The sequence below is a fragment of the Mustela lutreola genome, chromosome X, assembly GCF_030435805.1.
Source record: "Mustela lutreola isolate mMusLut2 chromosome X, mMusLut2.pri, whole genome shotgun sequence".
NCBI classification, from domain to species: domain Eukaryota; kingdom Metazoa; phylum Chordata; class Mammalia; order Carnivora; family Mustelidae; genus Mustela; species Mustela lutreola.
In genome coordinates, this window is record NC_081308.1 from 53547399 (window position 1) to 53619487 (window position 72089).

The 72089-nt window shown below is 41.0% G+C and overlaps 2 protein-coding genes across 6 annotated transcripts; both read left to right on the top strand.

Annotated features, from left to right (window-relative positions):
- The first annotated feature begins 1725 nt into the window (after positions 1-1725).
- Positions 1726-34398, top strand: LOC131821499 (conserved oligomeric Golgi complex subunit 2-like). Its single transcript, XM_059157650.1, has 3 exons — positions 1726-1951; positions 32633-32794; positions 33965-34398. The coding sequence occupies exons 1-3, from the start codon at positions 1880-1882 to the stop codon at positions 34148-34150; spliced, it is 420 nt and encodes a 139-aa protein (XP_059013633.1). The 5' UTR covers positions 1726-1879; the 3' UTR covers positions 34151-34398.
- A 1599-nt stretch (positions 34399-35997) lies between these two features.
- Positions 35998-45517, top strand: LOC131821498 (conserved oligomeric Golgi complex subunit 2-like). 5 transcript variants are annotated; one of them, XR_009349928.1, is made up of 6 exons: positions 35998-36315; positions 37924-38027; positions 39012-39165; positions 40277-40385; positions 41221-41400; positions 43032-43539. XR_009349928.1 is itself a non-coding variant. In XM_059157649.1 (4 exons), exons 1-3 carry the CDS (start codon positions 40194-40196, stop codon positions 43131-43133), a joined length of 474 nt encoding a protein of 157 aa, XP_059013632.1. In that variant the 5' UTR covers positions 39604-40193; the 3' UTR covers positions 43134-43159; positions 43708-45517. The 5 variants fall into 5 exon arrangements, 3 of the variants coding, with proteins under 3 accessions (XP_059013632.1, XP_059013630.1, XP_059013631.1); XR_009349927.1 differs by lacking the exon at positions 35998-36315 and having other exon boundaries at positions 37615-38027; XM_059157649.1 differs by lacking the exons at positions 35998-36315; positions 37924-38027; positions 39012-39165 and adding an exon at positions 43708-45517 and having other exon boundaries at positions 39604-40385; positions 43032-43159.
- Positions 45518-72089: the final 26572 nt, after the last annotated feature.

Here is a 72089-nt window from a genome sequence, read left to right on the forward strand (position 1 = left end):
CCTCCCCCCTCCCCCCAAAACAAAAATACAGGCACTTCGGGGGCAGTAGAAGGAGGAGGGCCTAAGAAACAGTTGGGGAAGCAGAGTGATAAGTACTGGGAAGGGCTGCGATCCTTCTGCTCTACACACTTTGGTGTATGCTTGAGAATTTTCATAATAAGAGTAAACAAACAAAGACCAAATAATGAGGCTTTCATTCCCTATATCCAAATGACCACAACAGGGCATAGAATGCACTTTCATAGTTGCTCCCCTGGCAATTTATTCTGATTCTCCAAATAAGATTCCAACTCTCGTCCTACCTGTCATAGTCTCTGGATATTGACTGGCAATGTTTTCCTCAACAAGGCCTTGCCAGGCCCACTGCTAGGGAATGTATTGTTTCAGATTCTGTACTCACGTTTTAAAGATTCTTTTTAATTTATTTATCAGAGAGAGAGAGGGGGAGAGAGCGAGCACAGGCAGACAGAATGGCAGGCAGAGGCAGAGGAAGAAACAGGCTCCCTGCTGAGCAAGGAGCCCGATGTGGGACTAGATCCGAGGACGCTGGTATCATGACCTGAGCAGAAGGCAGCTGCTTAACCAAGTGAGCCACCCAGGCGTCCCTGTACTCACGTCCTAAAAAAAAAAAAAGTGACCAGTTTTCCGTTTGGAGTGACTCGAATGCAAGACTCACTCTAAGCCCTTGTCTTGCTGTGTCCCACCCCTTTCTAAGGACTGCTTGTGCTATCTCTGTGAGATCACAGCATTGGGAGGGGCAGCCCAGGCCTGGGCTATTACAGCTAAGCTGCAGCCTGAAGGGCGCGCGTGAGATCTGTGGTTTGAGCTGTCAGAGTCTCACGGAGAAAAAAAAAGAGAAATGAATCATCATTTGACCATGACATTCCCACTAAAGGGGAGGACAGTGGGAGAAAGAGCAAGGGAAGAGGAAAGAAAAATCTCAAAATAAATATGGGGTGGATGGCAGGAGGAGGAGGGGGTCTCGGAAATTGGGGACAGGTGTGGCGATCGAACCAACGCTAGTCACAAACACACGATTCCGCCCATTCTAGAGTGGACTGGACATAAACATGCTCGCACATCTACTTGTCGGCTGCGTTTTGTCTGCCGGTAGCGAGGTGATTCTTTAAGAGCTCTGAGAACCCAAACTTGTGGCCGCCCCGCAGCTGAGCCGAAGTGGAGCTGGGAGCTGCCCAGACGACCTGAGGCTGCCAGCTGACCACCTTCCTCCCTACAGATCGCTGGAGCCAAGCTCAGCGGGGGAGAAGCCACGCTCGCGGGTGGGTGCCGGGGCTAAGGGCGGAAGCCGGGTTCCCACAGAGGCCTCCGCGCCCAGGCGGCTGCAGCGGCGGCGCCGGGGGACCGGAGGCCTGACACCGGGATGCGCCCCCCACTCTGGACAACCGGCCGCAGAAGTAAAGGGCCAGCATCCCGCCACAGCTATGCTTCCCGCGGGACAATCTCGGGAGAAGGTCCTGGAAGAGGCTCGCAGGCCGGTTTTCCGAGGGAAACGGCGAGGTGGGGAGGGAGCGCCCATGACCCTCCCCGCCCTCCCCTCTCCCGCTCACCCGGCCGCACAGGCGACAGGACTGTTCCGAAGAAACGTACTCGGGGTTGTAGTGTCGCCCTCCGCCACACGGGGCTGGATCACCTGCTGGCTCGGCGGCATCGGTCCGGGCTCCTCTCTTGGTGGAGGCAGGCGGAGGCGCGCCTGCGGCGTCCTCTTTCATTGGCCGCGGCGAGGGCGCTGCCATGTTGGAGGAAGCGGTGCCTTCTGTGAGGTGGAAACGCCGTGGCTTCACCCATAGCGTTGGGGAGCGCAGCCTCCTACCTTTCCTTCTCGCTGGAGTGTTGGTGCTGAGAGGCGGCGGCCGGCGGGATGGAGAGAAGTAGGATGAACCTGCCCAAGGGGCCGGACACGCTCTGCTTCGACAAGGACGAGTTCATGAAGGTGCGCGCCTGGTCTCTGCTCCCCGGAGCCGGGCCGTGTGTGGCCTGCCCTCCTTGGCCCTCCGGGGCCTCTCCTCGGGCTTCTCCTGCGGGCTTCCTGGGCCGTCCCCGCCCCGGAGGGGTCCTCGGCCGGGACCTCACTGCACTTCGCAGTGAGTCTCTTGGCCTCGGGTGGGCTAGGTGCAGCCTGAAGAAAGCACTCCTGTGAAATCGTACACATTGAATGAAAAGGCCTGAACGTTCAGGGCAAGTGGTTTTGAGCTAAACGTAAAAGCCCCGGACCCGTAGGATCCGCCTCTGGTACCGTGCGGCACAGTCAGACCGCCGCTCCCCCGGCCTGACAGAAGTCTCCCAGTGCCTTGTGCCTAGAAGCTCAGCGACTGTGCGTTGAACACATCTCTGAACGCACGTACTTACCAGAAATCGGGTCAAAAAGGCACTTAACCTAACGTTTATGCCTGACTTTCGTCTTAAGCTCCCGGAATGAGAAATCTGAAAGACTGTACTGTCCTTACTGGTTCTGGTCCAGTACTACAAAGCATACCAAGCTCCTTTTCTAAAGTTGCCCTACTTCTCTTGGTGAGGTCAGCCTGAAGCTGGCAGCAGATAACTGTAGGACATAAACTTACAGAATAGAAATTTAAACTGAAAAGACTTTACTGACAGGAAAGGTTCATCAGACATAGCCTTGAAAATGTGCCAAGGTTTGAATCAGAGCCAGGAGGAGCTTTATCTGTTTTCTGTATCCCTCTGGGTCTGTACTTAAACTATCAAAACGTATATGTTTAATTTCTAAGGATTGGGATTTAGTAGCTGGGTTCAGTGTTAAAAAGTTTTGGCTCTGCCGGTACCTAAAATTCTGAAAAGAGTTTGAATTTCTTACTTTTTTATGGCTTCAAGTCATAATATGTTTTTTTCTTTTTTGGGTTAACCAGCTAGTTCCTTTTTGATACTTGCATTCAGATCACATCTCCCAAACTCTGGTTTTAAAAGTGCTTATGTCTGGATCCTCTGCGGTGTGGCCATATCATTTTTAATATGTAGGGATGTCTAGATGAAGGTATATTGTACTCTTGTTCTTGTATGGTGATGTTAAGCCACTGTAATAAAAGGTGTAAATTGAATGGAGTGTCTGAAGGAGAGCACAGAGTGAATTCTCTGATCCAGAAACCTTTTTTTAACGAAGGACACGTGATGAGGAGAGAGGTCATTGGAAGAAGAAAAGCACACACACAGACTTAAAGAATCTCAAAGCACGGAAGTCTCTTTAGCTTGTCTGTCTTTGGACTTCGTCAGGCTTTCTTTGGGCCTAACACTAGCATTTTCTCACACTTCCTCGCCCCGCCATCTTTCTCACTCTGAGCTGACAGAATGCCTTTGGTCAAAGCAGCTTCGGAAAATAGAAATCTCAAAATAGCAGTTCTAAAGTAGGACTTAGAGGTAGGGAGAGAGCAAACTGGGAAAGTGGCTAGAATGCCAGCAATTCCATATTCTTTCAAGGCTCTGAAATTTCTGAATATAATGTACAATTTGTAGTGTTAATGAACGTGACCCCTTCATACATAGAAGAAAAATACATGGAACAGCTGTTCTGTGTAAAGTGGTATTGATCTTCTATGTGGGAGCTGGAGATAAAGGTTATTTGCAATCTGTGTTTCCGTCAGAGAGATGTTTTGTTAAGTTACAGTTGCGAGGCAGAAATGAGTGGAGAGCTTGCTGTCGGGGTTGTATTTCTACATAGGTGTCTTGTTTGGCACATTTTGGAATGAGACTGGGATGGTAGAAAGGGAGATGGGGTGGGGCTGCGGGTTGCACCTTGGACACTGCATACATTGAGGGGTCCACATTGATGCAGTCTTCACGGTAGAGCTGCAGTCAGGTTTACAGCAGGAAGTTGCATGGTCATATCTGTTGAGTTCGAGTGGACTGGTGGCAGGAGACTACTTAAAAAGTCATGTTTAGGGGCGCCTGGGTGGCTCAGTGGGTTAAGCCTCTGCCTTCGGCTCAGGTCATGATCTCAGGGTCCTGGGATCGAGTCCCGCATCGGGCTCTCTGCTCAGCAGGGAGCCTGCTTCCCTCTCTCTCTCTCTCTCTCTCTGCCTGCCTCTCCATCTACTTGTGATTTCTCTCTGTCAAATAAATAAATAAAATCTTTAAAAAAAAGTCATGTTTATGAGATCTAATGAGAAATAGAACGGGAAAGGTATGCAAAAGAGGTAGGTGATCAAAGTGCAGGAATGGCAGATGGGGAAGGGTCACCTGGGGCAGAGGCACTGGCAACATCATACTTTGTCGGCTTAGAAATACGAAAATCCTTTGGGTTGACAGCCAACTAATAGATGAGCAGGACATAAGGTATTGGTAGTAGGGGGAGAAAGTGGCATAACAGATAAATTAGACCATTTACATGGGTGTGCTATTGACATCACATGTAGCCTTCCTCTTCCATCTCAACATATGACTTCATCTCCAGTCGTACAGAAAAATTAGCAGCCATCCCACGGGACCTCCTCCATCCTGCTGATCATGATCCCATTCTTGTATTTGTCCCCTTCTCCTCCTCGCCTGGTACGGGAAGGGGCTCTCCTTCCTCCTCGGGTTCAGTCTCCACTCTGGCTCGGAGTCCATGCCCTCCCGCCCTTCCAGGAGCCTGCGAGGATCCTCTCCCCTGCACTCCTTCCCATCACGTGCTCCTGTTTGATCCTCTCCCACTTGAATGCCCCACCTCTAGGTATTGCCCTGTCAGTGTCGCACATCACAGCCAGTGCTCAGGGGTTGACTTGACTTTCCCACCTTCCACCCTTCAGGCCCTGTCATTCCACTAAAGAGTTCTTACCAAAACTGTTTCTAAGTCAGCGCACCTGACCTTTCTCTGTCTCCTTACTCGACATCGCAGTAGACCAAATGCTCTGCATTGCTTCCTGTCTTTCTTCGACCTCTCTGATGTGTCTCCTGTGCAAAGTCATGCTCCTGGTAGCCACTGAATGCTCATTATGGGCTCAGCCCCGTGTTGCTTTCTTTCCCTAGATGACCTTTTGTGCAGCTTCATGACCACCTATCAGCAGGTAAGGTAGATTCCTGTCTCTGGCCCACACGCCTCCTGAGCACCAGTTCTGTGTATCGGACTTGCTGACCTTTCTTCTCGGATGTGTCTGTGGCCCCTCAGACTCATCAGGTTCAAGACGGAATTCATGAGCACCTCCTCCACTAAAAGCCACCTTTCTTATTCTATTGCCTCTCTCGGTAAACACTTCATCCGTTTAGCCTGGAGTCGGGAAACCAGAAGTCAACTCCTACTCTGTCACCTTTCCAAAATCTAGTCTGTCACACCAAGTCCTGTGGATTTCGCTTCCTAAACCTCTTGAACCCATATACTTCTTTCCATCTCTTCTCATACCTTTGCAGTGCGCCCTTGCCATCACACCGTAGAAGCTTCTCACCCAGTCTCCATGTGCCTTCCTTGTCTTTCTGACCCCTGGTCTACACTGCAGGCTAGCCACTCTTGTCAGAATGCGGATGTGATCTTGTATGTACCAGGTGACTGGTCAATCCACCGGCTCTTGAAAAACCATTTTCCCACGCACTCGAACGTATTTCAAAGAGAATCAGTCCCCCATGGGGTAGTTTTCCTTGGTAGACAGTTTGTTTCTGCGCTGAGCCAGTCTGCCTCCTTCGAACTTCTCTGTGTCAGTTCCTCTCTGGAACCTGTGGCTTCGTTGGCACCCCAGGTAGGCACATGATGACCTTTTCCATGAGAAGTAAAGGCAGGAGCCCTCTGGATGGTGAATGTATGTACCCTCATGTTCCATAGGTAAAAGAACCGTGTGTGTGGGTGGGGGGGATAAGTCCTTGAGGCTCCTCCCCATTCTAATTGGGTGAACTGGGAATTTTGAGACAGGAAGCAGGTCATGTGTGTCCTTGTTTGCAGGGAGCATGCATTCTGATGGACAAAACGGAAAAGGGGAAGAATGAGCAGCTGCTCAGATCTGTTTGTACTGTGCTGGCTGATTAGCTGTGACCTGCAGATGTGGGTCCCATCCTCGGCTCTGCTCTCTGCCTGCTTATGTCTGACTTGGGGCAAATCACTCGCCTCCGGCCTTCTGTTTGCTTGTTAGTATAATGAGGTGGTGCTTATCTATGTGATCTTTGCCAGATCCTCTGAAAAGACTCGTCCAACCTGGCTTGCAGATAAGGAAACTGAGGCCTGAGGTGTGATGACTTCCTTTAAAGCCACACAGCTAGTTGGGGCCAATCACAGGCCAGATCTCCTGACCCCCACACATCAGTCCTTGGAAATCCTACTGTAATATGTTCCTTTCCAGAGGCCACAGGTGGGAACTGAGGGAAGTGGGACAATCAGAACATTAAGAATAGCGCAGAAGATGGCACAATGTCCGCATGCCTTGGCACCTGCATTTCACCAATAGGGCCACCTCTTACCTTAGAAGAAGTTCCCACAGGGCTGGTGATCTGGATGCCTGGCCTGGAGCTTAGCTACGGTAAACGGGACCAGAGGGAAGTGATGGCTGTTTGAGGTGGACTTTGAGGTGGCTGGGGATAGCAGCTGACAGAGGAGGAAGAGGGAAGAGTGACAGACAGCAGATAGCCGCAGGCCCGCAGGTCAGCCACTGTTGCCCAGGCTCGCCCATCCCCAGGAGCCGTCTTCGTATCACAGGAGCTGAGTCCTTACCCTGTGGGTTCTTAGTTCGATGTCACGGCTTGATGACAAGATTCCATTCTCTTCCGCATCAGTTTGAGACAGATATCTTAATGAAATTCTAATTAGCCAAATATGGAATGTAAGCCTGCAACTCATTTTATAGAGAAATTTTCTTATGTGAACTACTTTCCCTGATGATAGAGGAGTTGTGACGATGTAACATCAGATAAAGTTTATCTGATTGGCACTTGTAAGAAGGGTTCCCGGCAAAAAAGAACTGTTTTTTCTGTTGTTGTTGTCCTCCCTTTTGATCTTTCCTTTCCATTATTATTATTATTATTATTTTTTTGTCTTGTGAGCGGTCATCTGATTTATAAAAAGATGCAACAAAAAGTAAAATGGTACAAGATAATCAGTTTCAAAACATAAAAAAGTGAGTGTCTTTAGCCATAGCTCAGAACAGAGGAACTGGGTAAGGAGAATTGCTTGTATGAACTGGCAACAGGAAAAGTTGGTAAAGGAGAGCTGAGGAACTCTATTAAGACATAGGAGTGAGGGGCTCTGTCATCATCTGACATTCGCTCAGTGTCGTCTATATGGTTAGAGATGTCCATGATGGGAACTCCAGCAATCTTCTGGGTCTGGGTCAGCTGATGCCACAGTGTAACACTCTGAATTGCTTCCGTACTGAGCAGTCATCTGCATAGTTTGTCTTTTGTGTACGTGGTAATTGTTTGAATCTTGGCTCTTTCGCAATCCTTAGAGCCTCTTGATACTTTCACCCCGGTTTCAGCCATTACACAGTCAGTTGTACAACTGGTACACTTGGCACACAGCCCGTCCATCATTGACCGGTCAAGTTTGGCCTAAATAGAAAAGTTGATAAAGTCGGTACCAACCAGGATGTGGTAAGTCGGCCCAGCTGTGTGTTTATATTGGAAAAAGCAGGAGGGGTGTTGGGGGACTTCTCTTTCCTTGAGTGCATGGGATCCTTCTTTTCTTTCTTTTTAGGTTTTAATCTGTCCTTCTCTCGGAGAAGGATCTCAGAGCTAAGCATTCGCTTCCCGGTCACATACTTGCTTGCTTTCTCTTGCTTCCCCATGTTCACACCATGCCCATTTCTCCTTGCTTTTGATTTTATAATTCATTCTGTGTAGTACCATAAAACTTATTTAAATAAAATGTTGGCCTACTAAGTTATTGATTATTAGTAAGTTCTTTGTTCAAAATTTGAGAGCAAGAAGTATTATGTAAATATATCTTTTTGTTATTTAACTAGTTTTACAACATTTAGCATCAAATTTCTTGAAACATTTAAACAAATTAATCACAAACTTGGGCTTGGGCTTTTTCTTTTTTTTTTTTTTAAAGTAATCTCTACACCCAACAGGGGACTTGAACCCACAACCCTGAGATCAAGACCTGCACGCTCCAGTGACTGAACGAGCCAGGTGCCCTTTGGGCTTTTTGTTTTTAAGTTCCTCAGGTGAGGGGGTGCCTTAGTGGCTCAGAGAGTTAAGCTTCTGCCTTCAGCTCAGGTCATGGTCTCAGGGTCCTGGGATCGAGCCCTGCATGGGACACTCTGCTCAGCATGGAGCATGATTCCCTCCCTCTCTGCCTACTTGTGATCTCTCTCTCTGTGTCAAATAAATAAATAAAATCTTAAAAAAAAAAAGTTCCTTAAGTGATTGTAATGTGTGACCAGTGTTGAGAACTCTAGCACTGGATAATTCCTTTAAATAGCTCAAGAAATTAATTTTGAAAAGCGAACTAAAAGCCTACATAATTTATGATTGGTGTTAAATTGAGGGGAAAAAAGAGATAAAGAGAAGAAATCAGCTGGAACAGAGTGTAATTAGGTACTCAAATATTTGTTAGATGGATAAATACATTTACGGAATGTAGGGTTTTTTTTTTTTTTGTCTCTTCATAAATATGTCAAATGGGTATATAAATTCAACAAAGGAGTTTGATATAAAATTGATTAAAATGTTAGAACAGAAGTTTTTTAGAATTTTAGTGTTACTATTTCATGATGCTTTTAAGATGATCTCTCTGTAGATGGTGGGAAGATCTTGTTAGCATATGTTTTTAATTTCTCAAGCTTGAATAATTTAGTCACTGAACAAACATTTAGAATGAGTTTTGGGAGACACAAGTCCTAGATTATGTCCCCACCTAGCTGGGGCAGAGATTTGAGAGCAGGGGCTGGAGGGAGGAGCTCCAAGGACATTTTTGTATACATGCTGATACCTTGGGCGGGAACACTCTTCCCACACTTCCTGTGGCTAGCTCCTTTGTGTCATTTGGATCTCAACTCATTGTTCTATATTTCCGGGTTCATCCAAGTTTAAATACATCCCATTTGTCACTCAGACCTTTACTGTGTCCTCATTTCTTTTTAGCTGTGATCACTATTCATTAAGCACTATTTGATCACTGTTCATTAATATAATGTTTGTTTACATATTTATTTTCTCATTTCTGCATTAGAATATCTGCTCCTTAAAAGCAGAGACCTTGTCTTTTCTTTTCATGACTGTGTCCCCAGGTCTTAGAGCAGAGCTGGAGTTGCATGATAAATATTTGAGGAATATTTATGGGATATACAGGGACATTTATTCATCTCTGTTGTCCATTGTTTTCAAGAATGGTTGGAAATACACACATACGTGAGCTCACACAAACTTTCTATGTCTTTCAACCCCTATGTAGTGTGCAGATTAGTGCTTAACTATTTTGGTTTTTTGTCTCGATGAAATGGGACATGTTTCAGGGCAGAGCTCATAAATTTCATATGCCCTCTTAGTACTTCTCATCATTACAGAGTGATGGTTCTGGGGGATTCTGCTTCTCGTGGAGATAGTATATAGTGATTTTATAAGTCCATGTATCTGGGAAGGAGTGTTTTACTTCTTGGCAGCTTAGAGAACTTCAATCTTTCCACATTCCATGTAATTTTCATAGCATTAAAGCTACTAATTTCAGATTATTGGTAAGTTTTAAATGATTAATTCCCAGGTTACTTTGAATTAGTCTTTGTTTGCCATCCCTGATTGCAGCTAGTTAGTAAAGTAGCTAAACTTTTAAACTCTACTTGGTTTTAATTTTGAGTGATGTCACTGCTTCTGTTATGGTTAATGGTTCTTAATTACCTGCAGCTTGTCTGGTTTGCTCATTTATTTGCCTGTGTTTCAACACCTCTTGTGATCTCCCAACTTCTGGCCTTTTGGGGGATTTGTACTTTAACTGGGTTCAGATAGGAAATACCCCTGAGTACAAAGAGAAGTTATTTTTCTTCTAACTTCACTATCTCCTATTATTAATGTATTACATTGTTGTGGTACATGTGTTACAACTGATGAACCACCAGCATTGATACAGTATTAATTAAAATCCATGGTTTACATTAAGGTTCACTCCTCTTTCTATAGTTCTGTGGGTTTTGAAAAATGTATAATGTTATTTACCTACTGTTGGTATCTTACAGCCTAGTTTCATTGCCTTGAAAACCCCTGTTCCTCATCTTTTTGTTTCTTCTCCTCTCTCTGCACCCTCCTCCCTCACCCCTCAGCCCAGGATCTTTTTACTGTCTAGGCTTTTACCTTTTCAGAGTTGAAAGACCCCCCCCCCCCCCCCCGTCGTTAACTAATTAACTGCTCTTTTGTTGTGTGGAAGTGCCCCTCCTCCCCTTGCAGTGAAGGGACCCTTCCCCCAGGGTTGAATTCAGTGTGGCTGCTCTTTTGCCTTTCTGTGGCTGCTTGGCTTTTGGGGCATGACACTTGTCTCCTGTTTGAACAAGATACCTTCTCCTAATAGCCGAGGCATGGTCACATAGGCAAGGGGGCTGCATGGTCACGTAGGTCACGTAGACGGGGGGGGGGGGCTGCATAGTCACGTAGACAGGATGTCTTTCTGCTGAGTAATAAGGTCAAACTTCCCCTCTTTGTTTCCCCTTCCAGCCTTTTTCTTCGCGCGAGGGGGTCTTCCAAGGCCAATCCGCTAACACCAAGTATGCCTTTTTTCAAATGTTCAAATTGTCAGCCAATCGGCCCCGTCCCATCCGGGACTTGTTTGTACCTGTCTATAAAAATCCTGCACCACCCCAGCCAGGTGTGCTCAGCTAGCAGGAGCTGCTAACCACCCGCAGGCGCCTGCGCTACAATAAAGAACCTCTTGCTGTTTGCATCCTGTGGCAGTGTTGAATTCTTGGGTAAGGGGATCCGCGGGTCTTTCATTTGGAGGTCCCACGGAGATCATTGGACTCCTGCCCAAGGATCCAACCGACTCCCACTGGGAGGTAAGCTGGCCAGCATTTAAATTTTAATAACTGTGTTCTTGTCTCCTGTCTCGTGTTCTTGTTTGTCCTCTGTCCTGCCTATACGCCTGTATAGGACTGTACTACTACGCGTAGTAGCTCTGTATTCTGGGCAGCTTGAGAAGGAGTTGACGAACTCGGACTTCTCCCCTGCCACCCTGGGGGACGCCCCAGGGATCAGAGGGGCCCGGTTTTTTGGGGCCCCACAAGTATCCGAGGGATACGTCTGTCTGTAGGCCTCAGAGGAAACTTGCAGTTCCTCGCGGCCTTCTGAATCTGTACTTTCGGTGTTGCACCGAAATCACGCAGCGTTTTCCTTTGCCGGCTTGTTAATTGTTTTATGTGTCTTTCTCGTCGCCCTTTGTGTTTCCCTTGATTAAGGTTAACTGGAGCCAACTGGGGTTAGTCTAACTCAAGACAGAGACTATAAGGAATATTCCCAAGCAGCTGCCGAAACTCTCTTTGTTTCGGGGAAGTTTCCCTGTGTTCTCTGGCCTGACTTGGACTGCCTAACCCCTCCCCCCTGGCTGAGGGGAAAACATGGTGTCTGCTCCTCTGTTGGGCTTTATGAGCTCTAAAACCAGGAATCTTTTCTCTGCCTCCTGGCGGCACTTTGTGTCTTCTGTTTTCCCCTTACGTGTTTCTGTACCAACGTGTGTGCAGCCTGCATGACTGGCCTCTAGATCATGCACCACAGCTCCTTCTCTCTTCACTGTCAAAGAGCAAGAACAACACCTCCTGGACCTAACACCTCCCCACTCCAGATCTTCCCACGCATGTCTCAGGTAAACGTAAACATTCAAAGTGGAGTGGGTCCAGGTGGAACATAAATCAGAGTTGGAACTAAGTTGAGTTTGTTGGTTTAATTAAGATAAGATGTGTCTTTGAAGTTACAGCAGTAAATGTGAAACTTTTATTCTATCAAAGTTTACTGAAGGTCAGATAAGCTTGTGTTATTAAAATATGTTAGCAAAGAAATGACTAAACTGATGGTTAATTGTCTCAAAGTTCTAATGGGTAATTGCTGAAGTAACTTTAAAAGTCTTTGGTAACCTGAAAGTTTTAAAGTTTTGCTTGGATGACAATGGAATTAAATTGTGGACATCTATATCTTAACCAAACAGCATATAAAGCTAAGTCGTTAATTACTGGATGTAGGTTTGTGCTTTTGACTTCTTACTGCAAGGAAACTAAGAGTATTTAAATCTGTTGGTAAACTTGTTTGCCACTTAACTGATTGATAAATTGCCACCTGAAGAATTCTGTTGTAACAGTTCACAATTGGTTAATAACTAAAGGTGTTTCTAAGAATACAAAGTTCTGCTTAGTGTAACTAAGACTGATGGAAATAAAGGGAAACTGTATGTAGGAAAGTAGGAGATATGTAAGAAAGATTTAAGGAATGGGAATACATTTTGTTGAAGGTAAGGGAAAATAATTTTGTCCTAAATGAGATGGTTGTTTGGAAGGAAATGGCTTGGGACAAAACCTGAATGCAAAGGAAAGTTGTAGAAGGTTTGTGAAGGGAAATCTGAAGAAAAGGAATTTTAGCTATGATCAAGAATGAACTAAGATTGAAATGAATGGGTTTTAAAGGTACATTGGTACAAGACTGAAATTGTCTCTGTTCAAAAGGACAATGTTTACTTAGATCAATTGATCTGCTGTTAAGAAAATGTAAATGGTTTTCTCTTTGCCTTCCCAGAAAAACCAGTTTCTATGTTTTGTTTATCAGGTGTTTAACATCCCTAGTTATATTTAGGCATGTGCTTCAACACTTTCTAAGATTTTAGGAAATGTTGACAGGATTTAAATTGTAAATCTCTTTAACTCAGGCTTTTCCTTGGTATATGAAGTTGCTCATGAAGTACTACTGAACCAATGATAAACCTTGGATTACATTTGGGAAAATGCTATAACTATTCTAGAGATTCTATGCACTTCTTAAAGTTTTAATGTTTTGAGAGATCATCGCTTGATACTGTAATTATGGAAATGTTATGTATCACAGAAATAACCTGATTTCCTTGCAGCTAAATTGTAAACTCCCGTGTCTCTTTAGCTCTAACCATATCCATTCTGAGTTTTTGTCATTTATAATTGTTTTAATTTTCTTGTAAAATGAGTTTTATCTTCAAGGAGATTCCTATAAAGGACTTTCAGGACAAATACAGATATTTGATATACTTGAAAATCCTAAAACTGAAATGGGTAAGAATTTCCAAAACTGACTAAAGCCGCATTCACCAGATTTAGTAACATGGGACTAAATGAACTAAAAGATTATAATGTTGTGTCTCTTAATGTTTTGTCTTACTTTAAACATTGCTGGTTCTCTATAATGTTCGCTCTTCCAGACTAGGGATACTTCCTCCTAGTTATCTGTAACTTATAGAGTTGTATAAGTGCTCATTTGTAAAAGTGCTCAAAGCATTCAAGCTTTTCTCTCTATATGAACTCTCTGAAACCAAAAGGTCTCAGGAAGCATTCTTCCATGGCAATCAGTCATTTGCATAAGTTCAATAAGAATCTGTTCTCCTTGTAACAGGACACCATTGGAAACTGATTATTTTACAAAGGCTTTGACTGGGATGTCATATTTGAAAAGACTCAGATATGACCAGACAGTTTAAAGGAACTAAGGTTGACTTTATGAAACCTGGAGCCATAAAGCCCCTTGGGACTGTTGGCCTGATACCTTGCTTACAGAGTTCCCAGCAGCCTCACCAGGTGAGTAAAGAATGTCACTCCTTGGTAGGTGCAGTCTCAGAAGAGGAATTCGCCCAAATCAACAGGTATTGCAGGCATGCCTGATGGCAAGTACAGGGCTTGGCTTCTGGCCCGGAGAGGCTACTAAAAGTTTAACCTAGAGATTCCTTATAAAAAGTTCCAGCAAAGCAGATGCTAAAAGATCTATTGATCACACTCAATGGTTCTTGCTGAGCTTATCTAAATAATTAGGCCAAGTTTGTTAAAACTGGACTTGTTTCACAAGTGAATTAGTCCTGATTTGGCTATCTCTGTAATTGAGGGTTATTTTAGAGAGAAAAATTATGTTTTAGTAACACACCTTTATGGATGTTAAATTCTAGATTTGATTGTCTTTAAATGTTTGTTTACCTAAGCTAAACAATTTGAGGTAAACTTCAGAGAAGTTGTACAATAGCTCCTTTCGTCGATCTTACTGTTTTGTGGGGATATTCGCAGACCCCACGGCACATGATTAAACAACTGGAAAATGGGATTAATTCCCTACAATTATTTAACTTAACTAACACCTTGTGTGTGGCGGGGATAATGAAATTGCCTAAAAGCCAACCTGTCACACTCCATAGGATTAACTATGGACTTGGAGGCACCGTGGATGACCCCATTTTCTTTATGAGTGGATTGAATGATGCATGGGGAACTCCCCTTATCTCTTGACAAGTTTTCTCACTTGCCAATGATCCTCTGTAATCAGGATATTGTTAAGGCTGGACCACTCAAAGGTCTTCTTATTGGTTTCATCCCTTAGTCATATTTATCCTAGAGGCCACCTCTGTTGAGGTGCAATTGCAAATAGATGCTTTAGCTAAGCATAGAACAGCCCTCATAAAAGGAGCCTCAAAGCTCACTATGGGACAGTCCCTGACTGTAATGACTTCACATCAGGTCCAGATTTGTCTTAGAATTCAAAGGCAATCAGTGGATGATAGAAACCAACTAATTAAGTATTGGACTATACTTATAGATATGCCAGAATTAATACTTAAAACTTGTCAAACTTTAAACTTAGTTACCTGTATGCCTGAACCTGACCACTGTACTTCTTTCTCTATAGAGCAAAAATGTTCAGAGGTTATTGATCTTGCTTACTCTATTGGTCCAGATTTAAGATGCCCCTGTTAAAAATACGAATGACAGTTGGATTTCTGTTAACAGTAGTTTTCATAGAAAAAATAAGATAAGCTAGGTATGCCATAGTGCTCACTAGCACTTTGCAATTGCCAAAGCCTAAGAATTAACATTTATACTGACTCCAAATATGCCTTCCTGGTACTACATGCCCATGGAGCTATTTGGAAGGAAAGGGGATTGCTATCAAGCCATAACTCCCCAATCAAATATGGTCCTGAGATCATAGCCCTTCTTGAGGCTGTACACTTGCCTAAGGAGGTAGCGGTGATTCACATCAAAGGACATCAGAAGGATATGACCTTGGAATCTAAAGGAAACAATCTAGCAGACCATGCAGCCAAAGAGGCAGCAAAGGGTAAGCAGATATTAAGCCTTATACCAGTCTTGACTCCAATGGAGTCCATGACTCCAGTCTATTCAGAGCAAGAAATTCATATTGCTCAGGAGCGAGGGTATACTAAAAATGCACAAGACTGGCTTGTTAACGATGAGGGAAAATTCTTTATGCCTAAGATTAGTCAATGGAAAATAATACAGGGCTTGCACCAGGCTACTCATTTGGGCAAAGACGCCTTAAAACATTTAATCAAAAATATATTTGATGGAGTGAATTTAACAACCACAATAAAACAAGTGTGTCGATCCTGTAGCATCTGTGCCCAAGTAAATCCGGAGGGTGCGGCTCGCCCCCCACCTCTCTTAAAACCAGTCCAGAGGCGTGGATCCTATCCAGGAGAGGACTGGCAACTTGATTTCACACAAATGCCACCTTGCAAAGGCTATAAATATCTATTAGTATTTGTTGATACCTTCACCGGATGGGTTGAAGCCTTTCCATGTAAAACTGAAAGGGCCGTAGAAGTAACTAAGGTTTTATTGCGAGAAATTATCCCTAGATTTGGCCTTCCTCAATCTCTTCAAAGTGATAATGGTCCTTCTTTTACTGCTCAGATAACTCAGCAGATAGCTCAAGCCTTAAAAATTAAATATTTCTTACATTCAGCCTGGCATCCACAGTCCTCCGGGAAGGTGGAGAAAGCTAATCATACTTTAAAACGTCATCTTACTAAACTTAGTCTAGAAACCCAGGAAAATTGGGTTACTCTCCTACCAATAGGACTTCTTAGGATGAGAACTGCTTCAAAACAACCTATAGGACTCAGCCCTTTTGAGTTAATATATGGAAGACCATTTCTTTCTGTAGATCTGCTATTAGATGGAGATTATAATGCATTACTAAATTATTCGCTGGAAGCTGGGTTAATTCATAAGTCACTTAATGAGTATACTAATCGTATTCTTCCCAAACCTGATTTAACTATAACTGAAAGCCCACCCCATGTAAATCCCGGAGATATGGTTTACTTAAAAAATTGGAAGTCAGATATAACTGAAAACTTACATCCAAGATGGAAAGGTCCATATCGGCATAATCAGACAGATTGCTGGATCTGCGGAAGTTTGCCTATTTCAAGTACATCTGGATTACCCTGGTGGGTTTTTCCTTTACAGGGCACTGATTGGCATTCTCTACAAAATTATATCTCAGAGATGGTAGATGGAGGCAGCACATTCCGGGATAAATCTATTACTAATCAAAATGTTTCTTCCTGGCCCATGATCAGTAAAACATGGGATTCACCAGGACATAATCAAAGTTTTTCATATTCTCAAACTATTAAAATTCTAACTGGCTTTACAGGCTCACAAGATGATACTCACCGGCTAGGGCCTAAGTTACAAAACCCTCCTTATCGCTATACTAAGGATGGCATATATCAAATCTGGGATACATATCTGTGGCTTACACACACGATTGGATGGCTCAGTCAGAAGACAGTTTTATGCTGGGAACAAAGAAATCATATGTATGATACTTGGGCAAATAACACACGACATCTAGGATGGCTGTCTTTAGAAATGTGTTCCCAAGTAATAGTACTCCAGGCTACTGACTGGTTTGCTACTGATTGGGCAAGGCGACCTGGCATCAGATGGCCAGCTCCAAACGGAACCCACTGGATATGTGGAACCAACCTGTGGCCCTGGCTTCCTCTAGGGTGGATAGGTCGCTGTACTTTAGGATTTGCCTGGATCCATGGGCGCATTACTAAAACCATTACAACTCCACCTAATCTCCCCAACTTGAAACAAAGATGGACGCAATCTGTTTTTAAATGGTATGATCACTTAGCATCCATCTTTGTTCCATCTGCGGGACTAGAGGATGTCAGGTGGCATGTAGAAGCCCTTAATAAATATACTACAAAGGCACTCAATGATTCACTAAATAGCATCTCCCAGCTTAATACCGAAGTGTCACAGATATGCAAGGCAGTCCTACAAAATAGGATGGCCTTGGATGTCCTGACAGCAGCCCAGGGTGGCACATGTGCAATTATCAAGACAGAATGTTGTGTTTATATCCCAGACTATCACAAAAGTATCACAGAACTAATAAAGGATATAAATGCACAGATTAAGGCCCTACAAGATCCTTCTCTCTCTCAGTAAATGGTTAAGTTCCTAATTTGAAGGAGGACTATGGCCGAATCTCCCTTTCGGGCTTCTCATTCTTATTGCCTTATTAATTTTAATATGTTGCTTTGTTCACTGTTTCCCTACTTGGTGCCGAGACTCCATTGCTACAATGACTACACCACGACAGACGATCCTTGTCGCGCGAGAGGACGCCTCTTCACTGTCAGCGCTGGATTCAGCTGCCTCCACCTTTCCTAACTCCCTTATACATTCCTACCCTGATCAATATTGACCCCAGTAGGTAGGGACAGCTCTACACCCCTATTCAGCACGAAGAAGTTACAGAAGATGAGACCTTCCACCTTCAACCCCCTTAAAGATTTCAGGGTCAAGATTGTTCAGGGGGAAATGAAGGAGCAGGAGGCTGGCTGAGGAGAAAGCAAAACCTGGCGCCTTGCACCCCACTTAGTGCAAGAAAAGGACAAATGGATATAAGATTCTATCCATGATGAAGAAAAAGGGGGGAATGAAAGACCCCCCCCCTCGTTAACTAATTAACTGCTCTTTTGTTGTGTGGAAGTGCCCCTCCTCCCCTTGCAGTGAAGGGACCCTTCCCCCAGGGTTGAATTCAGTGTGGCTGCTCTTTTGCCTTTCTGTGGCTGCTTGGCTTTTGGGGCATGACACTTGTCTCCTGTTTGAACAAGATACCTTCTCCTAATAGCCGAGGCATGGTCACATAGGCAAGGGGGCTGCATGGTCACGTAGGTCACGTAGACGGGGGGGGGGGGCTGCATAGTCACGTAGACAGGATGTCTTTCTGCTGAGCAATAAGGTCAAACTTCCCCTCTTTGTTTCCCCTTCCCGCCTTTCTCTTCGCGTGAGGGGTTCTTCCAAGGCCAATCCGCTAACACCAAGTATGCCTTTTTTCAAATGTTCAAATTGTCAGCCAATCGGCCCCGTCCCATCCGGGACTTGTTTGTACCTGTCTATAAAAATCCTGCACCACCCCAGCCAGGTGTGCTCAGCTAGCAGGAGCTGCTGACCACCCACAGGTGCGCGCTGACCACCCGCAGGTGCCTGCGTAACAATAAAGAACCTCTTGCTGTTTGCATCCTGTGGCAGTGTTGAATTCTTGGGTAAGGGGATCCGCGGGTCTTTCATTGGCACCTGGCTGGCTTAGTTGCTAGGGCATCTGACTCTTGATCTCGGGGTTGTGAGTTCTAGCCACCACATTGGGTATAGAGATGACCTAAAAAATAAATAAAAATTAAAATGTTGGTTAATTTTTACCTTTTCCAGAATGCCATAGAGTTGGAATCATATAGTATTTAGCCTTTGAGACTGGTCTTTCACTTAGCAATATGCATTTAAGGTTCTTCGAAGTCTTGTGGCTTAATAATTCATCTTTTAATTGTCGAATAATCCATTGTGTGGGTGTGGCACAGTGTACCTGTTCACCTACTGAAGGAGATTTGGATTGCTTCCAAGTTTTGGCACTTCAGAGAATAAAGCTGCTGTAAACATCCGTGTGCAGGTTTTTGTGTGGACACTAGTTTTAAGCTCTTTTGGGTAAATACAAAGGAGCACAATTACTGATCTTACAGTGAGAATGTGTGTAGTTCTGTGAGAAACTGCCAAGCTGTCTCACACAGTGCCTCCCATTTTGCATTCTGACCAAACAGTGAATGAGAGTTCAGTTGTCCCACATCCTTGCTAGCATTTGGTATTACTAGTGCTTTGGATTTTTTATATTCTACGTGATATGTAATAGTACCTTGTTTAAATTTGCAATTTCTTAGTGACATACAAAGTTGAGCATCTTTTCAGATCCTTTTTTTTCTTTTTTAAAGATTCTATTTATTTATTAACAGCACAAGCACAGGAAGAGGTAGCAGCAGGCAGCGGGAGAGGGAAAAAAGCAGGCTCCTCGCTGAGCTGGGGGCCCAGTGTGGGGTTCAGTCCCAGGACCTGAGCTAAAGGCAGATGCTTAACTGACTGGGTTTCCAAGCCACCGCTCTTTTCACATTTTTAAATTAGGTTTGATTTCTTGTTGCTACTAAGACATCTTTATATTATATTTCTTTTTTTTTTATAAATTTTTTATTTTTTATAAACATATATTTTTATCCCCAGGGGTACAGGTCTGTGAATCACCAGGTTTACACACTTCACAGCACTCACCAAAGCACATACCCTCCCCAATGTCCATAGTCCCACCCCCTTCTCCCTAACCCCCTCCCCCCAGCAACCCTCAGTTTGTTTTGTGAGATTAAGAGTCACTTATGGTTTGTCTCCCTCCCAATCCCATCTTGTTTCATTGATTCTTCTCCTACCCACTTAAGCCCCCATGTTGCATCACAACTTCCTCCTATCAGGGAGATCATATGATAGTTGTCTTTCTCTGCTTGACTTATTTCGCTAAGCATGATACGCTCTAGTTCCATCCATGTTGTCGCAAATGGCAAGATTTCATTTCTTTTGATGGCTGCATAGTATTCCATTGTGTATATATACCACATCTTCTTGATCCATTCATCTGTTGATGGCCATCTAGGTTCTTTCCATAGTTTGGCTATTGTGGACATTGCTGCTATAAACATTCGGGTGCACGTGCCCCTTTGGATCACTACGTTTGTATCTTTAGGGTAAATACCCAATAGTGCAATTGCTGGGTCATACGGCAGTTCTATTTTCAACATTTTGAGGAACCTCCATACTGTTTTCCAGAGTGGCTGCACCAGCTTGCATTCCCACCAACAGTGTAGGAGGGTTCCCCTTTCTCCGCATCCTCGCCAGCATCTGTCATTTCCTGACTTGTTGATTTTAGCCATTCTGACTGGTGTGAGGTGATATCTCATTGTGGTTTTGATTTGTATTTCCCTGATGCCGAGTGATATGGAGCACTTTTTCATGTGTCTGTTGGCCATCTGGATGTCTTCTTTGCAGAAATGTCTGTTCATGTCCTCTGCCCATTTCTTGATTGGATTATTTATTCTTTGGGTGTTGAGTTTGCTAAGTTCTTTATAGATTCTGGACACTAGTCCTTTATCTGATATGTTGTTTGCAAATATCTTCTCCCATTCTGTCAGTTGTCTTTTGATTTTGTTAACTGTTTCCTTTGCTGTGCAAAAGCTTTTGATCTTGATGAAATCCCAATAGTTCATTTTTGCCCTTGCTTCCCTTGCCTTTTGCGTTGTTCCTAGGAAGATGTTGCTGCGGCAGAGGTCGAAGAGGTTGCTGCCCGTGTTCTCCTCAAGGATTTTGATGGATTCCTTTCGCACATTGAGGTCCTTCATCCATTTTGAGTCTATTTTTGTGTGTGGTGTAAGGAAATGGTCCAATTTCATTTTTCTGCATGTGGCTGTCCAATTTTCCCAGCACCATTTATTGAAGAGGCTGTCTTTTTTCCATTGGACATTCTTTCCTGCTTTGTCGAAGATTAGTTGACCATAGATTTGAGGGTCTATTTCTGGGCTCTCTATTCTGTTCCATTGATCTATGTGTCTGTTTTTGTGCCAGTACCATGCTGTCTTGATGATGACAGCTTTGTAATAGAGCTTGAAATCCGGAATTGTGATGCCACCAACGTTGGCTTTCTTTTTCAATATCCCTTTGGCTATTCGAGGTCTTTTCTGGTTCCATATAAATTTTAGCATTATTTGTTCCATTTCTTTGAAAAAGATGGATGGTACTTTGATAGGAATTGCATTAAATGTGTAGATTGCTTTAGGTAGCATAGACATTTTCACAATATTTATTCTTCCAATCCAGGAGCATGGAACATTTTTCCATTTCTTTGTGTCTTCCTCAATTTCTTTCATGAGTACTTTATAGTTTTCTGAGTATAGATTCTGTGTCTCTTTGGTTAGGTTTATTCCTAGGTATCTTATGGTTTTGGATGCAATTGTAAATGGGATTGACTCCTTAATATCTCTTTCTTCTGTCTTGCTGTTGGTGTAAAGAAATGCAACTGATTTCTGTGCATTGATTTTATATCCTGACACTTTACTGAATTCCTGTATAAGTTCTAGCAGTTTTGGAGTGGAGTCTTTTGGGTTTTCCACATAGAGTATCATATCATCTGCGAAGAGTGATAATTTGACTTCTTCTTTGCCGATTTGGATGCCTTTAATTTCCTTTTGTTGTCTGATTGCTGAGGCTAGGACCTCTAGTACTATGTTGAATAGCAGTGGTGATAATGGACATCCCTGCCGTGTTCCTGACCTTAGCGGAAAAGCTTTCAGTTTTTCTCCATTGAGAATGATATTTGCGGTGGGTTTTTCATAGATGGCTTTGATGATATTGAGGTATGTGCCCTCTATCCCTACACTTTGAAGAGTTTTGATCAGGAAGGGATGCTGTACTTTGTCAAATGCTTTTTCAGCATCTATTGAGAGTATCATATGGTTCTGGTTCTTTCTTTTATTGATGTGTTGTATCACATTGACTGATTTGCAGATGTGGAACCAACCTTGCAGCCCTGGAATAAATCCCACTTGGTCGTGGTGAAGAATCCTTTAAATGTACTGTTGAATCCGATTGGCTAGTATTTTGGTGAGAATTTTCGCATCTGTGTTCATCAAGGATATTGGTCTATAGCTCTCTTTTTTGATGGGATCCTTGTCTGGTTTGGGGATCAAGGTGATGCTGGCCTCATAAAATGAGTTTGGAAGTTTTCCTTCCATTTCTATTTTTTGGAACAGTTTCAGGAGAATAGGAATTAGTTCTTCTTTATATTATATTTCTTATTTTAAGTCCTTTACCATGGATGTGTTTTGCAGATATTTACTCTGTGACTGGTCTTTTCATTCTCTCTCTCTATTTTTTTTTTAAGATTTTATTTATTTATTTGTCAGAGAGCGAGCGAGCGAGAGCGAGCACAGGCAGTCAGAGTGGAAGGCAGAGTCAGAGGGAGAAGCAGGCTCCCTGCGGAGCAAGGATCCCGATGTGGGACTCGATCCCAGGACTCTGGGATCATGCATGACCTGAGCCGAAGGCAGCTGCTTAACCAACTGAGCCACCCAGGTGTCCCGTCTTTTCATTCTCTTAACAGTGTCTTACAGAGAAGTTTAATTTTAGCAAAGTCCCTCTCATCAATTTTTTCTTTCGTAGATCATGCTTTTGGTTTTATATCTGAAAAATCATTGCCAAATCCAAGGATCCCTACATTTTTTCTTCTGTCATCTTTAAGAAGTTTTGCATTTTACGTTTAGGTTTTGTGAAAGGTGTGAAAAGTTTGTTTTTATTCTTTTCATTTGTTTGTTTTTTCTTATCAATGTCCCATTGTTCGGTTCCATTTGTTGAAGACTGTCCTTGCCATTGAGTTGCCTTTGCCTGTGTGTGTGGATGTTTTTCTGGGCTCTCCACTCTGTTCCAAGCACCTGTCTCTTTTGCCAGGCACCTTCTGTCTTAATCACTATAGCTTGAATAGTAAGTCTAGAGATGGGTGGTGGCAATCCTCAATTTCCTTTTTTTCCCCGCTCTTTAATATTTTGTTGACTACTCTGGGACTCTTGGTTTTCCAGTTTTCCATCCAAATTTTAGAGTCAACATGTTGGTATCCACAGAATAACTTCCTGGCATTTTGATTGGGATTGCATTGAGTCTGTCGATCAGTTTGGGAAGAACTGACCTCTTAACAGTATTGAGTGTTCTTCCTCAAGATTATGGACTTTCTTTCCACTTCACATCTTACCTTGCTTGTTGTCTTTCATCAGAATTTTATACTTTTTCTCACATAGGTCTTGTGCATATTTCATTAGATTTGCACCTAAGTATTAATTTTTTTTTGGTATGCTAATGTAAATGGTCTTGTGTTTTTAACTTCAAATTCCACTTGTACATTGCTGGTATATACGAAAGCAATTGACTTTTTAAATTTTTTAATTAAAATTCAATCTCGTTAACATAGAGTGTAATTTTAGTTTCATGGTTAGAATTTCGTGATTCATTGGTTGCATACAACACCCAGAGCTCATCGCAACAAGTGCCCTCTTTAATACCCCTCACCCAGTTACCCCAACTTTCCCCTCTCCAGTAACCCTCAGTTTGTTTCCTGTAGTTAACTTTCTTGTGATTTGCCTCCCTGTCTGTTTCTATTTTTCCTTCTCTTCTCCTATATTCATCTGTTGTTTCTTAAGTTCCACATGTGACTGAAACTATATGGTATTTGTCTTCCTCTAGTTCCATCCATTTCCTTCCAAATGGCAAGATTTTGTTCTTTTTGATGGCTGAGTAATGTGTGTGTGTGTGTACACCACATCTTTTTTATCCATTCATCTGTTGATGGACATCTGGGCTCTTATAGTTTGACTATAAACATTGGGGTGCTTTTGCCCCTTCAAATCACTTTGTGTACTTTGGATAAACATCTAATAGGGCAATTGCTAAGTCGTTTGGTTGTTACATTTTTAACTTTTTGAGGAGCATCCATACTGTTTTCCAGAGTTGCGTTCCCACCAACAGTGTAGGAGGATTCCCCTTTCTTCACATCCTTGCCAACATCTGTTGTTTCCTGACTTGTTAATTTTAGCCATTTTGACTGATGTAAGGTGGTGTCTCATTGTGGTTTTATTTATTTATTTATTTATTTATTTATTTATTTATTTGACAGAAAGAAATCACAGGTAGATGGAGAGGCAGGCAGAGAGAGAGAGAGAGGGAAGCAGGCTCCCTGCCGAGCAGAGAGCCCGATGCGGGACTCGATCCCAGGACCCTGAGATCATAACCCGAGCTGAAGGCAGCGGCCTAACCCACTGAGCCACCCAGGCGCCCCTCATTGTGGTTTTGATTTGTATTTCCCTGATGCTGAGTGATGTGGAGCCCTTTTTCATGTGTCTGTTGGCCATTTGGATGTCTTCTTTGGTCTGTTCATATCTTCTGTCCATTTCTTGACTGGATTTTTTTGTTTTTTGGATGTTGAGTTTAATAAATTCTTTATAAATTTTGAATACTGGCCCTTTGTCTGATACATCATTGGAAAGCAATTGACTTCTGTATTTTAACTGTGTATCATGCAATCTTGCTATAATCACTTGACTAGTTTCAGGAGGGTGTAGGTGTGGGGTGTGAAGTCTTTGTAATTTCTGTAGACAGTCATGTCATCTGTGAACAAAGTTTTATTCTTTCCCAGGTTGTATACCTTTTGTTTCCTTTTCTTACCTTATTTCATTAGTTTTGCCTTCCAGTATAGTATTGAATAGTAGTAGTAGGAGGGACATCCTTGCCTTGATTCCCTGTCTTCTATTTTCTCAGTATTAATATCATGTTAGCTGTGGATTTTTGGAGACATTCTTATCAAGTTGAGGAAGTCCTCCTATTCCTAGTTCCCTGAGGGTTAATAATGAAGAGGTGTGGATTTTGTTAAATGCTTTTTTTCCTCCCTTCATTGATATGATCATGTGATTTTTTTTCTGTTGATATGATGGATCACATTGATTTTCTAATGTTGAACATTTTCTAACGTTGCATACCTGGAATAAATCCTACATGATCCTGGTGTATAATTTTTTAATATAGTGTTTGCTTTTATTTGCTAATTTTTGTTGAAGATTTTTGTGTCTGTGTTCATGAGAGATACTAGTTTGTAGTTTCTTTTCTTGTAGTATTGGTTTTGGTGTCAGGGTAATAATGATCTCCTAGAATGATTTAGAAAGTATTCCGTGTAGTTTTACTTTCTGGAAGAGATTTTAGAGAATTGTGTAGTATTCCATAAATGTTTGGTTGAATTTACAGTGATTGAGATTGTTAGCAGTGGCCCTCCCTTCTTTCATCTGATATTAGTAATTTATGTCTTCTACCTTTTTTTCTTTGTTTGCCTGGCTAAGGGTGTATCTGTTTTATTGATGTTTTCAAAGAAACAGACTTGGGGTTTATTGATTTAAAAAAAAAATTCCTGGTTTTAATTACATTGATTTCTGCTCTAATTTTTATTTTTTTCTACTTCCTTTAGGGTTTATTTTTTATGATTTTATTTGACACAGAGAGAGTCAGTGAGAGAGGGAATACAGACAGGAGGAATCAGAGAGGGAGAAGCAGCCTCCCTGAGCAGGAAGCTCTGATGCAGGGCTCTGTCCCAGGACCCTAGGACCATGTCCTGAGCCAAAGGCAGATGATTAACCAACTGAACCACCCAGGAGCCCCTCCTTACCTTAGATTTGATATTTGTCATTGTTGCCTAAAATGGAAGCTTAGATTATTAACTTTAATCTTTTTTTTTCTAATATTTGCATTCAGTACTGTATTTTCCCTTTAAGCAGCATTCCACACATTTTGCTACATTGTATTTTGTTGAGACTGGTCTCCTGTCATTTAGAAGTGTGTCATTTAATCTCCATGTATTTTGGACTTTTTCAGCTATCTTCTGTTACTGATTTTTAATACCATTGCGGTCTGAGAACATACTTGGTATAATTTTTAGTTTTAAAAATTTGTTGTGTTTTGTGGCCCAGAATTATTCTGTCTTGATGAGTGTTCCATATGAGCTTAAGAATGTGTGTTGCACTATTACTGGGCGAAATTGTCTGTGTACGTCTATTGTATGGTAATTGATGGTGGTGTTGAGTGTGCCATGTCTGGACTGAATGTCCACATCTGTCAGATCCTTGTTGCCCTGCTGCTGGATCGGCCCAATACTGATGGAGAAGTGTTGAAGTCACCAGCTGAGAAAATGGAATTGTTTATTTCTCCCTACAGTTCTGTTAGGTTGTGTCTCACCTGTGTTGATCAGGCACACATACGTTAAGGATAATTGTGTCTTCTTGGTCAGTCGATTTCTTTATCATTATGTAATGCTGCTCTTTATGCCGGATAGTTTTCCTTCTCTGAAATCTGCTTTGTCTGAAATTCATGTAGCTACTCCATTGTTCCTGTGATTAGTGTTACTTTGGATTATTTTTTAATGTATTCTAGCATTTAACTTGTTGATATTTAAGTTGTTTCATTTTTCATCAAAATATAATTCACAAAGCATAATAGTTGCCATTTGAAAGTGTACTCTTCTCTGGTTTTTAGTATATTTACTGTGTATATGGTACATACGTCACTTCTGTCTAATTCCAGAATGCTTCCATCACCCGAAAAATAAACCTCTTGGTTCCAATTCTCCCCTCCCCTTATTCCCTGGCAATCATGAATCTACTTTCTGTTTTTATGGATTTGCCTTTTCTGGAACATCTCCTATCAGTGGAATTGTATAACACGTGACCTTTTGTGTCTGGCTTCCTTTAACCTGAGAGTAGAATGTTTTCAGACTTCACTCGTGTTGTAGCATGTAACAGTTTATTCCTTTTTGTGGTTGTGTAAGAGGCTCTTTCACCTTTTATGTATCCATTCATCAGTTGATGGACGTTGGGTATATACTCATTTGGCTGTTACGAGCAGCGCTGCTGTGCACATTCATGTACAGGTTGTGGCAGGAACATCTGTTGTCAGTTCTGTCGGCGTCATACCCCTAGACGTAGAACTGCTGGGTAATTGTACGTGTGTAACTTCTTGAGGAGCTACCGAGCTGTTTGCTGCCTTAGCCACACTATTTTACATTCTCACCGACAATACAGGAGGGTTCCAGCTTCTCCGCCTTCTTGCCAGCACTTTTCTTCTTCTTTTTTTTTCTTTTTCTTTTTCTTATTTTACCATAGTTGTCCTAGTGGGTGTGACGTGGCATCTGCATGTGCTTTTGATTCGCATTTCCCCAATGACTAAGGATGTCGAACATCCCGACATGTGCTCTTGACCGTCTGTGTATCATCTTTGGAGAAATGTCTATTCAAAAGTCTTTGGCTTGTTTTTAAATTAGATTATTTGTCTTTTTGTTGTTGAGTTCTAAGAGTATATTTGCATATTCTGGTTATTAGGTCCTTGTCAGACAAATGATTTGCAGATACTCTCTCCCATTCTGTGGGTTGTCTTTTCACGTTCTCCGTAGTGTCCTTTGACACACGAAAGTTTTTATTTTGATCAAGTTCAGCTTATCTAATATTTCTTATTGCTTTGTGTATCATGTCTAAAAAAGCTTTGCCCGATCCCAAGTCATACAGATTTTCACCTGTTTTCTCTGAGTGTTACAGTTTTTACTCTTACATTTAAATCTTTGATCCATTTTGAGTTATATTTTTGTGTATGTGTGACGTTGCTGTTCCAAGTTCATCCTTTTGCATGTAGATATTCATTTGTCCCAGTAGTAGGCACTCAAAAAGACTGTTTTTCCCCCCATTAAATGGTCTTGGCATCCTTGTGAAAAATCAGTTGACCATAAATGTATGGGTTGTAAATACTTTCTTTTTGAATACTTGGGAAATCTACACTATAAAGTAAAACCATTCCTAAAGTAGTAAAACCATTCTTGGTTAAGTGAAATGGGTCTCTATTATGGCACTGTGAGTTTGGGTTTGCTTTTCACAGCAAACGCTGCCTAACCCAGTATTCACAGATGTTCTGAGTTATTTAGTCATGTGTTATGCAACTTTTGTTTATCTGAGAACAAATGCATAAATGGTGAGTTGAGTACTAATATTACCTAATAGCATTTGTTCACTGAGGCTAAGTTATATGAATTATTTATTTATTTAAGATTTTATTTGAGAGTGAGAGAGTGCGGGAGCAGGAGGAAGGGACAGAGGGAGAAGCAGGCTCCTTGCTCAGCAGAGCGCCTGATGTGGAACTCAAACCCAAGAGACTGGGATCATGACCTGAGCCAAAGGCAGATGCTTAACCAACTGAGCCACATAGGCACCCCAGTTATACAATTTAGAATGCCATCATGAAGTTCAAGAACTTCAACAATGTGTAACTGAGGCAGGGAAAGTGATCGCCCTAAAGGTATACAGTTGGTGAGTAGGATGGCCAGGATTATGAACCGAGACCCCCTCCCGTGATGTACTACATAACTATGATGTAAGGTCTGAGATGGTCTCAGGAGAGAAAGGTCCAGGCTAATTTGGTCACCAGTGTAAGAAGCAGGTGGCTTTCTGTAGATGACTGTGAAATTACGGTTTGGTATGAAGTCCTTCTCTTCGACACTAGCAGGGTCAGTCTTTGGTTGATTAACTAAGAAAGTCAGTTTAAACAAGTACTCTTAGGGAATGGTATATACAGTTTTTAGCATTTTATTTGGAAAAAATATATGTACATTTATTCTCCATTGAAACAGTGCCAGGTCTTTTCTTTGGAAACTGGCCTGCAGATTAGATTTCTGAGTTATCACAGCACTTGGGTCGCTCAATAGGTTAGGCATCTACCTTCGGTTCAGGTCATGACCTCAGGGTCCTGGGATAGAGTCCCGCATTGGGCTCCCTGTTCAGCAGGGAATCTCCTTCTCCCATTGCCCCTTTCCCTGCTCATACTGTCTGTCTGTGTCTCAAATAAATAAAAAGAATCTTTTTTAAAAAAGCTTTCTATGTTGTCTTTTTTTGCATTCAGTTTCAGTTTCTTTAACTGAATTGAGTGAGAATCCTGTGATCACTCCCTCCCTGCCTGGCATGTGGTCATCTCACCCATACCTAACTTAGCAAAAATTTTCTTATTGATTTCTTTGTATCAAATCTTTCCAAAGTAGCTGTGTTAGTTTTCAAAAGAACAGTGATTTTTTTTGCAGTCATATTTTGTTGGTTTACATAGTGTTTAATGAAGCTATATAATTACGAAGTAAGTGTAGGTGTCCTTAACTAGTTTGGGAATCATCACATTTGATTCTTGCTGACTAAACAGGTCATGGAGTAGCAGAGTCACAGGGGAAGTAGATAGTAATTTATTGCCTCTAAGCATATAAGCCTACCGGGGTATCACAGTATTGTAAAGGGGAAACACAGGATAGCTAATCCTGTGAGACCAATACTTGGAAATAGGTTATGAAAGATTTGGAACATCTGTTCAATGGGACACTCAGCATGCACATAAAATATTAATAGAAATGTATGTGTTTTACGTAAAGACATTCAAGTTATATTTTTAGATGGGAAATTTTTTTTTAAAGAATGGTTTTTTGTTTTTTATTTTTTAATTTTTTTAAGATTTTATTTATTTATTTGACAGAGAGAGAGAGAGGTCAGGCAGAGAGAGGGGGAAAAGTAGGGGAAAAGTAGGCTCCCGGCGGAGCAGAGAGCCTGATGTGAGGCTTAATCTCAGGGCCCTGAGATATGACCTGAGCCGAAGGCAGAGGCTTAACCCACTGAGCCACCCAGGTGCCCGTAGATGGGAAATAGTTTAGAAGAGCATGAATATTTGTGTGTGTGTGTATGTTTACACACATACATAGAGAAGGTCTGGGATTTCCATTCAAGATGGTGGCATAGGAGGATCTTGAACTCATCTCTTCTATGAAATACACACTGAATCTATAGCTCCATATGGAAAAATTTCCTGTGGAAAAAACCCTACAACTAGCTGAGTGACTCCTACACATTAGGTGAGTAAGGAAAAAAACCTATGTTGAAGTAAGAATCACTCTTGCCATAAACCCCACCCCTGGTACAGCGACCTGGGATTGAGAGGGTACTCACAACCCCAGGCTTCTCCCTGAGGAGTAAAGGCTTTGAGCCCCACTTCTGGCACCCCAACTTTCAAGATGTACATCTAAGAGACAAGACTCCAAAACATCCAGCTTTGAAAGCCATCAGAGCTTGCACCCATGAGACCCACAAGGCTATAGCAAACTGAGAAAGAGTTCTTAAAGCAGTCGCGCGAGTAGACTGACCCACCCTGGAACTCAGCACAGAAGCAGCAGACTGAAATGCGTTCAGATTTCTGTGAAAGAGGCCCATTTGCTTATCTTAAAGCCCTGAGGGGCAGGCATCTCATTTAACATGGATCTAGGAGCCTAGTAAGGTATTCTCCAAAGATGGAGCTGATGGGTACCATCTTTGCGCTGTCCCTCTGCCTCGCTTCTGCTTTCTGGTATCTCCTGGAAAGGAGCTTGAATGCTCGTATGATGCCCCGAGGTTTGCAGTTGCTACCCAGGGTATACCTCTAGATCACCTGGCTCTAGCGGCCAGCAAGACTCATACTCACAGTAGTGAGTATTACAGTATTTACAACAACCAAGACTTGGAAATAACTAAAGTGTCCACCAACGGGGTGAATGGATAAAGAAAATGTGTGTGTATACGATGGAATATTACTCAACCATAAAAAGAAGGAAGTCTTGCCATTTGCAGCAACATGGATGGACCTTGAGGATATTGTGCTGAGTGAAATAAGTCAGACAGAGAAAGAGAAATACTGTATGATCTCCCTCACATGTGGAATCTAAAAAACAAAACAAAATGAAGTCATAGAGAACAGATTGGTGGTTGCCAGAGGTGAGGTTGTGGAGGAAATAGATGAGGGGTCCAGTGTTATAAACTTCCAGTTAATAATATAAGCCCTGGGGATGTAATGTACATCATAGTGACTGTAGTAAATAATACTGTGTATTATTGTATATTTATTTTATTATTTTTTATTAGAAATATGTATTATTAGCCCCAGGGTTACAGGTCTGTGGATTGTCAGGCTTACACACTTCCCAGCACTCACCATAGTACATAACTGCCCCAATGTCCACAACCCCACCACGCTCTCCCTACACCCCTCCCCCCAGCAACCCTCAGTTTGTTTTGTGAGATTAAGAGTCTCTTATGGTTTGTCTCCCTCCCAATCCAATCTTTTTTTTTTAAAGATTTTATTTATTTATTGGACAGACAGATCACAAGTAGGCAGAGAGGCAGGCAGAGAGAGAGGAGGAAGCAGGCTCCCCGCTGAGCAGAGAGCCCGATGTGGGGCTCGATCCCAGGGCCCTGGGATCATGACCTGAGCCGAAGGCAGAGGCTTTAACCCACTGATACACCCAGTTGCCCCCCTCCCAATCCAATCTTGTTTCATTTTTTTTCCTTCCCTACCCCCACACCCCCCACTTTGCCTCTCAAATTCCTCATATCAGGGAGATGGTATGATAATTGTCTTTCTCTGATTATTTCACTCAGCATACTCTCTAGTTCCATCCACATCACTGCACATGGCAAGATTTCATTTCTTTTGATGGCTGCATAGTATATTATATATATATATATATATATATATATATATATATATATATGTATATTTTAAGATTTTATTTATTTATTTGACAGAGATCACAAGTAGGAAGAGAGGCAGGCAGAGAGAGAGGAGGAAACAGGCTCCCTGCTGAGGAGAGAACCTGATGTGGGGCTCGATCCCAGGACCCTGGAATCATGACCTGAGCCGAAGGCAGAGGCATTAACTCACTGAGATACCCAGGTGCCCTATATTATTATATATTTAAAGTTGCTAAAGCTTAAGAGTTCTTAGCACAAGAAAAAAATGTGTATGTTTGGTGATGGATGTTAACTAGTCTTAGGGTGATCATTTCACAACAGATAAAAATATGGAATTTTTATGTTGTACGCCTGAAACTAACATGTGTCCATTATATGTCAGTTTCTTTAAAAAGTAATTGATATTTATTTTTTTAAAAATTATTTACTTATTTGACAGAGATCACAAGTAGGCAGAGAGGCAGGCAGAGAGAGAGACAGGGAAGCAGGCTCTCTGCTGAGCAGAAAGCCCAATGCGGGGTTTGAACCCATAACCCTGGGATCACGACCTGAGCTAAAGACAGAGGCCTTAACCCACTGAACCAGCCAGGCACCCCAAAAGTAATTTATATTTTAAAGAGAAAGACTAGGGCACCTGGGTGGCTCAGTCAGTTAAGCGTCTGCCTTCGGTTGAGGTCTTGATTTCAGGGTCTTGGAATGAACCCTGGCATCAGGCTCCCAGCTCAGCAGAGAGCCGGCTTCTCCCTCTGCCCCTTCTCCCACTTGTTCTCTCAGTCTCTCTCTCTCAAATAAATAAAATCTTAAAAAAAAAAAAGTAAAGAGAAAGACCAAAACAAAGTCTGGAAGAATGTGAATCGCTGTGTTAAATAGTGAAGAAAAATAAACATTAACAGTGCTTAACTGCAGAGCATTAGAGAGTGGGTGATTTTTTTTTTCTCTCTTACATAAGTATTTCTTGGTTGGTTGAAAGTTTGACAGTGAACATTTGTTACTTTTAAAATTAAGAAGAAAAAGCTGTTTCTATTTTAAGAAGAGCCTCTTTGAAATGTATAATTAAAAGAAATAAAATACCTGTAGAGTTAGGCAACAGGAGAGAATGGTCTTGGTGAGGGGCCCCCTTTCCCATAATCTTTGGAAGTGAGCAGACCCCCTGATGTCCCTGTGTGTGTTCCCATGCAGTAATACGGCCTCTTATTCTTTCTCTGATCTTATTTTTCTATGTAAAATGTGGTATCATTGCAATCATTTTTTTCTTTCTGGTTTGATTTTCAGGAAGATTTTGACGTCGATCACTTTGTGTCTGACTATAGGAAGCATGTCCAGCTGGAGGAACTAAGAGGAGATCTGGAACTCTACTATAAACATCTTAAAATAGCCATGGTCGAGCTCATCAATAAGGATTATGCAGATTTTGTCAACCTTTCCACAAACTTGGTAAACCTGAAATTCACAAGTCCTACAAACACACACACACACACACACACACACACACACACACACACACACTTTCTCTCTCCTTCATATTTATTAAAAGGGCAGAGTTTTTAGAAACCTTTCAGTTGATTACCCCACCAACCCCACCAGAAACTTGAAGAAATTACCAATTTCATTAATAAAAGAACTAAACTTTTGGGAATACATTTTTTTGTTTGTTTTAGTTTTTATTCATTTATGGTTGCTCTAGTTAGATTATGTTTCAAATTCATTAGTCAACAGTGAAAAGTAAAGGATGATAATACCCAAGGGGTTGTTTTATTAGTTGCTAAGTGATTACCCTGAAGTCTTCCTTGATTTAGACTAATTTGTAGGAGCAAATGTCCACCACTCTTACAATGTTTAATTTACTCCCGGGTATATGTTAGCCAGAGCTAGGTTGAGGGAACATTGGCCAATATTGATATTTTAAAAGTTTGGTTTTATAACAATATAAGAATGATTTGCAGTGAGCTTATCAATTGTTTGTAAAAGCCGTTTAGAAATGTTGAATTTTGTTACTTGGGAGAAAAGTCTCCTTGTTGAGGCTTCATTTTGTTTTAAATCTGTTTGTCCAGAGAAGCACAGAAAGTTGCAGCTCCGTGGGAATTTCAAGAAGCATTAAAATTAATGATGCACATTTGCTTTTGGGAAATATACCACTAAGATAAATATCCCAATAGGATTAAAAACCTAGAAAATTTTACTTCTGTTTAATATCTATTTTTCTCAAGGCTTATAATAATGTTTAAGAGAGACGTAGCCCGTCTCTCAGCCCGATACTCAGCTGGCTGAGTATCATCAGTTACAGACAGAGAAGTGTTCACCTTCTCTGAAAATTTTTCACATTCATTTAAAATGTCATCTAAAGGCAAATTGTTCTTAAGGAAACTTTCATTTCTCATGACTTCCCTTATTTTTATAGTTTCATGTATTTCAACAGATTTTTTTCATATACTATGAACAACATTAATGGCCAAATAACACTTCTGTTGTTTAGCTAGTTATGTAGCAAAATACGGTTGTGCCAAAAAACATAATTTAAATCTGGTACTGCTTTGATTGTTAAATAGATACGTCACTATTACTCCTTATCGTGATGTGTTTGTGCCAACCTGGTTTTGCCTTTAGGTTGGCATGGACAAAGCCCTCAATCAACTTTCTGTGCCTTTGGGACAGTTACGAGAAGTTCTGGTAAGTCCCAAATTAATGAAAACAGTCTGCTGTGATGCCTGTTGTCCTCGTCGGCTTTTCTCTAAGAATTCTTTTCATCTGTTAGTTTGGTGGTACTGGTGGTTGTATTTTAACGGTTCATGATTATAATATTCACCTTCAGAAGAGTTGTAAATGATTTTGTTTTTGCATATGCTAAAAACCTAAAAAAACATGTTCGATTTGAAGAAGACATATTCTCAGATTAGACAACCTTAAAATGTCAGGGGAGAGGAAGCATATTTCCAAATTCAACGTATTAATGCCACTTTGGTCATATGTAAGTGGTTTCTAACTTACGAATGACTTGTATTTTAACAGTTTGTAATCTTGTAAATATCCCCCCCTGCCCACGTAATCTACATGTGGTTAGGTTCCTGGGCTGATCTACAAAAACTGTGTAATCCCTAATGGAACTGAAGGATAATATAAATAAAATGTAATACTTAATAAATGTTACATTTGCATGTTCTCTCAGAAAAATCTCTGTTGTGGGAATGGGACTCCCGACCTCTAAACCATTGGGAATAGGAACTCCACCTGGGTGAACAGTGGAGGGGGAGTTGTGGCATCACTTCTAACAGAAAACTGTGCTGCCCTGTCTCCCCCCCCCCCCCCCGTCTGTGTTTGGTGCCCTGACTTCCGGCCTCTGTCCGTTCTGATGCCCTGTCATAAACTTGTCATAAACGACACCATCCTTCCTTGTGTGTCTCCTCTAGCTTGAGTGGCCTCGTGCATCCCTCCCCTAAGACAGTGCCTGCATCCTAGAGAGAATATAAGGAGAACATAATTTAAGGGAGGACACAGTACATGGTTAGAACCAAGAAAAATGCAGAGTAACGGAAATATCAGTGCTGAGAAGCCTAGGGGAGGGGCAGGCAGGAAAGAGTTCGTGAAAGAGGTAAAAATCTTGAGTTGTGCCTTGAGGTAGCCAATACTTTCCATGGTTTATGTCTCATTTGAATTTTACAAAATCTTGTTAAAGGTACTTTTCCTTGCAATGGAAGGAATTTTCTTGGTCCGCTGTTGGATTCCACACCAGCCGCTGTGGGGCTCTCCCACTGCCTCCTTGGTGTGCCTCTTCCTCCCAGGGCCTCATAGTGGTGTTGTTTCCCAAGCCTAGCCTTCCTTTGGCCTCCCACTCTTCTCTCGAACCCCTCCCCGGAGGCAGATTTGCTCTACTCACACAGGTTCCCGTCCTGCCTCACCCCCTGCCATCACCGTATCCCCTCCCTTTTCCATGGCCTGTCTTTATGGCCACTTTGGTCCTGCTCAGCCACAGGCCTGACCTGCCTTTGTGGTCCCAACTCTGAAGCTGTTCTGTGAGATTCTCAGACCACTGAGGGATACGACTATATCTGTCTTCATTGTATCCCTGTGGGCTGCCACAATACTGACGTCCAGGAGGTGTTTCATAATGTTGATGGAGTGAATTAATTCACCTTCCGGGAATTTTTGTGATATGCCTACTTCATTCTAGTTATTTCTGTTAACCTTTGTTTTGGCCCTAATTCCTAATTATCTCTTTATTCATTAGCTTCTGGACATGTTTCTCCACCTCTGCGCTCTGCCTTTTTCTGGTCTTCTGTTCTTCATTCTTGATTCCTGGTATTTCCATACCCACATTTCATCATCATGCATCAGTGCTTTGACATTCTCCCGTTCTCCAAAATATGCAGAATCTAAAGACCTCATCTCAGTGAAGTTGGCCCTCCATTCCTATTTCTGCTTCTCTCCAGAAGGAAGCCTGCAGTGCACATGGCTGTGTGCCTGTCTGCCCCTGCCCCTGAGTGTGTCTGCACTTATATCTGCTCCCCATCCCCTCCCCACCTCGGCAGCTGTGTACACATGGCTTTCAGAGTCTGATTCGAGCCCCCGTCGCATTTCCAGACTCTCCTGTACTTTGCTTCATATTATCTGTTCTCCATTCTAAGCCCCCTATCCCCATAACTTTCACTGTATATGTGTCATTCTTCTTCTGGCCATGCGACCCTGCCTTCGTGTCATTATGCCCCCAGATCATGAGTCCCCTCAACAGTAACTGTGTCTGGTATATCATTTTGTTTTGTCAATATCTGCATAGTACTGGTGCACAGGTATTAAGTTCTGTGGAATTGAATGAGATGTAGGAACTTGATAATGTGACAAAACAATGTCTGTAATACGTTTTCTTTATTATTCTTTTAAAGAGTCTCAGGTCATCTGTCAGTTAAGGAATTCGGGCAGTAGATGAACGAATGTGTAAACAAGAGGACATAAGGAAGAAAAACGTACTCTCCAGTAGTTTTCTTATGCTGTATGCCAGTTGAAGCCTTCTCCTCTTGTCTCTGCAAACTTGTCAGCACTATTCAGCTTTTTTTCAAAGCTCTCACGCATGTGCATTTTCTGCATTATGTCACGTTATCTACCTGAAATAATAAGACAGAATTTTAGAGGTACCCACACGATCTCAAGATCACCCACTTTTTCCAGAACAAGAAACAGTGATAACTGTTGTCGGTGCAGCGCTTGACAGTTAACGACTGTATTAATTGTCAGCGGCCCTGTAAAGAAAATAGGCCTATATTAGAGACTAGGGGAGAAGTGGGCTTTCCAAAGCAAACTCAGGATTCTGCCATAGGTTTGTTGTTATTTTCTGATCCTGTGTTCTTTATGTTCTGGTGTTCACTTTAATTTTTTCGATTCCCAGTAGTTAGCATGCAGTGTTGGCTTAGTTTCAGGTGTGTGAGACAGGCAACGGCTCTGTACATCTGAGGGCTCACCCCGGGAGTGTGCCCCTTAGTGCTATCTCCAGTTTCAAGTGTCCCCGATGTCATTCATGATCATAACGATGTAGGGGCACAGCGGGAATTGGGAGTCTGGGCTTCTGACTCTCGCCTGCTGCTCTGTACAATGGTTTCTATGTGTATTATTAGCATATTTGTTAAAATATCAGTGGGGAGAAAGCCTGTTTGAGGGACCTTGTGTTTAATTCGCCTCTGGATCTCCTCACAGCTTTTATCCAAAGAATGCTTGTCATGCGCTTCCAGACAAAACAGTAAGCTTTATGAGAGCAGGGTGTATTTCTTGCTTTATTTTCTCGTGTCCCCCCTCCTCCCCCACCCCCCGTCGGAATGAATGTCGAGCTCCCAGCGGTGTTCAGTAACTATTTATTGAATGGATGACTTTGTATTTTTTGTTCTTTTAGGATGAGAGTTTTCATAATGTTCCTCAACCTCTTTGATAATATTTGTAGTGTAAAAGGTCTTTAATGATTTGGTGCTTGGGTATATAGGTATATGCACATGTAAACTGAGAGGGTCAGTATGATCGGAAGCCAAAGTTAAAACATGAATAAAGGGCCATAAGAAAACAAATGGAGGGGTGCCTGGTGGCTCAGTTGGTTAAACGTCCGACTCTTGATTTTGGCTCAGGTCATGATCTCAGGGTCATGAGATTGAGCCCTGCATTGAGCTCTGTGCTCAGCAGGATATCTGCTTGAGATTCTCTCTCTCCCTCTGCCCCTCCCCTACATGCGCACATGCAGTTTCTCTCTCTCTCAAATAAACAAATCTTTTTTAAAAAATAGGAAAGAAATGCCCATAGAAAGATTCAGGATGGGGAAAAGAAGAAATAAGAGTATAGAATATGAGAAAGCAAAGTCGGTTTTTTTTTTTCTCTATAAACTTGCAATAGAATATGGAAGTATGCTTATTCTAGAACTAAGATTTGAATTCTTGAGAATTCTGTGTTTCATAGAAATATTCAAAATATAGCATGCCCTATATATTTGAAGTTAACTTTTGGTCTTATATTTTCCTGCATTTAGCATGGGAAATAAAGATGATTAAGAGTAAAGATGGTGACGTTTTTTGTTTGCTTAATTTTTATTTTTATAGATGTGTGTGTTGAGGCTTATACAAGTTATTTGATCAGTTGAAAAGATTGAAAAAATCTTAAATTCACAAAGTTCTAAAGAAACCTCTGCACTAGAAGCAAGCAGGTAAGCATTTTTTTTTAACTAAGTAGCACATAAATTAATACTTCACATCCAGTCTAATTAGGCGGGGACGGCTTAGTTAGAATTCATTTATGAACAAGAAGAAAATCCAGGTTTGTGGCTAGAATGTAGCTCCAGGAGAGTGGAGAGCATGAAATGGTGAAATCTATAACACGTTCCTATAAACCCTTTGGTTATAGACCACAGTTCCAACACGTCATTATGCTTGCAGTGGAAAAGTATATTTGGAATCACCTTCCCTGAGGACTAGCAAAGACCTGTTGATCTTTAAGGCATACCTACCATTCATCTTGGTTTTTCTCCATCTCATTTTTTTTTCCTAGACATGCCCAGAGTATTACCATTGATGTATTTTGCACCAGCATTATATTATTATGAAACAGTATAGGACACATCGAGTTGAAATTTACAAACAGGAAAAAAAAAGCTTATGAAATAGGAAAAAGATGATGGCTCTCTTTGTTATACTGTGATTGTCTTGTTCCCTTCCTGGTGTGAATTTTCAGTCAGCCAGGGTAGATGAGTGACTCAGAAAATGAGTAGTTAGGTCCTGTCAGCACCGTGAGACGCACAGTGCTGCAGTGGGAGTAGCCCGGGCTGGTCCTGCACATGCCAGCTGGGCTGCCTGCGTCAAGTTCGCCTGGTGCCCTGCGTGCTCTGTTGTGTGAGGCTAACAGTCCCTCCCCCTGCAGGCGGAGTTAGGTTTCTAAATTTTAGGAATTAAGGTTTTAGATTTGGAAGGAACTTGAGAGACCATATGCTCCACATGTCTCATGATGGACATTAAGAACGGACACATCCCAAAGGAAGCGATTCTCTGGTCCTAGGTGTCTGCCCCCTTTCACATCAAGGCGTTCAACTAAGTGGTCAGCCTCCACTGTGCTTGTGTCTCTAGCCCGTAGCACTCGTGCTTCTGCCCCTGTTCGTCCACACTTAGCAGACAGTGTGTACACGGCCCTTCTGCAGCCCGTGTGTCTCCAGCGGCTCTGCTTCGCTGCGGCCCTTGGCAGCGCCTGCAGCCCCTCCAGCCATGTCCACGTTCGGCCCCTGGGGAGCTGGCCCTCCAGTGTTCTTCCCGTCTTTGCTGTTGCTGCTGTGCTCCTCGGATAGAAACACCTCGGTGAGCTCTGTGTCTACAATCCTGTCCCTTTGCAACACTGTCCTTGATAAACAGACATTGTGCGCTTTCTTGCTCAGAATTACCTTGGAGGACTTTTTTCTCCAGAAGAGCAGCTCTGAGCTCTAGAGTCAGGAAAGCCAGAGCAGCGTCAGCGCACGGCAAATCCATCATGCTCTGCCAGGCCCAGAAATGCTGAGATAAGGATAAATAGGAAATGCGCATGGGATCAATCAGTAGAGGTTGGGATTAGGCTTCGGCGTTGGTCGTGCCGAGCGCTTGCCTTCCCTCCACACCAGTTCTGATGCTCTGGGACGGGGCACAACGTGGCAGGTCTCCAGACATTTTGGGTTTCCTTACAGTGTGTTTCCTCACTACCTGACTGCCCATCCTCAGATGTGGGATGCCTCATAGAGCCCAGCAGGGGCTTTGGGTCTTTGTTGTGTTTTGTTTTGTTTTTTTTTTCTTTCACTGTTCAGCTTCTTTTTGAATGGGGTTGACGCTTTCTAATGTGGGGGGCAAGAGGGAAGTGTATCCAGTCCACTTGATGGCAGATGCACTGTGAGTGATTTCTCACCAGCTCCCAGAGCACCGAGCTTGCTCTTTCTCCCATTGGGTAAATGTAAACTTGGAGTCCGCTGCTCTGAGCGATTTCCCAGGTTGCTGCTAGGCGGTCAGTTTTAGCTGATTGAGGAGACAGCAGTAGTTAGTACTGGGGAGGTACTTGGGAGGGAGAATGAGGCAGGCGGAGAAGAAGAGGGGGATGCGGGTATGAACGGTAGGACAGGGAAAGAGAGAGGAGGGGGTTAGAGAATGGGAAAAGAAGGGAGAAGAAGGGCACGAATGGGAGAGCCCGAGGAACGTGATGGAAACTTGCAGTTGTACCCACACTGACCTAAAATAGCTCCATCCCCTTGCCTGGGCCCTGTGGCCTGGGCCAGGCTGCGTCAGTGGCTTCTACGACCTCCCCGCTCCTCACCCCTCGCACCTGGGGCCTGCTGCACAGACAGTTTGTCCTGAAAATTGATGGCATGCAGGTGCAGGTGGCATGGGGGGCGGTGGGGGTGGCAGGTTTTAACTTTGGGAATTACACTTCTCTAATTGTCTCTACTAGCCCTCTCTGGACTAGAGAGATTTTGGAGAGAATTGCCACAGAATTTAACCAGTTACAGTTTCATGCTGTTCAGAGCAAAGGCCTGCCTCTTCTGGACAAAGTAAGACCAGTAAGTGTTGGTTTCGATTTTCAATTTGCTGTTTGCGAATTTCCTGGATGATTTTGGTTTGACCTAGCATTGCCCCCTGATAATTGCTACTCTATAGGATTTTGAAGCTAGCTTTGAATTTTTTTTTCAGTGTCTCTTGCTTGGGACCCTGCTTCCATTATGTCACGCTAGATAGATTTTGTGTAAAGACACAAGCGTAGTCTCCAAACTGTGCAAGTAAAATTAATTCTGAATTTCATGTAACTTGACACATCATATGATGTAGTCAGAGTTCATTTATCCAAAGCCTTTGACTGGGTTTAAATGCACGTTTGTCAGATTTACTCCGTAGCTTAAGAGGCAGATAACTTTTTGTCGTTCAGTAATTGTCTAAACTTCACTTTGATGAAGCCGACTTACTTTCAAAGAAATCACAGGGAGGGGACGCCTCAGTGGCTCAGTCCGTTAAGCCACTGCCTCTGGCTTAGGTCATGATCTCAGGGTCCTGGGATTGAGTCCCACCTTGGGCTCCTTGCTTGGCAGGAAGCCTGCTTCTCTTTCTGCCTGTGCCTCCTTGTGTGCTTGTGCTCTCTCTCGACAAATAAATAAATAAAAACCTTAAACAAAAAAAAGAAAGAGAGAAAGAAAGAAAGAAAGAAAGAAAGCAATCATGGGGAGAAGAGATTGATTCTTATTCTCTAGGAAATGTTGGGATTTTAATCTTACATATATTCTGGTAGAATTAGAGGCTCGCTTTATATGTATAACACATATGTATATAAATTATACACATATATTTGAGCTTTTAGAAACTGTTGTGCCTGGACCTTCTTTCCTGGTCTCTCTGTTCTTGCAGCGTATAGCCCACATTACGGCCATGCTGCAGCAGTTCCTGGGAGGCCTGCTGCTAGAAGGGCTTCAGACTTCCAATGTGGACATCATATGGCACTGCCTCCGGACTTACGCTACAATTGACAAGACACGGGATGCAGAGGCGTTAGTCGGTCAAGTACTGGTGAAACCGTACATGGATGAGGTTTGTGCCCCATGCACCTCATTCCGCAAACACAGAGCATCTAATCTGGCTTCGTTTCTTGACTGGGTGCGAGAGAGCTCAGGGCTCTTCCTTGAAGATGCTCCTAGTGCCTGCTCTTCTGGTTGTAAGAAAAGGTTGGTCCCGCTTGGTGCCCATCAGCATGCCAGGAATCAGGCATGCGCTCTGGTCTCTTCCAGTGATGCCATAGCTCAGGGATCATCTTAATTTAGTAGGGGTGAGGGACTTGCCTAGGAAGAAGGTACGGATCAGAACATTTTCAGGTCAATTTCCATTTCCCTAAGTTATACGTCAATGAAGTTGCCGAAAAGCGTGACCCCACCAAGGCGCCCATGCCCACAGGAGGAGGTGGAAGACAGCTCTGTGCTCAGGGAAAGTCCGTGAGGGTAGGCATCTTCGCAGAATTGATGTGGCCTAAGTCTTGAAGACCATGGGGGAGTTTGCCAGGCTAGGAAGGTGGGAGGGAGGGAATATTCAAAGATAAAGGGCTTTTAAGGGCGAGTTAGCAGGGTAGTACCTTAAGTCCAGAACTTGGTTACCCAGTGTTCTTGACCTATGAGGATACAGTTAAATACAGGGAGTCAGTGTATCTTGCCTCTGAGCGGCCGGAGTATGGGCTGCACCGTGTGAGGCCGCCAGCAATCAGCATCGGTTTCATCTAGTTCAGGCTGACAGAAGTCATGAAGCCAGTCTCAGTGTTTGAGGGCTTTCTTCCAGTCACCTGCCAGTGCGAGTGTTCTTTCTGTCCGGTAAGTATAAAGCTACCCACCATGACTTCAGGATGAAAGGCTTCCAGTTTTAAAACGGGACAGTATCCCAGTGATAGAAGTGAAATTGAAGGATTAATTTCAGTAATCTTCTCAGCTTCATTAGGACTACTAAAAGTAAATGATCTGTCAGTTCTTTGTATGTATCCTATTATAGTTCATAGCTCTCTCTGTGGGGGTGAAAAAGATCACATTATTCTTTGTCACTAAATGAAAATATTTTAGGTATTTAATTTATGCCCTTTTCATTGAACTGAATCTAATATGCTAAATTAGGGAAGTACTTTATGCTTCCGTGTCGTTAAATGAACTGTGGCCACGTTTGTATTTTAAGTTTGTATGCTTGTCATTCACCTCCTGCAACTCAGCCTCACCAAAAAAATAAAATACTAAAGCAAAATAAGATGTGTTTTCTTCCATCACTTTCCATCTCAGCCCTTTCCCTGTTCTGGAGACGGTAGAGGATAAGGCCAGGGTGAAGATGGTACAGAGCTGTTGTCTGCAGATACAGTACTTCGCTTTTAAGCTCAGAAGGGAAGCAGATGAGTGTGTGTGATGTTTTAGCTTCAGGCCAGTCTCTGTCCCTCAGCCTCTGTGTCCCCCAGGGTTGGAGCAGTATTCCCAAATCCCTGGACCTAGATTTTTGTGCCGTTGTTACTTACCTCCTGTTTAGAAAGCATACTGAGTGGGGAGGAGGAAGGATGAAGTGCATTTTTAAGGTTTACTCGATTCTTTTCTCTGTAGTGTATAGTTCATACTTCTCTTGTAGGTGCTTTAAAAACAAACAAAAACACAAAGAAACAAATAAATAAATAAATAAAAATAAAACGCTCTTCCTTCTGCTAGGTGATTGTAGAGCAGATCGTTGAGTCTCATCTGGACGGCCTGAAGATCATGTATGCTAATAAGCTCCTGGAGTTCGTTCCTCACCACTGCCACCTTCTTTGAGAGGTCACAGGAGGAGCCATCTCAAGGTGACGTAAACTGCTGTGTATGCACCTGAGCTCAGTTTAGTGACCACCTGTCACCTCCTCATGTGCCGCTGATCCCTGGCTGTCCTGTCTGACCCGGGAACGTGTGCTCTTCCCTATTTGTTACCAGTGCTGTGAGGCAGGTGTCGCTTGCCTGGGTTTACAGGGAAAGGGAATGAAGAGTGGGGACGAATCTCAACGGTGACATTTGTGTGACTCCAGAGCCTCTGCTTTTCTCTTGTCTATACTTTCTCCTTAACCAGGTTCAAAATCAAAATTGGTTTCCTTCCATTATTGTGATGTCATCATCGGTCTAGAAATACCAATTCATTTTAATTCAACACGTTTTATACTGATGGCAATTAAAGTCATGTTCGGTTTTCCCTCCCTCTCTTATTTCATTTCCATGGCTTTCCAGTTCTGTTTCATGAATATCCCATTACCTTCCACCATCTCCGTCATCCCAGTCCAGACCTTTGTCGCCTTTTGTTCGAGGGTAGCGGGCTCTCCCCACCTGGTCTCCCAGCTCCACCTGTCCCTCTTCATTGCAGCCCTCAGCTGTCCCACCTGCCCAGAGCTCTGCAGCCTTTCTGAGTCGCTCATGGCTTCTCATCGCCCACAGAGGAGCATCCAGTCTTCCTGGCGCAACCTGTGACCCTTGGTGCTTGAGTCCTAGTGGTTCTCTGCTGTAGAACTTTCTACTGTGGAACTTTCCCCCATACCACTATGGTTCCTGGCCAGAGAGGAGCGCTTGACCTTCCCTAACACACCTGGTACAGAAGATCCCTGACTTCACCTTGGTTCAGTTTATGGTTTTTTGACTTTTTATAATAGTGCAGAAGTGATATGCATTTAGTTTGGATCTTTTCCCAGGCTGGCGATCTACAGTAGGGTCCTCTTTTGTAATGCTGGGCAGGGGCAGTGAGCACAGCCCCCAGGCAAACCACGTGATCACAAGGGTCAACCGTCCTATTCTGGCTTTCAGTGCAGTGTTCAGTAAGTTACATGAGATACCAGACACTTTATTGTGGAATAGGCTTTGTGTTAGAGGATTTTGCCCAACTGTGCAATACTGTAAGTGTTCTCAACACATTTAAGGTTGGCGGGGCTAAGCTCTGATGTTCAGTCGCTTAGGTGTTTTCCATGCATTTTCAACTAAAGAGATTTCCAGCTGAACAATGGGTTTATTAGAAGCCGAGGCCGTCATAAGCTGAGGAACATCTGTCTGTACTGTGCGCCTCTGTGTTTTCCTTCATTGCTTCCTGTCTCATATCCCTTTGTCTTTCTGTTGATCTGTCACTCCACATGAAGCTCCAGTCAAATACAACTTCTTTTTTTTTAGGTTATTAATTTATTTACTTATTAGAGAAAGCATAAGCAGAGGGGGAGGCAAAGAGTGAAGCAGGCTCCCCACTGAGCAGGAAGCCCGATGTGGGACTCGATCCCAGGACCCTGAGATCATGACCTGACCCACCCAAGCGCCCCCAGGCTATGATTATTTCAAGAAAAAGTCCTATTTGTGAATTCTTCATCTAGTGAAGATGAATTAAAATCAGAAAGTCAACTCTGCCGCCTTTAAAAACCCAGGAACAGAAAAAAATTCCACGAGCAGGTATAACCCTATCCACAATAAATCACTTTCAATCCAGTCCTGAAAACTAATACAGAGTAGGAAGAAAGCATTACAGAAAAATTTTGTTTTCATTAATCAAGCTGGAAAATAACGGGCCTTACACGAATGCCCTTTAGGAAGACAGTTCTTATAGTTTTATGTTGATGGAAACTAACATTACATTCGAAATGCATGTTAAAACCATGACTGTAGACTAACTACCACTTTCAGTCGTCAGAAGATGAAAAATGATCAAGAGTCACCCAAACTGAATCCTGGTTCCTCCTGGAAAATGTGTTCCTAAATATTTTCCCCCTGAACTACTGTGCTCTTTCTGTATCTTATACAGCAGACACTGCGATGCACAAACACATCCAGAAGGCCTTTGAGGGCTGACAGCCTGCTGGAACAATGAGGAATTCACCCGGGTTTCTGCCTTTCTGCCGGGCCCAGAAAGTTCTGGGTAACCCAGGTGACGTGTCATGAGAATACAGGTGTGCCTCACACCGTACGTATCATCTCCTCAGGGTAGACACCAAAATCCATGTTCGTATATGAAAATCTGAGATGCATATAGAAATCAAGAGTGATTCTCTCATCTTGAAAGAAAAACACACTGTTGCGCTGCCACATGCCTCGTTTCTCCTCGAGTGACTGCAGGAAGTAGCGATTGCAGTCAGAAATCTCAGAAAGAAAAATTAGAGTAAGGGCAACACCTGAAGTTTACTCCTGAAAATACTTGGAGAATGACTGTGGCTGATAAACCAGGGCTTAGTTCATGAGACTATGTCAATGAGCTTATACCATCCCATGTTCTGGTCAAACCCTCATGTCTGGGAGATGGAGGGACGTCTTCATCTTCCAGAGCTACTATTAGGGAAAAATGTGGAGACAATACTGATAGGAGTCCCTACTTCAGCAGGAGAGCCAAAAACACATTGCCCCTCCATAATCCCAAATGAAAATAAACATCTCGGGGCGCCTGGGTGGGTTAAGCTTCTGCCTTTGGCTCGGGTCATCTCAGGCTCTTCGGATCAAGCCCCACGTCGGGCTCTTTGCTCAGCGGGGAGCCCACTTCCCTCCTTCTCTCTCTGTCTGCCTCTCTGCCTACTTGTGATCTCTGTCTGTCAAATATATAAAATAAATTAAATCTTTAAAAAAGAAAAGAAAAGAAACATCTCATTTTACTAGTGTGCAGCAGTGACTATGCAGGAGAAATTATTATATTATTATTAGATGATATTATTATTATTATTATTGTACTATATTGTTAACCTTTTGAATTTGGACACCTAAAATTTTTAATAAAATATGAAGACCTTTTTTTTTTTAAGATTTTATTTATTTGAAAGACAGAGATCACAAATAGGCAGAGAGGCAGGCAGAGAGAGGGGGAAGCAGGCTCCCCACTGAACAGATAACCCAATGCGGGGCTTGATCCCAGGACCTTGGGATCATGACCTGGGCTGAAGGCAAGAGGCTTTAGCCCACTGAGCCTCCCAGGCGCCCCATGAAGGCTTTATTTAAAGAACAAAAACTTCAGACTATATCTTTATCCTAGAAGTTCCCACTACAACTGGCTTCTGTCTTGGCCAACATTTAGCCATTCAGATAAAGTCCGTATTTAGTGCTTCGTGTGTATGCATGTGTAAAATAAGAGGACAGTCATAAATCTTTAAGATTGTGTATAATAACTGTGAAATAAGGATTCTTGATACACAAGGTCTCGTTCTGGGGAAAACAGCTGGTGAACAGTATGCAGTTTTCAAATGACGGAGGGGAAATACGCATTCGGTTATGAGAAAGGGAAGGAGAACAAGACCAAATATTAATAAAAGGGAAAAAAGCTTTTCTGCCATCTTTTCGTGCTGCAGTAACAGTGTGAACAAATGTCCCACAGATGCCCTCAAGAACATTAACACTGCTGAAAGGGGAGGCGAAGGCCAGGTTCTTAGGAGGCCCTGCACCAAAGTCATCGTCCCATTTCCTCACTGTGATGACGAAGCATGAGTACATTGGCAAATTTGAAATTATTGACCACAGAGCTGGGAAAACTGCTGTGAGCCTCACGGGCAAGTTAAACAAGTGTGGCATGATCAGCCCTAGACTTGTATAACTGAAAGATCTAGAAAAGTGCCAGAATATTTCCATCCCCTCAGTTTGGTTTCACTGCATGGAAAAATTTTTCTGGCATCATGCACCATGAAGAAGGAAGACCAGGCAGGAGGGAAAATCCTGGGATTCCTTTTTCGTAGAAATATAATATACATGGCACATGAAATGCCTGAATGGGGAAAAAAAAAAAGGAAAATAAATTACAGTCAACTAATGTTTGACAAGGGTGCCAAACAATTCAATGGGGGTAAGAACAGTATTTTACTCCCAAGCAGCCACATGCAAATAATGAAACGGGAGTCCTGCCTCACACCATACAGAGAAAATAACCCAAAATGCATCAAAGACATAAATGTAAGCATTAAAATGATAAAGTTCGGGATGCCTGGGTAGCTCAGTTGGTTGGACGGCTGCCTTCTGCTCAGGTCATGATCCCGGAGTTCCCGGATCGAGTCCTGCATCAGGCTCCCAGCTCCACCGGGAGTCTGCTTCTCCCTCTGACCTTCTCCTCGCTCATGCTCTCTCTCATTGTCTCTTTCTCAAATAAATAAATAAAATCTTTTAAAAAATAAAAATAAAATAAAATGATAATGTTTTCAGAAGAAAACACAAAGGTAAATGTTAGTGGTCTTGAATCTAACAATGGCTCCTCAGCCATAACACCAAAGTACAAGCAACTTAAAAAAAATAGTAAACAAATAAATGGGACTCAACCAAAATGTCCCAGTTTTGTGTTTCCAAGGACCCCATTGACAAAGTCAAAAGACAAGCCACTAAATGGGATTAAATATTTGCAGGTCATATATAAGGAACATGCATTCAGGCTGTGTGAAGAATTCTTACAACTCAAATAAAAAGACAACCCAGTTAAGAAATGAGCAAAGAGGGGTGTCTGGGTGGCTCAGCGGGTTAAGCTGCTGTCTTCGGCTCAGGTCATGAACTCGGAGTCCTGGGATCGAGTCCCGCATCGGGCTCTCTGCTCAGCAGGGAGCCTGCTTCCTCTCTCTCTGCCTGCTTGTGATCTCTCTCAATAAATCTCTCTCAAATAAATAAATAAAATCTTTAAAAAAATGAGCAAAGAACTTGAATACACATTTCTCCAATATTCAAATGTATACATTAATATATAAATGTATATATAAATATATTTTACATTATCATATATTTATATAAACATATTTATGTAAATATATTTACATTCTTAAATATGTATTTAAATATAAATAAAATATGAAATATATAATATATATTTAAAGATACATACAAGGTATATATAAAATATATGGGACAATAAGCACGTGAAAATATGCTCAACATCACTAATCATTCAGGAAATGCAAATCACAACCATGGTGAGATACCACCTCCCACCCACGTGGATGGCTACTATCAAAAAACCCAAAAGCAGGTGTTGGAAGGATGTGAAGAGCTGGAACCTGTAAATTGCTGGTGGGCTTGGAAAATGGTGCACCCACATTAGAAACGGTTTAGTAGCTCCTCAAAATGCTGAACACAGAGTTGCCATATGACACACCAATATCACTCCTGTGTATAGAGCCAAGAAAAAAACTATGCCCACACAAAAACTTGTGCATGAAGGTTTAGGGTTTATTTGTAATAGCAAAAAGGTGAGAACAACCCAGATGTTCATCAACTGATGAACAGATAAATAAAATATGATCCATCCAGCCAGTGGAATATTACCCAGCCTTGAAAAGGAATAGAATTTTGCTATTTGCCACAACTCAGAGGAGCCTTGAGAACATTCTGCTGATTGAGAGAAGTCAGTCACAGAAGACCACATATTGCATAATTTGATTTATATGGAATTTCCAGAATAGCTAAATCTACAGAGACCGAAAGTAGATTAGCAGTTGCCTAAGACTGGTGGTGATGGCTAAAGTTTTCTTTTGAGGATGATGAAAATGTGTAGGTAGTTCAGTATAGTATAGTTAACTATAGTGAAAGCCATTAAAATGTCCACATTAGATGGTGAGTGGTATGTCCTGTGAATTATATCTCAATTAAGCTGTCATCGAAAATTGCAAAGAACTTCTATATTTATCAAGTAGAAAAAGAATGAACTTGATTAAAAACATCAAAAATGGGGAAAATAAAAACAAAATAAGATGGGAGGAATAAGATCATGACTGTTTATCATTAATTTAAATGTATACAGACTGACTTTTTCTATTAAAGCGCCTATCAGGGAATTACAGATCCACGCTGTTCAAGAAACATACTTAAAATGCAAAAGGGATTGAGAATGTATCAGGTGAGGAGATACCATGCAAAAGAGAAAGCCGGAATGGCAAAATTTATCGCAGACAAGTTGGGTCTAAAGTTATAGGTACTAAGATGAAGAGGGACATTTTAAAGGCAGAGTTTGGAAAGAAGATGTAAAAGGTATAAGCAGGTATACATCTAACAACATAATACCTAAAGACTCTAAAAATGCAATAACAAGGTAAAGTTTTAGCTTTTCAAATGGGAGTATCTACTAGAAGGAGGGAAAAACAAGGACACACAGAAAATAGACATCCTGGGGCACCTGGGTGGCTCAGTGGTTTAAAGCCTCTACCTTCGGCTCAGGTCACGATCCCAGGGTCCTAGGATCAAGCCCCACATAGGGCTCTCTGCTCCGCGGGGAGCCTGCTTCCTCCTCTCTCTCACTCTCTGCCTGCCTCTCTGCCTACTTGTGATCTCTGTCTGTCAAATAAATAAATAAAATCTTTAAAAAAAAAGATTTTATTTATTTATTTGACAGAGAGAAATCACAAGTAGATGGAGAGGCAGGCAGAGAGAGAGGGAAGCAGGCTCCCCGCTGAGCAGAGAGCCTGATGTGGCACTCAATCCCAGGACCCTGGTATCATGACCTGAGCCGAAGGCAGCGGCTTAACATACTGAGCCACCCAGGCGTCCAATAAGTAAAATCTTTAAAAAAAAAAAAAAAAAGAAAATAGACATCCTTATTTCTCTCGGAAAACATTTCTTTCTTACACCTAAGAAAAGCCATATTTGTAAAGATTAATTGCATACTAGGCAACAAAGGAAACCTTTACAAGCCTTCCAAATTAAAGATTTAAAGAACAGTTCTTTGATCACAATCCAGTAGAATCAGAATTAGATAACCTGGTAACATATAATTGAAACTACATACAAGTTAATAAATACAGTCTTCAGTCAAAGAAGAAATCATAAGACGACTGAAGAAAATCTTGAAAGCAATGGAAAGGAGACTATTTCATACCAAAACTTACAGAAGACACCAGAAGTTATACTCTAAGGAGACTTCAGTGTCAAATGTCTTCAATTTCAAACATTTTTTGAATAAAAGAAACTACTCATTTAAACCCATCAGAAAAGGGCAGCTCAATCAAAAGAAAGGAAGTAATTATAATAAAGATAAATTTTTAAAGTAATAAAAAATATGAGGGGCAAATAAACTCAAAGTTGTTTCTATGAAAGACTAATGAAATAATAATAAAAAAAACTTCACATGTCCTATTACGGATAAGAGAGGGGAAAGATGGGGTGTGGGAGGTGGTGGGGAGGGAGGGAAGGGGGATGGGGAAAGGGGGGTTTCAGGGAGGAGGGGACAGAGAGAGGGAGAGAGAGAGTTGCAAAACAGATAAGGATTGGGAACAGAGATATAAAAGCAAATGCATAATATAAAAGAAGCACTAAACTGCAAGGCACTTTATACTAATCAATTTGATAACCTAGAAGAAACGATGATTTCCTAGGAAAACCAAATCATCCAAATGATTCAAGAATGGAAAATTCAGAAGAGGAGTTCCAAGATCAGACAGGTTTGCAGCTGGATAACTGTCATTCTACTGTTAAATGGCAGCAGGCAATTAAGCAATAATAAGTCAATTCACTTGATGAAGCTGAGCACAATTTTAATACCCAAACCTGAGAGGGAGGAACGGGGAAGCTATTAACATATCTGGCTTAGGACAGATTAGTTAACAGAAACTGAACTAATGTTAGCAAATATCAGAAGTCAAGCATCTATCAAAAGACTATATCCTGAGACAAACTTGGATTCATTCCAGGAAAATAAAGGGAGCTCAAGACCAGAAAATCAATAAGATTTACCTCATCACTAAATTAACTGTGAAAAAACTCTTAAGACCATAGCAATAAATGCATTTGATAAAAAATAAAGGAACCTGATAAAAGGTGAGCAGCCATTCTTTATAAAAAATGAAGATAAAAACAAGGACGATATGCAGGAGGGATTATTAACCGGGAATCACTAGATCAAGAGGTAGATAAAATGAGCCCATATTTGTTAAACAGTGACAGAGCCCCATGCATGCGTGGATAGAGGCGAATGAGCTCATGGATGAGCACCAGGCTGTCAACAGGTATTATAGGGACAAAGGCAGCGGTGAGGCGAGGAGAGTCTTAACAACATGGAAGAAGGTAAAAGGAGGACTGCAGTTAAAAATTGTGCATGATACAAACACATGCAAATAAGACCGGATATTTTCCCGTGTATAGTTTTTTAAAACCCTGCACACATTCCTGGAACTACCAACTCTTGCTTTCAGCTCCGCAGCCCTCGCGTGTTTTCCCAGTACCAGGATGCAGGAGTAGATCCTCCGTTGGTACATCCTATGTCATTGTACTCCTAAAGGGACAGGTGAAACAGCACAGGAGCTGCAGGTCGGAACTCAGGCATCGCTGTGCCCACCCCAGCTCCCTGCTCGCCCAGCCCCCACTCTGAAGCGGCGGGCACTTGGAGCTGTTAAGAAGCAGGGATCTGAGCAGTTCTCTGGTTCCCCCTGGAGCCATCTGCATCCATCATGTTTCCCACAGCTCTCCCCGAGTGTTGGTGCTGGCTCCCCCCGAGTGTTCCCTTAGCTCCTAGCACACCCTTCTTATGAGAGCACCTAGTACTCCCCGTCACAGTGCTCTGTCTGTCACATGCGTCCATTGATCCACTTTGTGCTGGTTGAGGGCTGGAGCCCCCTCCTGTTAACTTCTAAAGTCAATTTCTAATGCAGCAGCACCTGGCACTTAAGCACCCTGTCAGTACCTGCCAAATGAATGAAATGTACTCAAAACATAGTATGAAGTCTGCGTTTTGAAACTCCTTTTTGGAGCCCTTTGCTATCATTTTCCCAGGCAATTTAAAAAAATTTCCAGCGTTGCTGCCAATAACCTGAAGGGGTAAAGGAATGCCGGCGTGCCCCATGGGACATGTCACTCTGGATGGTCCTTTGGCAGCAGGGACTTTGATAGTGCTCTTTCAAACCCAGCAGGATGGTGGAAGGGGTATGTGGCTGAGTGCCTCCCTGGTCTGACCCTGTGTGACGCCACCCGGTGCCTGCAGCTGCCCTCTGGAAGGTGTTGCTGTAGCGGCAGAGCCGGAGGGCACCAAGCATGTGTCTGTCTCCAAAGTCCTGGGCACCACATCACAATGCCTTCCTGAGAAGCAGAATCAAGGACAGTTGCTGATCTTCATTCCTTCCCACCAAAGGTATCTCATACACCATCTTTGGAAGTTGGAGCCAGGGGGCGCCTGGGTGGCTCAGTCGGTTAAGTGTCTGCCTTCAGCTCAGGTTATGATCCCAGGGTCCCGGGATCGAGTCCCACACACTTGCCTCCCTGCTCAGCAGGGAGCCTGCTTCTCCTTCTCCCTCTGCCATTCCCCCCACTTGTGCTTTCTGGCTCTCTGTGTGTCAAATAAATGAATAAAATCTTTTTTAAAAGTTTGGGCCATATTCTTTCACAATTCTACTTTCCCTGGGGTAATTTGCCACCTCCCTGAATTTACCTGCATCTTTCCCAAAATCTACTTATCTTCCAGCCTTCTTGACCATAATGAGTCTATATATTTTCAATAGACAGTGTGAACTTACACTTGCTAATATTTGCATAACATGCACCTCTTTCGATCTCAAAGAAAAGCTTTGCACCGCAATGGTCTCTAATCTCCAATTAGGTTCTGTTCCAGGATCCCACTGGAATTCTACACGCCTGTCCCCTAAGATGCCATAAATTGTGGTCCAGTTTCCCAGCCAGCCCAGGAAAGCACATGGGAAATCTTGCTGAAGTATGAGTAAGAGCCAACGAAAGGGAACATATTTATCTGCCTCGAATGCTGGGACCTGAGGAAAGTTAGTTTCATTACAGACAAATCAGGAAGGAGGTGCAGATTGCTTTTTATGTCACTCTGGAGTGGAGGTCTGCCATTGATCATTAAGGCCATTTCCTGCAATGCACTCACCAAAGTGATACTCACTTCGGAGTGGACAAAACTTAGGAAATGGCCAAGGGGAGCTCTGCTTACACTTTACACTCTCAGCATTTATGTGTATTAATTTCTTTATAGGGCAGTATAGAGACATGAGGCCACATTGAAAAAGCAAAGATTGTCATCCTATGGCCTTGGGTCAAGAATCGAGATATTGCTGCTCATGTCAGTTTCAACCTCCAGTGGCCAAGGGTTTGATCTGATGCTCTTTCAAGTTTTCACCATAGCCTTTCTCAAGCTCAATGGCCAATAATCCCACAGGAGGAGATTTTAGGGCCCTCTCAAACTTCTGTTTTGCTATCTCTCCCCAGCCTGCTTCCTCTGCAAAAGTCACCACTTTGCCTGTGCATCTACCACCTCTTAGAGCCTTTGAAATCAGCCACGAATTGCAGTGCTGATTCCTTCCATGACCACATATTGTTTACAGGAAAACTCTTCTTCGTTATGCCTTGCCAGTCAGAGTGACGGTTTCATCTGCAACCTGGACCAGGTTTGGGAATGTTCTACACATAAATGTGAGCAAATGTCTTCTGTATTGAGAGACGTGTACATACTGTAAATGGACTCTATTGAAAAACCAATACATAGGGTACACTTATGTCCTGACCCAGCTGGAAGGAGGCACTTCATTTCCATCTTTCAGAAAATTGGTGTAACACATTGATTCTCCTAACAAAGAAAGCAATTTTGTGTCCTCTACCAAAAGACGGTCATAGTAAGCAATAAATTGCCTCTTTGGAGTGAACAAATTAATAAGATATTTTCTAAATTTCAAAATAACAAAGACAGAACGATTTCTGCAATGCTAAGTGCATCCCCTTAGTTGCAGGACATTGTGTCATAGACTACCTAAGCAATGACACATGGCGGCCGGTAGTCTGATTTGTACATCAATTCCCCTGGCAACCTGTTAAAAGAAAGTCTTGCACATGACAAGCTTTCAATAAGACACTGACAAGATGGCCAGGAAGCCCCCTTAGCTGGCTTTTTCAGGTGTCCAGACATCTAGTCAACCTACCTCACCAACTCATCACCATGCTTACTGGAGTAAACCCAATCTCTTCCTTCCCCCCTGGAGACGGGAGAAGAGCCACTCACACGTTTGTATGGAATTCTCATTCCCCCTCGCTCTGTCCCCACATGGCGCTGTCCGTGTAATAAATAAACAAATCTTTATGTCACCCGGAAGTTCCTGGGTCAAATTACACAACTCGGACAATTTTGGGTCACTACAGCCTTTAGTTTTTCTCTCCATCTTAAGCCTTCTGGGTGACCAACAGCTATCTAAAACTCATGTTGCTGCAATATGCTGTTTTTCTGCTTCATCTTCCTAGTAAAGTTCAGTATTTTCCCCTAAATTTTGGTTTATCAGTATCTCCAGCATCTATCTCCAGCTCGGGTCACGATCCCAGGTCCTGGTATCAAGTCCCACTCTGGACTTCCTGCTCTGCGGGAAACCTGGTTCTGCTCTGCCTCCCATCTCTTATGAATAAATAAAGAAAATCTTTAAAAATTAAAAAAAAAACATTTCTATCTTCCCACTTTTAAAGATTAATTCTAGGAATTATTGCTTTAAATCCAAGTGTCCTATCTCTTTCTTAAAAAGTCTTCTCCAGGCAACCTGGGTGTCTCAGTGGATTAAATGTCTGAGTCAAGATTTTGCCTCAAGTTATGATCTCAGGGTCATGGGATTGAGCCCTACTGAGGCCTCTGCGCTCAATGGGGAGTCTGCCTCTCTCCTTTTCCCTTTGCCCCACCCCCCTACTCACATGTGCACACACGTGTTGTCTCTCTCCCTCTCTCAATAAATAAATAAACAAATTTAAAAAGTCTTCTCCAAAGGGAGTTTGAGAAATAGTCCAGTAAGGGGCTGGAAGAAAATATTATAAGTTTTATTCATATTTCCTGTCATCCATTTAACTGTTTAGCTTTTGCATGTCATTTATAATGTGCATAATAATTTAGTAGAGTAGTAGAGTCTATAATTTATCAAAAATTTGCTTAAATTGGTGGTATGTCTGCAAATATTTTTGTATGTATGTATGTATGTATGTATGTATGTATGTATTTATTTATGTGAAAGAGAGGTGCACAGTAATAAAAGGAGATCACTGCTCCAGGGACCCAGATATTTCCCCAAGTCCTGTTTCCTTCCATTCCCTCTGGGCTTCATTAGACCCCCTTAACACCAATCTTGTCCCTAAAACATGCCTTCTGCAGTACCAAGTTCGAATGCTTAACTCGGGCCATCACTGCAGGCTGTACTGGGATGACCTTAGGGAAAAGGGTGGTGGGTCTCACGGGTTTGCTGTGTCACCCCCATGAATAGTCCTTTGTTCTGAACAGCTAGTGCAGCCCACGTTTGCAATCACAGGCTCTGGCACCAGAGTGGGCGTAGATCCCAGCTGGCCCCTCAGTAGCAATATGGCTTTGGGAAAGTTGTGTCATTTCTGGCCTAGACTTCATGCTCATCCATAACGTGGAGGAGAAGACACTGTGACCCTCAGTGGGATGTTGAAAGGATCATGAGATGGTTCGACTCAGGTGCTCTGAGGTACAGTAGGCCCACAGTAGAACAAAAAGTTGTTTTATTGATCTTATAATTACTATTACTCATACTAACAAAACTGATCATTTGAGATGATTTTCAAGCGAATTGTCTTCGCCTGGATTTCTAAGATTAACCTGCTTCAAAATGAATTCTGCTCTACTGTGAGAAACGAGCTAACCAGCAGGTTTCTTCTGCGTCTTTTCTGAACATTTTAGGATCCTCTCTAAAGAAAGGTTCTAAAGGAAGGCAAAGTGCAGAAATACTCTTGCTTCAAAGGATGTGTAGGAAATGATTAATTTTGCCAAAAAACAGTGCCTTGAACATAAAAGATGTTTGATGAAGCTCACTGTAGACAGTGTATCCCTCCCGGATTCATAAGTTGAAAACTCAATGTCCAAAGGGACATAACTAGGAGATGGGGTCCTTGGGAGATGTTTAGGTCATGAGGGTGGAGTCCTCATGGGCGAGATTAGTGTCTCCATGAGAGAGACCCCACAGAGATCCCTCGCCCCCTCCACCTTGGAGGTTATAGGGAGAAGATGGTCATCTGTGACCCAGGAAGTGGGCACTTGAACAGACACGGAATCTTCCAGGGTCTTGACCGTAGACTTCCCAGCTTCCAGAACTGAGAGAAATAAGTATGTCTTTAAAGCACCTAGTTTATGGTGCTCTTGTTACATCAGCCCAAACTAAGATAAAGCTTGTCTCTTATGCTGAAAAATAACACAAATGTTAACAACAATTTTAAAAAGGAACATTGTGGCCAATGACATGTAATGAACATCATCTCTCCTCTACAGAGCCAAGAGCTTAATTAGTTTCGGGCAACTCAGTAGAGTATGATTAAACCAAAGAGCAGCAAGATGTCTAAATGCTCAAGTCCTCTGCCTCCTACTTTTCTGCCAAAACAAAAGAAAAGCCCTAGGCTGGTTTTGGTTGCCACCAAGCACAAAACAGCCAAATTCCAAATTAGAAAGCCTTGGGGTTTAATTGTGGATGTATGGTATTACATAGAAGCTCTCTTTGATCATTCCAAAGGATGTTTCCCTCAAAGGTTACAAATACATCTCAGCCTACCAACCATCTCAGGCCCAGAGCAGTTGACCTCCCCTCGTTAGTGCTATAGCCCCAAGGACTAGGACCCTGCCACCAGAACTCAGTCTTACATGTTATGCTAAGCAGACAAAACCAAAACAGGAGAGCTCCAACAGCGTTCACTGGCATGACTCACCCCCACTCCCTCGACGTCCAGGCAGTACCAGATGACAGGGAGGGGCCTTGGTCCAACATATGGGAGGGAAGGAAGTAGCCACGAGCAAGTACCTGCCTCTCTGTTCCTTTCTTTCATGAGCAGGTTGTAAGGAGGAGGAAGAGGAAAGGGAAGAGAGGTGAAATTCAAGGGGTTAAGGCGTCAGGTAGGCAGCTGGCTCCTGCCAGTAGGAAAGGGACAAATGAGAAGGCAGTGAGTCTTGCATGGAGGGTGGGGGGTAAGGGTTATGGCTTATGACGGAATCTGGACAGGAGTAATAGGGATACTAGTCATTTGAGTCGACCATTGGCAAGCGGGGCTGGGTGTCAGGGCAGATAGGCCTCCCTGGACAACGGCTCATGAGAGAAGGTGGAATTCTTCCCTGAGGATCAGGTGGAGCTTTGGGTGTTGGGAAAGCATAGACAGTATTGTTCCAGGGCCAAGGACAGGTCCGAGTACTCCTGGTTGGAGGTCAAGGCCACAGGATGATCCAGGTCTTCTACCAGCAGCTTGAAGGTACCACATGCCAGCCACCCCTCATTATTGTGTATAACTCTCTGGTGCAGTTATTGGCTTATCCATCAAATGACTCCTTCAGCAGCTTGAAAACCACCTCCACAGGTACTCCAGGATATGGGAGGCTTCCAGAGTGAATATTTCGCACAGGATCACACCAAAAGACCAGAAGTCACTCTGGTGGATGTAGATCTGGTCAAACATGGCCTTAGGGACCATCCACTTCACAGGCAGTCCACTTTTGGTTGTCTTTTTATAGTAATTGATGTAGTGATATCTCTGGCAAGGCTGAAGTCTGAGATCTTCATCATGTTGTCCTTTGTCACCAGCACTTCCCTGGTGGCCAGGTCTTGGTGTATGCACTTCTTGGAGGCAAGGTACTCCGTGCCTCAGGCTACCTGATAGGCACAGGATACCAGGTCCTTGGAGGAGAGTTGCTCTGCTGCATTGTGGCTGATATTGTAACAGTACTCCAGGTCAGGAGGCCTCTGGGCCTCCAGGTACTCCTGTATGTTGTCTTTGGAGGCATACTCCATGATAATGTACAAAGGACCATCCTGTGTGCAGGACTCAGCAGGTTGATGGTGTCCTTGTGCTTCCCAATCATCTTCATCATCTCCATTTCTGAGATTAGGTTTGACAGGTCTTTCTCTGTTGCATCTGACTTCAACATCTTCACAGACACTTTAGTCAAATGGTTGGATTTGTCTTTGTCCAGCCCAATGGCCTCCTCCAACACCACCTGCCCAAAGTAGGCCTGTCTTAGGGGTCTGCCTAAACTGCCTACAACCAGCCTGTCTAAAGGCAGTTATGAACTCTAGATTATCCTCAAAATCATTAAACCACAAGCTAAAAATTCTCTTCACTTGGTCTCTGTCACAGGTCTAATTTTCTTATCTTTCATCATTTATCTTTTTCCTAATTCTTATTTTCAGTATAGTTTATTTTGCTTCCAGGTGTTTCCCCTGTTTTCTGTATGCTGTTTCATAGGGAAGAATTATCCTGTCATAAAATTATTTCTTGAGAATTCATTACGTCTCTCAGTTATAATGGGTTCTTTTATGGTATTGATTCATTTGAGTTTTCTCAAAATGGGAAGAATTTTCAAAATGGTGTTTTCCTCAAGGTTCAGAGTATGTCTTAGACTCATCTTTACTCTTTTTGAAATTCACTTTTCAAATTCTTGTCCCTCTTTTTATCTTTTTAAATTAAAATGTTTTATTTTTACTATTTTTTTATTTGAGTATAGTTTATATTCAGTGTTACATTGGTTTCAGGTTTTCAATATCTCCATATATTATTCTATGATCACTACAAATATAGCCACCATCTGTCACCATATAACACTATTATAATATCATTGACTATATTTTCTACACTGTCCCATATCTCTTTTTAAATCTCTGATTTTTATGTTTTCTGTTATTCCAATTTTCGACCATCATTTTACTTGGTTCCTTTAATAAAATATGCCTGATTACACAGTCTTCGCTGAAAACGATAGCATTGGATTTATAGTAGTCTTTTCTTCTTCTTCTTCTTCTTCTTCTTCTTCTTCTTCTTCTTCTTCTTCTTCTTCTTCTTCTTCTTTTTAAATTAACATATAATGTGTTATTAGCCCCAAGGGTACAGGTCTGTGAATCGCCAGGTTTACACACTTCACAGCACTCACCACAGCACATACCCTCCTCAATGTTCATAACCCCACCACCCTCTCCCTACCCTCCTCACCACCCCGGCAACTCTCAATTTGTTTTATGAGAATAAGAGTCTCTTATGGTTTGTCTCCCTCCCGATCCCATCTTGTTTCATTTACTCTTTTCCTGTCCCCCAAACCCCCCACATTGCACCTCCATTTCCTCATATCAGAGAGATCATATGATAGTGTCTTTCTCTGATTGACTTATGTTGCTAAGCATAATACCCTCTAGATTTCATTTCTTTTGATGGCTGCATAGTATTCCATTGTGTGTGTATATATATATATATATATATATATATATATATATATATATACAATATATATATATACCATTCATTTGTTGATGGACATCTATATTACAAAAATAATATATCAGAGTAAGTATATTGATAGCTTTGAAGGTATGCTCTGGTTGGGCACTGTTTACTACTTAAAGGGGAATCAAATATGTGATGCTTATGGTGTGACTATATTAAAATTCAACAAGTTCAGAAGCATACGACGAGTAGAATAAAGATAAAAGATGACCCTTACTTATCCTAAATATAGACAATGGTATATATGTGCTAGTTGGGGAGAGAATCCAGTCAGTAGATGGAGGATGTGGTAGTGGAAAAAAAAAAAGACACAACGTTTTGGTTGAAACTTTAGCACTATATTTAACAAAGTGAAATTGTGTGTTAATAGCCTTCAATAAAATCCCCAAAATATTTTCAATTCATTGAAGATTATTTAGGAAAATCTTGAAAAATACAACTTGATAAGGATTCCAATAAAAGATTCATAAGCAATACAAGTTTCAGAATTTTCGGTATATTTTCCCTAAAAAGCCATTCGATTTAAATTAAAAAGAATTCTATTTTCCTGCCACTTAAATAAGAGGAAATTATTGGGTTTTGTAATAAGTCAATAGAATAAATTAACATATCTTTAGAAAACAGACATGCACACTAATTTAAAAATAATAGTGCTTAATCTGTTCAGCAAACATTTGTAAAATTCCTTGCCGACAGCTAGCTCTGGAGTTCTGCTAGGTGAGTAAGGCCATGTATGTTACTGCTCAGAGTACTGACGCAAAGCAATTGTCCCCTTCACATCCATTTTTTGCTGTTGATATGTCATGCTATGTTGTTTAGAGATACATAGATGGCCCTACATGAAGGCCTTTTTTTGGTGTGTATATGGGTGACTGTGATTTAACTTTCAAATAAGATGGCTCCTGATTTACAATGATGCAACTTATGATATATTTTGCAATGATGTGAAAGTGAAAGTGATTCAGTAGAAACTGTACTTTGAATTTTGAATTTGGGTCTTTTTATGGGCCAGTGGCATGTGGTATGGTGCCGTCTTGTGATGCTGGGCAGGGGCAGTGAGCCACAGCTCCCAGTCAGCTAGAAGATTACAGGGGTGAACACCTGATATACTTACAACCATTCTATATATAAACATTCTTCTTTTCTTAAGTGTAATATTTAATAAATTGCATGTGATATTTGATACCTTGTTATAAAGTAGGCTTTGCTTAAGATGATTTTGCCCAAATGCAGGGAAATGTAAGTGTTCTGAGTATGTTTAAATAAGGTTAAGGTAAGCTATGATATTTCATAGTTTAGGGGTATTAAATGCATTTTCAATTTTTTACGTGTTTCTCTGTACATAGCTCCCTTGTAAGCTGAGGAACATCTCTATATGAATATGAAGCCTTGGTATGGCTTACATATTATTGGCATGAAGCATCTAGAACAGTACATGTGCCATATAATTGTCTACAACATCAAACAAGTTTCTTGAAAACTTGTGCCAATGGGGTTATATCTTTAAGGATTCTTATTTCAGAAGGGTTCTCTCTTTTCAGAAGTTAAGTGAAAATCTGACCAAACTAAACATTTTTCCATTTCCCTTAGTGAGCAAAGAGTGCTAAAATCTATCTGCCATTTTCAACACTGTACTCAACGATTGTAATTCTAATTTAAGAACAGATTATTTATATCAAAACCACATGTTGGCCTAATCTTATACAATATTCATAAATCTCATTCAGAGCCTTGGATACTTTTATTTGTTGAGTCTATATGGTACTACGGACATTCATCTTTTTTGACCTCATAGCTTCATGTATGTCTATACTTTTGAAAATATATGCATCATAGTTCCATTGTAAAATGTCTATGCTATCAAAATGTGCTATGCTATCAAAATGGTAATAAGAACATACAAATGACCTGATGTAATGAACTGGACCAGATTGCCAGATATCACATTTCATACCAGAAAGATGCAGTGGTAAGTTTTAAAATGGCCAGCTATACTTCGAATGAATTATAACTCATTTAAATTCTTTCTTTGTGTACAGTATTATACATTAGTCAGTGTTATAGTAAATAAGTACTTTGGACAGATGTAAATATGCTGTAATGAAAAATGTTTTTCTTCTTTCTTTTAGTCCTTTTAACTTGTAAAACTAGCCACAAATACCATGCCTCCCCCAAAATAATTTGCAATCCAAATTTATCTCTAAATGAATTTATTGCACAGAAAAAAATATATATATACACATTGACAGTAGCCATGTTCAAAAATAGTTACACAACAGCGGGGCCCTAAATGTAAGCAGTATAGTTGTTTTGTTTTTTTCTTTAAAAAAAAAAGAGGTTATGTGAAATATTGGAATTTTATTTCCAGGCCTAGTATTTCAAGAAAGTTAACTACACTTACGGTGTCAACAGCCTCTTGTTGGCAGTATGATTTTATTGGCTCGATGGAATAACAGCAAGAATTTACTATTGCTTCTTTCTTTTATGACACACACAGAAAGAAAAATTGACACATTTACTCAAGACCAACCAGAATCATTTTAACCTATCAAAATTGATGGGAGGCCTTCACTGCCAAAGTCACTGCTGGATTTTCACAACTCATTGCAGACAATCTGCTACTCCCATTATGATAAAGGAGAGAAGAGTCATAATCAGGGAAGAAAGCTAGATTAATACTTGTAATTATCATTGAATTATTTAGCCTGCTCTAGGATTATTATTATTAGAGTCATTTGATAATTTTCTCTCATTTTATTAAACACAACTGTGAGTAATTACCCTACCTAATATTTCTCTGTATTGGCTGACTAGCTAGCAAACATTCATGAAAATATCCATTAGCCACACATATAAAATGCAGCATTATGATGCTGTTGAATCAGAACATACCACTACCTGAATCTGTAGCTCTTTGAGGATTTGCAAATCAACTAATTATATTTTTCTTGGATTCTTCCCATACAATTAGAAAATTTATAATAGAGTCCATGAACATTATTAGTTTTACCATTTTAAACCAGCAATCAGACTTTGATTTTTACAACAAAAGCAGAAATATAAACACACACATTTGGATCAGTTTTCTGTTAGTCTGTCCGGACTTCAAAATCCTATTCCTCAAGATAATGCACACCAAAGTTCTGGATTAAACAAGAAATTAGATGGCACCTGAACACTTGGTTTAATATTCTCAAAAGGACTATGCAACTTATTTCTTACATTATGACATTGTTTTACAAATATCCACACTTTTTAATGTTAATATTTTAATCATGATTAAAAAATCAAACATAAAAATTTCTACTTTTTGCTTTTGCCCCCTCCATTTGGAACTTATTTATAGCCTGATAATTCAAAGGTCCCTATGTTTATGAAAATCTGGACAGAAATAGCTCTAAGATCCCATTCAGAACTTGATATTAATCTAAGTCTTTTGGCTCCATTTATCCTGAGAGCAAAGTGTAGGACAAAGGATTTGAGTACTGTTAGTTTATCTGGGGGATTATCCAAGGTAGAAAAGAATGGGAAAGTGAGACAGTGAAGAAGCAACTTTGTCAAAAAGGTACATTGTTGATATAATTGTTGTGGATAGAAAATGAAGGCTTGCTTTTACTGAAAGTTCCTGAGAAACTTCTTTAAGTTGTCCTCATGAAGACCTGAAAACTGACAATTTTATCTATGGTTCTTATTTCCACTTCACTGAGAGCTGTCCTCAGAGGACATTAATTCTCCTACACTTTTGGGTTGTGTTGGAGACATTCTAAAATGAGAGAGAGAACATGAGATGCTATCAGTGTTACATAACTGTGATTTCCCATGGAACTATCCACCACAGGTGTGGCTATAATCAGGTGTTGGGCCTTGATATCAGAGGTATTTGAGGCAGTATCATTTTAGGTTAATCACTATATCTGAAATTTCCAAAAACTTCAACTGATGAAAATTTGATTATAAATCTACAAATATAACAATAAATCTACTGTATTCAAATTATTTTCATAGAAATTCACAGAAAAGCATCAATTGATTAATATTTAAATGTTACAAAATACTGAACTGAAAGAGTTTGGTCATATAACAACGTGTAAGAAGTAGAACTTAGGTTTAGGTTAGAACTCAGGATGCATTTGAGACTCAGTTAAGAAATTGAATGGAGGGACGCCTGGGTGCCTCAGTGGGTTAAGCCGCTGTCTTCCACTCAGGTCATGATCCCAGGGTCCTGGGATCGAGCCCCAAATCGGGCTCTCTGCTCAGCAGGGAGCCTGCTTCCTCCTCTCTCTCTGCCTGCCTCTTTGCCTGCTTGTCATCTCTCTGTGTCAAATAAATAAAAAAAATCTTTAAAAAAAAGAAATTGAATGGATGTCTGACTATCTCTTAGGTTTGCTAAAAATCAGTGACTTTGTGTACACTTGTGGCTATGCAGGAATTTTTAACTTTCTCTAAGAAGCTATTAGATTTGATTATATAATGGCAGTAAAGGATGGGGAAAAGCAAAGCACAAACCCCATAAAGACAAAGACACAGAGTATGAGAAACGAGTAATAGATAAGAAGAATCAATGCATTTGAGGAAAATGGGAATTGAAATACACAATGATTATTGATTTTTTCAGATGGAGAAAACAAATCTAGCTTGCAAGAAGGAAATAACAGAAGACATGTTGTGATGTGATACAGAATCCTGGAAAAGGCAGTAACATTGAATAAAGGAGTAGGGAGAGCATATCAGGTAATTTGGATAGGAAGTAGTTAGGAGATAATTGCTTGATAAATTTTATATGGCCCACTTAAATGCACAGATTTCTCTTCTTTAATTTATATGGAGAACAGGGCATCCTTTCTCTTCCCTTTAAGAGCACCAGAGGTGTACTCTTTCAGACTGAAAACCTGAAAAGCTCAGGACTCAGTTGCTTAAGCACAGCTGAGAGAACATATTTCAATTAAGATTTACATTTTGCTGTATGTAGTAGACTGTCAAAAGTGGTTTAACCATAGTTTTTCATTTAACAAGAGGACTACAGAGAGTGTTTTCTGGTGTTGGTTCAGAGTCTTAAGAAAGTCCAGTGAACTGTCTTAAAGGTTTTCATGGCTTTTTATTCACGGTTGCAAAAATTGCTGTTGGAGTTCTCACTATTAAGCCCACATTTCTGGCAGAAAGATAGAGGTAAAAGAGAATGATATCTTGTAAGACTGATACTTTGTCATATGGTTACAATGTAACTAGAAAAGAGACAATAAAATATTTGATGTTGTTTTAAGTTTCCTGTTGTCAGTCCCTCAGTGCTTTCTGATATTAAAGGAAAAAGTAGATGGATATTGACCTGGCAACTATCAACACCTGTCAGTCTCTCTTGGATAACCAATATCTCTATAATCTCTTTTTCCCAGTAAAAAAATATATATATTCATAACCCACACTGTGCCATCTCAAGCTACTGCACCAAGATAAAATTACAATGATTTTCAGTCATTCCAAATGGACAGAATACCCTTCCTTATGATATCATGTCTTATAAGATGGATATTGCTACCAATATACCCAGATGTGACTGTGGAAGATACAGGAAACAAATAATAATATTTTTACATTCCTTGGGTTGACCCTGTTTACACAGATGCATTACTATCAGAAAAGGTTGGTTTGGGACATTGGAATGAATTTACTTAATGGGTCTGTATGTAATTGGGTTGGAGGAAATTTTTAATTTCTACAAAAATTATTAGAATTCTACCTTATTCTCTTTTGTTAATTTTCACATGTTAACAAAGCTAACGTTTTTGTATAGCAGACAAGATCTTAAATCCTAACAAAACTCAAATTTTTCCTTTTTTTTTTTAAGTTTGAGAGCCTCATGTTCTCTCATGCTGCTTTAAATACAACTCAAAAAAAGGGAGCTAAATGGGGCAGTAAGACCAGACTTTTTATTTTATTTTATTTATCTTATTTTTAATTAAAAAATTAAAGATTGTATTTATTTATTTGAGAGAGAGAGAGCATGAGTGGGGCAGGGGGAGGTAGCTGCAGAGAGAGACTGAGAAGTATACTCCCTAATGAGCAGGAAGCCCGATATGGGGCTTGATCCCAGGATCCTGACTGAGATCATGACCAGAGACAAAGGCAGGTACATGTGCAAAATCCCTTTTTTCTGGGAAACAATACTTTACAAGAGATGTTTGAAAAAGTACTGGGGAATCAACTTTAATGGGAGATACAAAAATTTAATTGACTTTTGTAAAGCTACAGGGATCCAAATGATGGGAATCCCAGCCCGTTTAGGTTGTGGACCACAGAGTATTCTTCTCTGTAATATTTTATTTTCTTCCATGTCTACTAACTCCAGTCCAAGTTCACTGATCTCTTTTTAGATAGTGCAAAACCTGGCAAAGAATACCAAACAAGTGCCCAATATTCTACATTTATTATATCATTTCTAACATATAGAAGTGTGTTATCAAGGCTGGTTCTGTGAATGAACATAGTTATGCTAAAGTGTGTTTTTTTCTCCAAGAAATTAAATGCATGATTATCACACAATTATAAAATACTTGTGTCAAGAATTTTTATTCAAAAATTAATAAGAGAATCAGATATTAAAACTAGTTCACATGGTACTTTGGGATATAAGCAGAGTTGTGCAGCAAAAGTGCTCTGGGCCCATAATTTGGGTTATAGAATTTATGTTTTCTAATGAAAAATCATTAACTTGCATTATTGTTAACAAGAATCTTGTGCATTACCATCAGTTTTCTATATTAAAACCTGTTGCTCTACAGTTTGTAAATAACTTTGTCAATAGCAAGCTAATAAACGGTGTGACTCCAAAGGATTGAGATAATCTCCAGAGTTTCTGCTACATAATGCCCAGGACTCCATTGAAAGGACACCTAAGAATTAATTTTGCCCAAAAATTTGATCATTGTTTTCACTGTCCTAACCTATTTTCCAAACCTAGTCCTTTTGCTTCACCTTTCAGTCTGCGGACAACCCTGTATCTGATTGACTTGTTAATTCTGGGAATGTTTTGCAGATTAATTTGCTTGCCAGAGGTGGTTCCTCTAATTGATGTCTAAGAACCCTAATTAGTTAAGAATACTTTTTTTTAACATTTTCATTGCTATTTATTATTATTATTATTGCTAATATTTCTATTATAAATAATTCACAAGGGCATTTATCTGACAAAACACAAAGAGCTGGCTACTAGTAGAAAAAGTACATTTGACTCTGTCAGTGAAAATGGTAAAGGGATTTGAGAAAATAAGGCAAAGCACTGGAATCATGTGTTAAAACTTGAAATATTATAGACACATTTACTTAATTTCTAATACTGTTGTTGCTTATAATTAAATAAGATGTTTTCCATGAACCACGCATTACAGCAAATATGTTGTTTATACAGATTAAATTTTCATCAAAATGGATGCCTGGGTGGCTCAGTTGGTTAAGCAGCTGCCTTTGGCTCAGGTCATGATCCCAGCGTCCTGGGATTGAGTCCCGCATCGGGCTCCTTGCTCGGCCGGGAGCCTGCTTCTCCCTCTGCCTCTGCCTGCCATTCTGTCTGCCTGTGCTTGCGCTCTCGCCCACTCCCTCTGATAAATAATTTAAATCTTAAAATAAATAAATAAATAAATAAATAAATTCTCATAAAAAAATTGTAAGTGTATTTTATTGTAGGATCATGATCAGCATTTTGCAGATGAGAAAAATGAAATTTGGAAATGTCTCTTCAAATCCCTCATACAATATCTGGCCTAGATAGAAGGATATACTATCACAATTGAGGAAGATAATTGAGATTACTTAAAATGATAAACTTTATTGTTTAGGGTTTTTTAAAAGTTTGCCACAGATTCAGATTCTTTTAAAATATGTATCTATTTTGTGTAAAGAGAATGCACTGAGAAGTAAAAAAGAAAGTGATATATCAGTGCTACCAACTAATGGCTATACTATCATCACCTTATTTATGAACAATGAAACAGCATGCAATATTTAAATCAATTTAAATAAATTCCTATTTACTTTATATATTTATAAATTTCAATAAATTCCTATTTATATATAATTAAAGAAATTCCTCTAACAAACAGTATGTGTTGAAGGTTGCTAGCAGAAAAGTGTTGTACTACATGGAAGTAATCAGAAAATATGATCTAAAATTCTGCTTTCAAGGGCGCCTGGGTGGCTCAGTGGGTTAAAATTCTGCTTTCAAGAAGCTATAAGAGTAAGTACTGAGCATTAGCTATTATATGCTATGGATGAATAACTGAAATCTACATTTGAAACTAATGGTACACTATATGTTAACTAATTGAATTTTAAAAAGTTAGTAAAAAAAATACCACTATTTTATAAAACAATATTCCCAACAGGCTCTTTTGCTTTAAAATACTCACTTTGTAACGAGGGTCATTACTTTTGTCTAGCCAATTCTTACATCACTGTTTATCCCTTCTCTGCTTTATTCCTTCCCAGTATCAATAAAGGCTCACTTGGGGTACCTAGAAGCCATGAGAAAGCTTGTAATAGATCTGGCTGGCTTTCACCAGCAATTTGACCACCATGTGCACAGGGAAGTCTATTGATAAAGGCTTTAATGCAACACATTGCAAATACATGGATGATTTTGAATTCTCTTTCTTGAGGTCTTGTTTCATGATAATAAATTTAGGGTGGCTTATTGGAATGGATGTTATTAACATATTTTCATAGTTCTAAGTACATGGAATTGTAAAATAGATTAATGAATGTGGCATTACTCACAACTGTCCTCATTTTGAAATCAAATTACAGTGTACTGAGCTGAGGAGGCAAAGCAGATTTGGGATTATGAGTGAACTAATTTAAAAAAGTCTTAGGGGTGTGATCAGACTATTGGGTAATTCAGTAGAAAAATGTCAACTGATTGAGATTCTGTGTTCCCTGATTTCAGAGAGAAGTTAAGATAAATAAGTAACATGAGGAGACTAGGAAGCCAAACATAAGTGAAAATTTTGTGCCAGGGTGTGTATACATCTGTTTATCTTCTTGCTTTACCATTAAGGTTGTTCCTAGAGGAGAGTTTAAATATGTGTTGGAGCTAATCTCTGTGGATTACACAAGAAACCACATCCTACAGCTCTCCCTGAAACACCCCTTATGATTTCAATGTAACTTGGTTTTTGCATTTTTAGAAATAACAAAATACTTTGCAAACTCCTCTACTTTATTATTTCTACAAGTTACCACCACAAGTGAGTCAGCTGGCTCCACATTTTAACACAGTGACAGTCACAGAGGAATGGAGGAATGAGTCGAGTTATCAATATATGTGCTTTTAAGAAGTATGACAGGGTAGCAGCTATTTCCAGGAACCAAAACATGGGTCAGCAGCTGTGCAGGAAAAGTGGTGGAATAAATGACTCATTTCAGAGTTCTATAACATATTAGTTCTATAATGTATCTTCAGCACCCAATTACCCGCTTTGATCTAAAGATAAGGATTTACAGTTAAGGTCCCATTTATGATTTGACTGGTAGGGTCTGAAGAATTTTTACTATTGTTTTGACTATTACTTGAAACCTATAGTAGTACTTGGGATATGTGTTGTGTATTCTGTGAACATGTGCTAATTTTAGATTAGATAATTCCTGTCTCAAACCCCTGTTAATTTGTTTGTTTTTGATTACTTGTTAGTGGTTTCAGTAAATGGATATATCTGAACAATAGCAAAGCCACTATTAAAATAAGTTATTATTATATAGAGCATGGAATTGCACATTCCTCCTTTGAATCCAACAGAGTTTCACCATATCCTTAACAATTTGGGAAAAACATGCTATTATTTTTCTTTATAAAATTTCTCCTGTTAGGCTGTGATGATTGTCATCAGCAGTAACTCCTCTGAAGGCTTTGTCAAAAGAGTTGAAAAAATTGGAAAGGTGTGAAGGTAGCTGTTTGCTGAATATAAAGAAAAGAGCATTGAAGTACAATTCACATTCTTACTTCTCCTTCTATGCTTTCAGATGTTTGACATTTGAAAATTTTGCTTCTAGAAGAGATGCCCTATATAATTCTTTTTTTAAAATTTTTTATTTTTTATAAACATATATTTTTATCCCAAGGGGTACAGGTCTAGGAATCGCCAGGTTTACACACTTCAAAGAAACCCTAAGCCCAGCAGGAGAAGAGAAATCGTAATGATCAGAGCAGAAATCAATGAAATAGAAACCAAAAAAACAATAGAGCAAATCAACGAAACTAGGAGCTGGTTCTTTGAAAGAATTAATAAAGTTGATAAGCCCCTGGCCAGACTTATCAAAAAGAAAAGAGAAAGGACTCGAATAAATAAAATCATGAATGAAAGAGGATAGATCACAACTAACACCAAAGAAATACAAACTATTATAAGAGCACACTATGAGCAACTCTATGCCAACAAATTTGACAAACTGGAAGAAATGGATGCATTCCTAGAAACATATAAACTACCACAACTGAACCAGGAAGAAATAGAAATCCTGAACTGACCCATAACCAGTACGGAGATTAAAACAGTCATTAAAAATCTCCAAACAAACAAAAGCCCAGGGCCAGACGGCTTCCCAAGGGAATTCTACCAATCATTTAAAGAAGAACTAATTCCTATTCTCCTGAAACTGTTCCAAAAAATAGAAATGGAAGGAAAACTTCCAAACTCATTTTATGAGGCCAGCATCACCTTGATCCCCAAACCAGACTAGGATCCCATCAAAAAAGAGAGCTATAGACCAATATCCTTGATGGACACAGATGCGAAAATTCTCACCAAAATACTAGCCAATCGGATTCAACAGTACATTTAAAGGATTCTTCACCACGACCAAGTGGGATTTATTCCAGGGCTGCAAGGTTGGTTCAACATCCGCAAATCAGTCAATGTGATACAACACATCAATAAAAGAAAGAACCAGAACCATATGATACTCTCAATAGATGCTGAAAAAGCATTTGACAAAGTACAGCACCCCTTCCTGATCAAAACTCTTCAAAGTGTAGGGATAGAGGGCACATACCTCAATATCATCAAAGCCATCTATGAAAAACCCACTGCAAATATCATTCTCAATGGAGAAAAAGTGAAAGCTTTTCCACTAAGGTCGGAACACACCAGGGATGTCCATTATCACCACTGCTATTCAACATAGTACTAGAAGTCCTAGCCTCAGCAATCAGACAACAAAAGGAAATTAAAGGCATTCAAATCAGCAAAGAAGAAGTCAAGTTATCATGCTTTGCAGATGATATGATACTATATGTGGAAAACCCAAAAGACTCCACTCCAAAACTGCTAGAACTTGACAGGAATTCAGTAAAGTGTCAGGATATAAAATCAATGCAAAGAAATCAGTTGCATTTCTCTACACCAACAACAAGACAGAAGAAAGAGAAATTAAGAAGTCCATCCCATTTACAATTGCACCCCAAACCATAAGATACCTAGGAATAAACCTAACCAAAGAGGCTAAGAATCTATACTCAGAAAACTATAACGTACTCATGAAAGACATTGAGGAAGACACAAAGAAATGGAAAAATGTTCCATGCTCCTGGATTGGAAGAATAAATATTGTGAAACTGTCTATGCTACCTAAAGCAAGCCCTATATAATTCTTACTTTAAGGAACAAGTTGCTTTTATAATTTTTAAATTATTCTACCATTCAAGTATTTCCATTTAAATTAAATTCAATATCATTTAAAAAATAATCAAAAGTGCAGCCAGTATTCAATTCCTGGGCTAAATAATTTTAGAAAGCTTTGTGTTATTGAACCTACAGGGTTTTTCTGTAGTTTTAACTCTTTCTTTCTGTGATTTTTCCCATTAGTCACGTAAGTGACTGCAATATAACAGACATTGAGGATAAAGAAGGACTGAATAGAACAATCCTTGGCCTCATGAAGTTGAGAATCTAGCAAGGTAGTCAAACAACTCAATCATTCAGAGACAATTTATTGAGTGCCTGGCCTAAGATGAGCACAACAAAACCCCAGCTCAGAGGAATCATTTTAATGTGAGAGATAGATAATAGGTAAGCCAACTTAAAAAAAAATTGTACTGGTTTTTCTTTAATAGTGATGCATATTTGAACTAAATAAGCACATTTTAAAAAGAGCAGTGATTGAGAAGAAGAGGTTTTTTAACTGAGTGGTCCGAAAAGGACTCCCTTAAAAAGTCTGTTTTGAACAGATTTCTGAATAATATCAGCTATGAAGCTGTGTAAAGATCTCAGGGGTGGGTGATTTTTTCCAGTCAAAAAACTGTAAAGGCTCCAAAGTCACAATACAGCTGTAAGTTTCTCTATTAAAGTAACTTCTGACAAAGGATGAGAAGAAATAACTAACTCAGGTTTAAAAGAAAAGGGACAGACTTTCTATGGAATTAATATTTAATTAAAGCTCTAAAGGACAAAAATACACTAGAGCAAAATCCTGGTGATGCTGATATACCTAATGAAAGATCATAAACAAGGTGTGGGTAGCAAAGTGTGTGTGGGAATGTTGGTAAGCACAGTGGGGAAGAGTCATCCCTGAACATGTTCTTAAATGAAGCAATTCTTGTGTTGTTTTAAAAGGTAA

Excerpts from the sequence above, each read along its gene's own strand:
- LOC131821498 (XM_059157647.1), top strand. The coding sequence starts at position 40,194 with ATGCAGGTGCAGGTGGCATGGGGGGCGGTGGGGGTGGCAGGTTTTAAC. Across the intron at positions 40,386-41,220 it reads TTCTGGACAAAGTAAGACCA|CGTATAGCCCACATTACGGC; the intron begins GTAAGTGTTGGT and ends CTGTTCTTGCAG.
- LOC131821499 (XM_059157650.1), top strand. The coding sequence starts at position 1,880 with ATGGAGAGAAGTAGGATGAACCTGCCCAAGGGGCCGGACACGCTCTGC. Across the intron at positions 1,952-32,632 it reads ACAAGGACGAGTTCATGAAG|GAAGATTTTGACGTCGATCA; the intron begins GTGCGCGCCTGG and ends TTTGATTTTCAG. Across the intron at positions 32,795-33,964 it reads TCAACCTTTCCACAAACTTG|GTTGGCATGGACAAAGCCCT; the intron begins GTAAACCTGAAA and ends TTTTGCCTTTAG.